General features: G+C 43.2%; 4 protein-coding genes, 2 long non-coding RNA genes, 1 other non-coding gene and 1 pseudogene across 9 annotated transcripts; 5 read left to right on the forward strand and 3 right to left on the reverse strand.

Moving 5' to 3' along the window:
- Positions 1 to 3480: 3480 nt before the first annotated feature.
- On the reverse strand, positions 3481 to 6837 carry LOC117866431 (disease resistance protein RGA5-like; annotated as a pseudogene).
- A 2145-nt stretch (positions 6838 to 8982) lies between these two features.
- On the reverse strand, positions 8983 to 10700 carry LOC140223645 (uncharacterized). The gene is made up of 2 exons (XR_011899008.1): positions 9659 to 10700; positions 8983 to 9229 (listed from the first exon to the last, which is right to left on the reverse strand). It is a non-coding gene; the product is annotated as an uncharacterized lncRNA (long non-coding RNA).
- Positions 10701 to 13789: 3089 nt separating this feature from the next.
- On the forward strand, positions 13790 to 13928 carry LOC117834900 (small nucleolar RNA Z247). Its single transcript, XR_004635854.1, has one exon. It is a non-coding gene; the product is annotated as a small nucleolar RNA Z247 (small nucleolar RNA).
- Positions 13929 to 19206: 5278 nt separating this feature from the next.
- Positions 19207 to 23562, forward strand: LOC117866738 (WAT1-related protein At5g64700). Of its 2 annotated transcripts, XM_034751022.2 has the most exons (7): positions 19210 to 19684; positions 19983 to 20045; positions 21747 to 21863; positions 22038 to 22272; positions 22366 to 22524; positions 23116 to 23267; positions 23369 to 23562. In XM_034751022.2, exons 1-7 carry the CDS (start codon positions 19356 to 19358, stop codon positions 23445 to 23447), a joined length of 1134 nt encoding a protein of 377 aa, XP_034606913.1. In that variant the 5' UTR covers positions 19210 to 19355; the 3' UTR covers positions 23448 to 23562. The 2 variants fall into 2 exon arrangements, with proteins under 2 accessions (XP_034606914.1, XP_034606913.1); XM_034751023.2 differs by lacking the exon at positions 21747 to 21863 and having other exon boundaries at positions 19207 to 19684.
- A 2613-nt stretch (positions 23563 to 26175) lies between these two features.
- LOC140223675 (uncharacterized) lies at positions 26176 to 30142 on the forward strand. Its single transcript, XM_072295766.1, has 5 exons — positions 26176 to 26817; positions 26936 to 27097; positions 27194 to 27397; positions 28873 to 29742; positions 29850 to 30142. Exons 4-5 carry the CDS (start codon positions 28878 to 28880, stop codon positions 29864 to 29866), a joined length of 882 nt encoding a protein of 293 aa, XP_072151867.1. The 5' UTR covers positions 26176 to 26817; positions 26936 to 27097; positions 27194 to 27397; positions 28873 to 28877; the 3' UTR covers positions 29867 to 30142.
- A 5874-nt stretch (positions 30143 to 36016) lies between these two features.
- Positions 36017 to 36942, forward strand: LOC117866737 (uncharacterized). The gene is made up of 3 exons (XR_011899034.1): positions 36017 to 36200; positions 36288 to 36585; positions 36852 to 36942. It is a non-coding gene; the product is annotated as an uncharacterized lncRNA (long non-coding RNA).
- Positions 36943 to 38045: 1103 nt separating this feature from the next.
- Positions 38046 to 40929, reverse strand: LOC117834323 (protein FAR1-RELATED SEQUENCE 9-like). Its single transcript, XM_034713928.1, has 5 exons — positions 40905 to 40929; positions 40754 to 40812; positions 40343 to 40450; positions 39711 to 40288; positions 38046 to 39525 (listed from the first exon to the last, which is right to left on the reverse strand). Exons 1-5 carry the CDS (start codon positions 40927 to 40929, stop codon positions 38046 to 38048), a joined length of 2250 nt encoding a protein of 749 aa, XP_034569819.1.
- An 8959-nt stretch (positions 40930 to 49888) lies between these two features.
- Positions 49889 to 53995, forward strand: LOC117833657 (putative receptor protein kinase CRINKLY4). 2 transcript variants are annotated; one of them, XM_034713239.2, is made up of 4 exons: positions 49889 to 50115; positions 50310 to 50461; positions 50560 to 50715; positions 50840 to 53995. In XM_034713239.2, the coding sequence occupies exon 4, from the start codon at positions 50853 to 50855 to the stop codon at positions 53580 to 53582; it is 2730 nt and encodes a 909-aa protein (XP_034569130.1). In that variant the 5' UTR covers positions 49889 to 50115; positions 50310 to 50461; positions 50560 to 50715; positions 50840 to 50852; the 3' UTR covers positions 53583 to 53995. The 2 variants fall into 2 exon arrangements, with proteins under 2 accessions (XP_034569130.1, XP_034569131.1); XM_034713240.2 differs by having other exon boundaries at positions 50315 to 50461.
- Positions 53996 to 68478: the final 14483 nt, after the last annotated feature.

Below are 68478 nucleotides of genomic sequence, written 5' to 3' on the forward strand. Positions count from 1 at the left end.
CTAGTAGTGATACGTTAGCATGGTTATACTTTCAAACCGTTGTGTGTATCTAAATATCCGTGTCAGCTATAGTTTAACACCAGGCAGTGGTAGAGATTATTCGTGCTGGCTAATTAACCGGGAGTGAAATGCACCAACGGTACACGGTGGGTGTCATCTAGATCCCCGAACTCTCAAAATGCATATTGGAGTCCTTAAACTTGCTAATTGGTTCACACGAGGTCCAAATCTCCATGACACGCGTTAAACTGCATATCTGGCAGGCTGACTAGACGACGAAGGGGACCTGACATGTGGGGTATGCATGTCAACCCAACCTCCCTTCTCCATCCACCCATGCCGACCTGCAGCTCCGGCCGTCGGCTGCTCATGCCAGCCTCGTCCTCCACCTGCTACCACAGGGCCGTGGCTGCCGCCACCATCCGCCCGTGCTGGTCCGCGGTCCCGGCCATCGTCCGCTCCTGCCGGACCGCCACCGTTTGCCTGTGCAGGGCCACTTGTGCACGATGTCGCCCAAAGGACAAGGCTAGCCCCAGCGTCGGAGTTGCCATGAGGCACGTCGCCTCTTCCCAAAGCTTGAGGCACACTGCTCGGGTCTGCCCCCACTACTGCATCCCGAAGCTTCGCTAAGACGCACCACATGGGACTCGTCCCCGCTGCGTCGTTCGGAGCTGCCATCAAGCCCGCTCCTCCCAAGTCCCGAGACATCCCGGAGCTCCGCCAAGACACACCGCTCGGGGCTTGCCCCCGCCGCGCCGCTCGGTCCTCACCGTCATCTCATGCTACATTGCGGACGCTGCCAATATCGCCGGAACCGGAAGTTCGCGGAGCAATCATTCTCCTACCTCTTCTCCTTTCCTGTTGCTCTCTCTCTTCTCTGCTCCAGTCCTCAGCCCAACACCTTACCTTTCAACCTCCCGTGATGGATGCGCGGCCGGCGGTGGGGCTCAAAGGCATGCCCGCGACGCCGCTTGCCCATGGTCCTACCCCACCAGAGCGCCCGCGAGATTGCCTACCGCTGCATAACGTCAATCAATCGATTTGTTAAAATGAGTTGCGCAACTACTTACTTGCCGCTGCCGTTTGTGTCCAAGATTCGATTTATGCGCTGCCGTTTGTGTCCAAGATTCGATTTATGCAAGCAACGCTGATTGGTCAAAGGATTAGAAATAATTGTGTCCATTTCAATCTTTGGATGAAACAGGAGGGGTGTTAACCTCTGCTGGCTATATATTAAAATAAAAAGAAAGGGTGTTAACCTCTGCTGGCTATATATTAAAATAAAAAGAAAGGGTGTTAACCTCTGCTGGCTATATATTAAAATAAAAAGAAAGTTCATATATACGTATCAAGAGACATGGAAGGAAAAGAAGAAAATCAGAAAAATTACAAGGCTCGCTCTAGCCAATCCTGCATTTGGATTTTCCATGGATGTTTTACTCGTAGTATAACCTAGGTAAACACCACCTTAAAGCGTGAAAGTGCTCCTTGCACTGAGGGAGTAATACCTTTAAAAATAAAATCATTTCTAGCCATCCAAATACACTAACACATGAGGATGATGATTTCCATTGAGAACTTGACTAGTAACTGTGTCTTGAAGCTGCTGAGGATATCAAACGGCTCATCTAACAAATTTGGAAAGAGACATAAGTGGATCCAACATTCTTGAGCAAATGAGCATTCCAACATAAGATGAAACAAGGTCTCTTCGCCGTTACAAGTACATAAAACACATGAATATGAGGGTAGGATCATCCGTTTATGTCGAAGGACATTCCTTGTACTTAACCGGTCATTGAGTATTAACCAAAAGAAGACTTTGTGTTTGTTCTGACATCTTGATTTCCAAAGCCACTTAAAAACTGGATGTATCTGTTGATGTCCTGTCAGTGTCATGTATGCTTTCGCTGATGAGAAATGTGAGTTACCCCTTTGATTTTGCGGATCATTGCTTGGATTTTTCCCCTTCGTTTCCGCTGGCCCGGGACTTCTCCCCAGCGAGGCAATGAATATAAACATTGGTGGAGCATCGGCTGCGGGCATGGATGATGCAAAGGCGACCTTTTTCGCGTGGTGCGATCGCCGGCTCTACAACACACGGACGAGGGTGCAAGTGAGTGCATCAGGGAGGGGTGGTGCTCGCCGGTGGCCATGAAGGAGGGGGATGAGAGGGTGGTCGGGGTCAGGGCGAGCGCCGGCGGATAAGGCCAGCTTTTGCAGCATGAGGTCGGGGCAAGCGCAGTCGTGCCCAGTGATGGCGGGGTGGATGGGCCGAGCAGCGAGCAATGGCAGCGTAGGCCAGCACCAAAGATGGCGATAAGGGAGAAAGAGAGGATGAGGGGTCCTACCCAGCGCCACGTCAGCAGACACGTGGGCGTTTAACCTAAGTAACTGTGCTTTGGATCTCACGTGAACCAATTAGCAAGTTTAGGGGTTTCAATGTGCATTTTGAGAGTTCGGGGATTTAGATGACACTTGCTGCCAAGTTCATGTACTGCTAGTGCATTTTACTTATTAACCGGCATGGAAAGACGATCTCATCCGTGTCGGCTTCGTTGTTCTAGGCCTATAAACCACACCGATGAGGTTCCAGTAGTGCCATCAGGAATGTAGTTCCTGCTGGCAAACCATAAAGAATTGTTTGACAGGATGCGCTGGTCAGGAAAGATCAACTTTTCCTCACAGTCAGCTGACAGAAAACAATATCTGACGGTAGTAGGGTACCTCCTTGTAGGGGAGATAATGGAAAGCTCCTACGGGAAGGAGTATGTGTGGATGACCAAGGGTGGTGGGTTTATGAGTCCGGATCCACCCATGAGGTGATGCATCACGTGGGTCAGGAAGCGCCGAGCGCCGTTGGTCGCCGGGTCATTGATACCGATTTGCAGGGCTAGGAGGCACTCAGCCTTGGAGCAAGCGGGGTTGAAAGGTGCTCGATTTTCTCTCTTTGTTCCTTCCGTTCGTACCTCTGTTTGTATGATACAGTTGGAGCTACACATAATTTAGGGTTTCGCATACATCAATCTTTTGTTCAGCTTATGTGTATTTGGACCAACTTGCAACTACAGATGCAATTTTCGGATTATTCACCCAATTTCACATAGTGGTGAATAGCTAAATGTAATTCTCCATATCATACTCTACATTTTTTATTCTAATTTGTCGTGATCTGGTGAGTTGACGATTTATTCATGCTTCTTAGCACTTCTTCATAAAATCTGACACACAAACTTTTCTGTATTTTGAAAATTTGTAGCTGTAAATGCTACTTTAATTTTCTTCTAGCATGCTGTTTATAGTTTTGTTACATGCACTGCAATATCATCCATAAAGGGCTTTGATGTATTCTGCAATAATAGTAGATAATAAGGAGAAATACCACTCCGTTATGGAAAATGTAGTTTCTAAACCTAACAAATAAATGTTTTATATTTGTACTGCATTATTGTTATATTCTATTCCACCACACAAGACTCAGAGAAAAAAAATCGTGACATTGACTAGTTTTAAAATGGTCTCAGGCATACAAACTGAACTAATTTACCAAAGCACTGTACGTACAACTAGAAGAAAGGCATTACAAGTGTAAAGTCTATAGCTTTGGGAAATTTCTTTCGACTAACAATTCTGTTGTAAAAAAAGTTGATACCCAACCACAGGTGTTGCTACTGTACCACAAAGCTGTCTTAGAACGGATAACAACTGGGCATAGAAGACCTACAGATCCAAATTAAAGAGTTTGCCAGGTCTTTGTCTTCTTTGTTCACCACGCCAAGCACATTTGATGGTAATAATTCTACATTCTTTATTTCAAAATTCTGCATTCTTCTGTTAATGTGACCCTGCTCCGGCACCTTTCAGTGACAAGGCCATGTTTTCAATCCATAGCTTTGTAGTCCTACTGCCATGTATGAATTTCAACTATTGGTTGATTAGGATGTATATTGGTTGCATTCCTGATGGTGGTCTCTGCAACCGATATGTCCACATTTGTAGCACAAGTAGGGACAATAACCACTGTGACATTTTGGAGGCTTGCAAGGTGCTTGAGACCAAACCTGAAATCATCGCTATTGGACTCTGGTTTGAAAGTAAGGTGATACCTTTGTAGTTTGGGCATAGCTCCAGGAGCAAACACCAGCCACATTCCCGGAATGAAACATATAAGATAGAACTCATTTAAACATTGGAAACCTTGATCGTCAATGACGATCCTCCCACTGGGGGCATGTCCTGTGAAGACCAGGCGGAGGAAGAGTAGATTTGATATGCATTTTAGTATTTCAATATCACCTTCTTCCATTCTAGAGATGTCCAGTTCTAGGCGTGTGAGATTGACAGTCGTGCTCATCCACTTTGGAACTCTAGAAAGAGGTTTCATAACAATAAACTTTCGAAGACGCTGCAGAGCTAAGCCCATTGATGAATCTAGAATGAAATCTTCTTGACCCCTGTAATCAAATGACAGTGATTCAAGGTTGTCTCTTCCCAACTGATAGATAGAAGAGAGCAGAACTTCCTTGTATCTCGTCCCACGATCTTCCATCTCACTAGGGTCTTCCACAGTTATTGTAAGATGCCTTAGATTCCTTAGCGAACCAAGCTCTTCAGCCAACCGTATAGAGCTGCTTGACAAAAGAATATGTGACAATTCCTCTAGAAGTTGCATATTTCCAATCCTGTCTGGTAGTTTCACTGAGCTCACATACAAACAAATTAGTTTCCTCAATTGAACAACTGTCTCTGGAAGTATCTCAATGGAACAAAATTTTACATTCAGCATCTGTAGATGTTTCAAGTGGAGCATACTCCCGATACATTCGATGTGGTGGTCTTGCAGCCATTCACAGCAACCTAAGTCTAACAAACGCAGAGTTCGGGAATTTGAAAAATTTGGTACCTGCTTCGTAAAGCCAATAACTATAACTGAACGTATGCAATGTTGGTTCGTTGTGATTGTTTTCATTACTTCATCCTGAGAATCATTGAAGTGGAGGGACAGTCGGCGAATCTTTGTTGGCAGAGGACTGCTCTGTTGTCCATCTATTATGGTTACAAAATTCTCTTCAGCTGACAAAGATTTGATAATGCTGAGTACCATGTCATGCACTTGATAGACATGGCCATCGTAACCAATATCCATGGGTGTGATCATACTTCTATTAGTAAGATCATTAATGTAGCTCTGTGCTATCTGCTCCAATCTTTTACCCCTCTCTTCAGCAATAAAACCTTCAGCTATCCATCTCCTTATCAAGCTTCTTGGCGTTATCTTATAATCCTCTGGATATATACTTAGATACAGTAAGCAAGTCTTCAAATAAGGTGGAAGATCATAGAAGCTAAGCAATAGTATCTGTTTCATCCCTTGCAAAGTATGGTTATTTTCAAGTGCAGAGCCAATAGAGTTTAGCACCAACTCCCACTCATCCTTTGTATCAGATTTGGTAGCCAATAAACTGGCTATGTGAAGTATAGCCAATGGCAAACCACCACATTTTCTTAAAATTGCTACGGAAAGCTCTTCCAAATGTGAGGGGCAACTGTCCGGAGTGTGAAAGATTCTTCTGAAAAACAGCATTCTGGAGTTGTCATCACTTAACGGCTCAATGGGGTAAATATGCCCATTGAAGCTAGAACAACATGATTTGGCTATGTCCAAAATGCGTGTAGTTGTAATTATTCGGCTACCAATACTGTTCTCGGGCAATATACACTTCAATATCTCCCATTCTGATATGCTCCATATATCATCTATAACAATTAGATACCTATTCACAAAAATCAATTCAACAAATAAGAACATAAAAGAATCTTAGAGAATTTCTGATGGTATGAATTTCAGCACATTTTTTGCACACGCACCTCTTGTCGTGGAGAAACTCTCTGATTTGATTGATAAGCTTCTGCTCATTATCCCACATGTTGCCAGCACCACCCAGTCCAGAAAGTAGATCCACTAGAACCTTCTTAATGTGTGGTCTTTGAGACACAAAGACAAAACAACTGCAATCAAACTGGCCCTTGATTTTCTGATACACTTGGTTAGCAAGGGTGGTTTTGCCAAGACCTCCAAACCCCACAATAGACACCAATGTAAGTGGTGGCCCAAATCTACACCAGTATAGAGCGCTGGCAGACGAGGATCTATTTCTGCCTTAGTATCCTTGGAGGTAGACTCATCAAGCTTATATCTTTTTCTGCGGTCACTGATCTCACGAACTTGATTCTTGAGTTTTTCAATTTCTTCAGCAATTGCACTACTTGAAACCAGTTCCCTCAGCTTCCTGATGCTGTTGATGACAAACCCTTTGATGCCTGTAGGCTGATCTAGTTTTTCTTCAACCTGAGCCATGAAGGCATCGATGGCATCCTCGATGTCATAGGCAAGCTCTCGGACCTCCTTCATCCAAGCCTTCACTTGCAAGTCACGCTCCTTCGACATGGCGTGTTTCTGCATCACTGCGTTCATGCTGCTCAGCTCATTTCGCAGGAACAACACATCATTTTCCACCCTTTTGTTCCTGCTATACTGGTTTCCCAACATAAAAGAGAGCTTGCAGAGAACTGACTCCATAACTCCTGTAGATGCACTTACCAGTGCGCCCTCCATCATTGAATCTCAATTTCTCAATAGCAAAGGTCAAATTTATATGTGGGTGCGTGATTCAGCATGGGCAAAAACAGCTAAAGGCTAGTAAGGAAAGAGTTGCATGGAGAATTATCAGGAGCGAGAGTTGAGATTTGAACAGGGGTGTCGGAAGTATATGTGTTGTAATCGAACCGAGAGATCACAGACGGGCTCCCTGGGGACCTGGACTTGTAGCAAAGTCAAGTGGCCCCCCTTTGATTTTGTGGCTGCTAAGATGTGTGTTTTGAAATATCTCTTATCTTTGATGTGACGTTTGCTTTGGCCAGTAAGTGGCAGCAATACCTTTCTAAAGATTAACAATAGAAATTATTTTTTTTCTTAAACTGGCGCTGAGTATTATTTCAATCTTAAATATGTTTTGCTCCTGTGATTTGAGATATTTGAGATTTGGAAATTATATGATTTTTGCTCAGAAGGCTAATTTTTGAGATATTTGAATAGATTTGGAGACCAGATTTTAGGGAAGACCAGATAGTGCATTTGGTGGGATGAAGAGAATTTGCATTATGCAACAGATAGTGCCAGAGAGTCAAAAGCACCATATTTAATTTTGCTGATACCCTTAATCATAGATGTTAACAATAAAGATATTACAAATTGCTCTTTCATGACGTTTGTCTGGATTGGACTCTCTTTCACGTGGTGACTATAGGTTGGATTGCTCTACAACTGCTATCTTTTTCTGTGGTGAGTATTTTACAATGGTTGAAAAAGTCAGAGCCATCCATTGAGAGAAATCATACGATGGAAGGATAGGAGGTTCCTAGAGAAAAATATAAAGAGGTACAAAATAGATGGAACCAGGTAACAAAAATAGTAGGACCTGTATCCAGTTTAATTTAATTTTAAACTACCTTCCTACCCAGCTTAATTTAATTTTTAACTACCTTCCTACCACAACCCAGTGGTAACGTAATACCGTTAACAAAATTATATGTTAATCTACTCAGGCCCTGTTATGGTACTCCAGTTATCCTTAGGAGGTATAGGTTTAGAAGAATCACAATCCTTGATTTTGGAATGGATGAAACAGTTAAATAATTAAAATAATCAAGAAAGTGCTAGAAACAGGCATGACCACTCCTGGAGCGCACGGATTGGCATCAGGACTTTCCCAACAGCGCATGGATCGGCAGCTATCTGTAGTTTAGTTGAGGTTGATTAGGCGTAGAGGTTTTCCATGCTTGACAAACCTTGTACACTATAACCTGCTGCTGATCCTGCTAGCTTAAGGAATTCATCTTGCATTCCACCCAAATAACACATGCTTTTGGAAAATTCATGATAAACCCTATTAGATCACAGCAAAGGACCCTATTAGAAACTCATCAGAAAGCTGGCCTCTGCCTTAAGCATGCGCTAGATAAAAGAAATATTCCAAAAACTATATTATTAATACAAAATTTCACATCACCCTTCTCAGTAGTATGGTATCCCTAGAGAGAAAACATCACTACTACCGTACACCAACTTATATCCTAGAAACAAGATGCCAAAAGAGGCCTGAAATCACTACAGGAATTGTAACATATGCTGAGAGTTCTTCAGCAAGTGGCTGACGGGAATGAGTATTTTTGTCAATTCGGTCTCATATTCTAGGTCGGCAAATTAATGGTTGGTGGGGAATTCGTTTTTACTCTTGGGAAATCCTATTTTGCTACTAAACTACCGTCAGCCATTGGAGAGGAGAAAGTATTGATGCTGGAGTTCCCGTCGGCCACTTTGTACGAAACCCTAGGCAATAGTTCTAAATCTTGTAGTGAATAGGTTATGAATAGATTAATGAGAACAGAGGAGATAAACATAAGTACTACAATACGAAAGTCTTATGTTTTGAAACAATATGCAGAGAACGAGGCCTACTTTGAACAGTTGAATGTCAAACTTGATACAGAACATGGCTGTTGTAACACCAACTTGTGTTTTTATAGGCTAATAAAAGTGTTACTATGGCACCTAGTAACACATCTTGTTAGTGTTACTTTTTCCAATGTTACGATAGCCTGATCTATAGGAACACAAATTATGTGTTGATTTGCATCTTAAAAAAGTGTTACTACTCTATAACACAATTTCTTACCTAGTGGAACATTTATCAAATGTTACAATAAGTTTCTTAATAACATATTTTTGAAGCTCTAGTAACACTTTCACTTTGTGGTAGAGTACAAGAACATAGCTTAGAACACATGGTTTGAAGCACATGTTTTACCTATTGTAACACATTCAAATTTACAATAAATATTATTTTACATTTGCATTTGTCATATGATGTTGATATGAAATTTTCATACACAACACATTACAGAATCACACAAAACTATAAATTGCAATAATGATAGCAAGCTGCATTGATTGTAGGAAGGTTACAACCGTAGTACTTGTTCTGTTGTTCACATCATGCACATACATAAGGATATGATTCAAATAAGAAAATGTAGTGAATAGTACAAAGTCCATATTACTAGAAAAAGGAAAATATAAACATAAACATCTGGTATTGTTAAACTTTATTGCTGCTTTATCCATTCTTGTATATGCAGATATAATAATTTAGCCACCGATCAATTCAACCTGCCATAGAAAGAAAATTGTACATTACATATTATGCTATGTATATATGGTACACTAAAAATTCAGAAAGCTAGGTGTAACATATTGAATACAAACTCTCTATAATAATCTGAAATACTGAGAAATTGATTCATGTAGGTATTGACAATATATTAAAAAGTAAATGAGTAAAATTTGTCAGGGAGGGTTCAGTATTTCATGTAAATGATTACTATCCTAACTGGCAAGCTAGTATTTCAACAACAGTTAGTGTTGTTTCACCGAAAAGTTGCTATTAAATGAATCCTGAGATTTACCGACGAGTAGGTAGTATGTAATGCTTGCAATCACAGTACCGATAACTTGTTTAATATCAGGCAATTCCAAGATCTATATATTGCTATGGAAGATATAAGAATGTGTCGCGGTTCATACAAAAGGAAAACATACTTTACCAAAGGTGGTCCCACACTTCTTGGCTAGTTGATCTCCTTGGGAACACTGGTTTGTTCAATTAGCTGGAATCAGCACTGGACAATAAGCAATCATTGTGGACTTATTACTAATTTGGAGAGCAAAACATAAAAGCACATAAATAAACAAGGAAAACAGTAATCTCTGGGAAAGAAAAGTCTAATATCTCTGTGGCATTTCAACAAACAAGTCATGGGCAAGTCGATTAAAGAAACCGGCAATGTATTCAAGATAGATGCAATTTTGTCATAAAAAATGTACCGCGGAGCATCACTACCCAGTCTTCCTGGTCTGCAGTGATCTGTCTGGAATAAATTAATTACACTTAGTCAGGAGCCTTAGTCTGAACTTACACGGAGCCTTAGTCTGAACTTATACGGAGACGATTTGTTGCATGCAGAGGCAAAGTTTGGTTCCTAGAGGCACATGCCGGGGCCCAATTTTGCTGCAGAGCAACCAATCGATCTAGTCTAATAAAAAAAACCTATGAGCAAATAAGCATCCAGGAAAAAGACAACTGAAGTATGCAATAAGACACACCTAGGGCAGATGCCCCAATCCCTTTGTCGAGAAGGCAAACTGGTACATGGAGAATGGTGATGCAGGGTCTCCGATAGGCAAACAAGTGTTACTGTGTAACAAAATTACTGGTTGTATCAAGATAATCAAATCAGAACAATGGTTGTTATGTTTATTTGTCAGCCTTGGTTGGCTTGTAGACTTATTATGAGCCCCAACTTGTCTAATGGTTGTAGTCTCTTGGAGCATTAGCACGAGCTGTCCAGTTTTTTATTTTTCTGTGGCCTTCTATATGGTCTAATTCTACTATGATTACTTTAGTAATTTAAAGCTTTATGGGACTCACTCAAATCTCTAGAAAGATGAGAGAACCTATAAACATTTGAATTTTTAGATACATCAAGAAAGAAGTTAACCTCACCACCAAATCCAAGACTGTATCCACAACGCACCCCCATTAGTGGAAACAAGATTAAAGAACACAGAACTCTCTTGGTCGAGGTTGCCTATTGTACTCCCTCCGTTCCAAATTGTAAGTCATTTCAAGAATCTTGGAGAGTCAAAGTATCCCAAGTTTGATCAAAATTATAGAGAAAAATATAAAGATTTATGACATCAAATAGATATGCTATAAAAATATAATTGATAAAGAATCTAATGATACTTAGTTGACATCATAAATGTTATTATATTATCATATAAATTTGGTCAAAGTTGAGATACTTTGACTCTCCAAGATTCTTGAAATGACTTATAATTTGGAACGGAGGGAGTATTAAATTATTAATTAAGAAGGAGAACCCACATGGACAAAATTGCATGATGAAAAATGCAATCACACAAAAAGGTAGAATTCGATATTGACGGACGACCTGAAATTCTCCTGTTTTCATTACCACAAACCAAACATAGCAAGGGGCTTAGGGAGAATAGAAACCTACGGACCTGCATGGATGTCGTCGGACTCGTCGTGGTTGCAGAGAAGGGACGGGGAGGGTCCGACAGCAGCGATTTGCGATGGCCGTCGGTGAGGACGTACTGGAAGGGCGGCGAGATGAGCAGAAAGACATGGGACGGCGAGGAGTCGAGGACGAGCGGCGGCAGCGAGAGGCGCAGCAATTTCCAGCCGCGAGATGCAGACGAAGGGCGCCGAGATAAGCAGAGAGAAAAGGATCGGGGAGGACGCGATGCCGGCGGCAGCGAGAGGTGCAGCAATTGCTGGCGGTGAGATTCGCAAAAAGGGCGTCGGCCTGTAGGCTGTAACCGTAACCAGCGAGAGGGGCGCGCACGATTGGTTGCTAACTGGTTTGCCGCATATTTTTGTTTTTCAATTACGAGCTCTTGTTTTTCATCCGTGTTGCATTGATGGATGGCGCCCCTCATTTTTTTTGGCACGATTTTTTTATTGGCGCCAACAATATATGTGAAAGATTGATAAGGTTTCCAAACTCATTAGATGTTAATATATTGGCTCCTTTGCTAATTTTTAGTGCCTTTTCTACAATTTACTATGTACTAGGAAATAACATATCTACAAATGATCATGTATAGTAGTTACGTCCTTGGATAAACATAATGCCTATTTAGTTTCTTTATTTTTCTCATTGGTATATGGCGGTTAATTAAACATGTACATTAATGAGTCAACGTAGGGCTCCAGAAAATGTTTATGGAGCAGATCCGATCAGTGTGCACTGTTCAGGCCAAGTTTATCCCTTTTAATTTTCGATTTCTCTTCCTTTTACCCATCATGTCAAATCCGTAACATTCTTCGTTGATGCGCAGGAGAGGTGGACACAGCGACGTGCTGAAAAATTCCCATAATCTGGCATGAGTTGATCTGGTCACTCCAGCAAGCAGAGGCTTCAAGATTCATTCGCTTGGGGTCTCAACATTCTCAGCCAGAAGTGCCCTTCAACTAATCAAGTGATAGTCCAGATCAACTCGTTCCATTGTTCCTTTAGAAAGCCATACAAGATAGGAACGTTTAATATATGTTTTTGGTGACACATTGAGTGACAACAGTGTATATATGTTTCTTTGCAACATATTAGTTGTAACATTATTTTGTATGTGTTATAATATAATACTATATTTGTAACATTTTAGCCGTAACACTAATTTTGTGTTACAGTAATCATGGTCCGTAACATAATTTTATAAAACAAGCCCTATGTGTTACAATGTTTTTCTGTAACACATAGTTTTGTGTTCCTACAAAACTTATTTGTAAACACGTTGACAAATGTGTTACAAGTGTGTGTTATGCTATCTATGTTTTGTAGTCGTGATATGTTGTCATAAAGCTTGGCATCCTGTATAATTAAAACACGTTAGTCTAACTGTATTGCCATTTTATCTGTAACACACGTCAGACGCACACATGCATCAGTAAATTAAAACCGTAACTAAATTAACTTGGCTAGCTGTTGGTTAATTAGTATCTACTTTGTCGGCTGCCGAAAAGCCGATATTGTATTAAATATCATGAGCACTGCCAATTGTATAATACTCTCTCTATCCCAGATTATTATTTATTTTAGCTTTTCTAGATTTATAGTTTTTATTATGCACCTAAATATATACTATGTGTAGATACGTAGCAAAAGACATGTACCTAGTCAAAATGAATAGTAATTTGGAATGGAGGGAGTAAAAAATGTTAAGATATGTATTGTAACCGATATGGATAATGATTGGTCAGGAGTTTGAATTAAGTTATTGTATAGAGATAATACTCCTTGTAAATCTAGTTTGTTGTAGATAGAGCCTGGCTGGCCACATCTATATATATGTAATTGTTTGCATCACATTAGATGCATCTATTAACATGCAACCGTCATCGATCCAAGATAGGATGTTGACGTTACACGCATCCACACCTCTGATTTTCACGTGATAATCAGAGCCTACACAAAATTCTCCACCAACTACAGAAGGATTGGTGACAAATCCTGCGCTAGCTGTCTCCCTGCGCGGCGACAGAGCCCCTGTGCCAGATTATTTCTGCGCTAGCAACAGCATCCGGCGACAGAAGCAACAGAAAATTTCCACGAACAGCATCAGAAGCAACAGGAAATTTTTTTTCCTGCGCCGAAACCAATCTCCATGGCGTCAAGTTCGTCTACTGCTAATCCGCTCCTCGGCACCCAAGTCACCAAGAAGCTGACGCGCCATAACCATGCCGTATGGACGGCACAAGTTCTTGCGACCTTACCAGGCGCAAGATTGGAGTGCTTCATCAACGGCAAGGCCGTCGCTCCAGCTACTGAGATCGATGTGACGCAAGCTGATGACAAGGTCGTCAGGGTGGATAATCCCACCTATGAGGAGTGGTTCGCCTCTGACCAGCAGGTCTTAGGGTTCCTCTTCTCCTCCTTGTATAAGGATATCCTGGGGCAGGTGACCTCCACGAAGATGGCAGCCGAACTTTGGAAGATGATTGGTGACATGCTCGCCTCTCATACTCGTGCGCGAAATGTCAAAGTTCGCCTCTCCCTCGCCACCACCAAGAAGGAGAACATGATGATATCTCAATACTACGCGAAGATGAAGGCACTTGCAGATGAGATGACAGCTGCCGGGAAGCCTCTCGACGATGAAGAACTAGTAGCATTTATCCTCAATGGGCTAGATTTTGAATATAATCCATTGACTTCTGCTCTCATTACTAGGGTAGAACCAATTACGTTGCCTGAATTGTACTCTAAGTTCTTGAGTTTTGAGACTAGATTAGAGCTGCAGCAAGGAGGCAGCTCTCCATCCTCTGTCAATTTGGCAGGGAAAGGTGGCCGTGGTGGTGGTCAGTGTATGCGAAGTCCTAGCAACTTCTCTAATCAGCAAACATGAGGGCGTGGTTGATGCTCTGGTCCTGATCATGGCTTTGGAAGCCGTGGCCGTGGGCAGCAGGGGCGTGGAAATTTCTCAAGTCAACAGCAACGCAAGCAATACCCCAATGTTCCAAGCTACGACACCAATGGACGTCCCGTCTGTCAAGTGTGCTACAAGTTTGGGCATGTGGCGCTACAAGGTTGGGCATGTGGCGTCTGATTGTTGGCACAGGTTTGATGAAAATTATGTGCCTGACGAGCGTCATGTTGCTGCTGCTATGAGTTACTCCGTGAACACAAATTGGTACACGGACACTAGAGCCACCGATCACATTACTAGTACTCTTGAGAAGCTAGCCATTAGGGAGAAGTATAATGGCAACGATCAGATTCACACGGCCAGTGGCGCAGGTATGGAAGTCAAACATATTGGTCATTCAATTGTTCAATCCCTAGTTCGCAATTTGCATCTAAATGAAATTCTTCATGTTCCAAAAGCTGCTAAGAATCTTGTTTTGTTCATTGTCTTGGTAAAGATAATTCAGCTTTCCTTGAATTTCACCCTAATTATTTTTTCGTTAAGGATCAAGCAATGAAGAACATCATTCTTAAAGGGTGTTGTCATAAAGGGCTTTATCCTCTTGCTTCTACATCTGAAATAAAGCAAGCTTTTGGAGTCGTCAAACCGTCTTTTGAAAGGTGGCATAGTCGCCTCGGTCATCCTTCTGCTCCTATAGTGTCGAAAGTCATTAGCAGTAATAATTTGCCTTGTATTAGCAACAAAGGAAGTGAGTCGATTTGTAATGCTTGTCAACAAGCAAAGAGTCGTTAGCTCTCCTATCAAAGATTAGATAGTGTTTCCAGGCACCCTTTGCAATTGATTTTTTCTGATGTTTGGGTCCTGCTTCAACTTTTCTTGGAGGAAAGAAATATTATTCTAGCTTCATCGACAATTTTAGTAAATTCATCTAGATTTATCTGCTTAAATTCAAGTCTAAAGTCTTCCAAAAATTTCATGAATTCTAGAATCATGAATTTTAGAATCTTGTTGAGCGTATGTTCGGCCGAAAAATTATAGCTATGCAAAACGACTGGGGAGGTGAATATCACAAGCTTAATTTATTTTTTAGCAATGTCGAGATCTCACATCTTGTGTCCTACCCGCATACACACCAGCAAAATGGTGCTGCAGAAAGAAAGCATCGCCACACCATTGAAGTAGGTCTCTTCCTTCTTGCTCATGCATCAATGCCTCTCAAATTTTGGGATGAGGCTTTTCTTACTGCCACATACCTCATTAATCGTCTCCCTAGCCGAGTTATTCATGGTGACACACCTTTAGAGCGTCTTTTCTAGCAAAAACCGGATTAAACCTTTATGCATGTGTTTGGGTGTGCTTGCTGGCCAAATCTAAGACACTACAATGCGCACTCGTAGAGCATCTTGCGCCGCTGCCTCTCCGCATTGGATGATGAATCTGTTCACGTGCTCTACAGTTGAGGTGTCATCCAGCCCTGAAAACTTGGTGAAATCGGGAACTTTGTACCGATAGGGAAACGACAGTAAGTCATAAGTAGGCGGGTATGGTGTCTTGTATGTATAGGTCTGCATCTTCGGTTTTAAACCGAATTGCTCTTGAATCACCTCCGCTATGCGTGTCGTCCAGTCTGGTTGTTGCTGATGGACTATCGGCTGGGGAACCGGCACATGTTGGTAGACTGGCGGCGGGATGACCGGGTGATAGGCGAAAGCGTGCGGCGCCTGATGTGTCGTAGCTGGCTACGTAGTCGGGGTCGGCTGTTTGAATGAATCGGCCGCTTCGTCATATAGTATGATCGGCGCAGCGCCCCGAAGTATTTCTGTTGCTTCTGCCCCCCTGCTCATCTCCGGCGCGACTGGCTGATACTGTGGCATCGTCGGCCTAACGGCCGATTGGAAAGGTGCCTGGATTTGAGAACCTCCATGGCTGGCCGATTGATCCTGGACGGCCGTTACTGATGGTGTCCCCCAAGGCACTGGATTCAAAGGAGGAAACTGCGCGGAGGATAACTGAATGGGATGCGGCCGGAGATATGGCGCGCCGTTAGGCCCCAGAGGGATTGATGATGAGGAGGCGCTGGGACCTCCAATTGGAATCTGGATCGGCTGAGGAGCCGAGTAGGGTATATTTGAATAACTCCTGGTCGGGGCCGTAATAGGTGGGGCATACGCCGGCCCCTGGTACCCTTGGGATACGCCGTTGGCCAAGGAGCTGATGACGGCATTGTATACCGTATTAGAAATCACCAGGGATTGATCAATGAAAGCTTGATAGACAGATTGTTGAACCATCTCGGACATCTTGCCCGAGTCCTCGGCGATTGTGATCTGGCGAGGAGTTGGAAACGGAGTCTTTTTTACAGTTTCCCCGCTCCTGGTACGACTGAAGGATTGCAGACACGTCTTCCGGTAGTATGCCATCTGCTTTTCCAATTCTTCCTCCTGGTCGTCCCTGAGGTCTGCTTCCGTCACTTCGATGACGTTGTCTTCCGAGACTTCGGCAGCTTTTGACATAGTGGCTAATGTATTGGTCCCACCTGGCGTGCCAAAAGTGTGTTGGTGCTAGAAATCGGCTGATCGGATCCCCAGCGTCGGACACACGACCCGGGAGAATCTGCTTAACTACTGTTCAGGTGATCGCCCTGGTGCGGTTTGCGCGGCGTGCCAGCCAATCTGACCTGTTGATTGGCAAGGAAAGAAACGTGTCAGATCCCAGAGATTGCGATCGGCTAAGGTTCCGATCTCGAGATAGCTTATCAGGGAATCGGCCGATTTGCTGTAATAAAGAAATTGGCTATAATGCAACCGATTACCGAGCAGCGTTAATAAAGAAGACTGTTGTAGTAATCTAAACAATGCTACAGTAACAACACTAGGAATAGATCTAAATCGGCTATGCGTAAAATAATAGATTGAATAACGAAGCACAAGAAAGCCGAAAGTTCCAATTCCTAGCTGGATAACTGGTGATAAAACTAGAACAATAGGCAAAACCTAAGATTCTAGTGAATATCGATAACTAGTGAATAAATCTAAATGAAACGACAGCGATGCGCCCGAAATTAAAGCTTAGATATTACTCGATAAACGAAACTTACAGAATCGCCCGGAGATCAAGTTGATGCAGCCCCACCAACCCGTATGAACTCGTGAAAGGAAGAAAAGTATTGGTGAAGTCGCCTGCTTGAAAGTAAGTACGAGGAAATAGTAGTTTGTTGTATTGATTTGATGATGATTACAGATCTATGAAGGTGGCTATTTATAGCCTATTACAAACGATTCCTTAACCGACTAGAACTCTATCTCTAATTTTAAACGAAAACGAATATTTACAACTACGATTCGTACTGGGGTTGATCATCATGCTCTCATGGGCTGACTCCCTTTTTATCTTCACAATCCACTTTAAGCCCATACCGGCCCAATTGCTCCAGTCTCCTAATCGGCCGATTTCTACCCACTCCATCGACAAGGGACAGCCGATTACGGCCCACATGTCGGGGGCTCCGACTACTTCGACCCTGGGACCTAAGGTTGGGCGAGGCGGAATTCCTCCCTCGGAGGGTCGGGCGCATCCGACCCCAGGACTCAGGGGTCGGGCGAGGCGGAGTTCCACCCACAACGGGCAATCGACCGATCCTCGACTGTAGCTCCAATCGGCTGATTTCCAACCGTGACCTCTGTGTCTTGCCGCATCTCCTGATTTCTTCCTTTCCTGACGCCGATTTCATACGTGTCAAAATCTGGCGTCAACAGACTCTTCGTCAACTAGATGTACAAAATGCTTTTTTTCATGGTGTGTTGGAAGAAGATGTATTCATGAGACAGCCATCAGGATACGAGGATCGATCTTTTCCTAATTACATTTGCAAACTAGACAAGGCATTGTATGGATTGAAACAAGCATCTAGAGCCTGGTATTCCAAGTTAAGTGCTAAATTGTGTCAAAGGGCTTCAAGTCATCTAAAGCAGATACGTCGTTGTTCTTTTATAACAAAGGGAATACTACAATATTTATGCTTGTCTATGTTGATGATACAATTGTCACCAACTCCAATTCGGATGTCACTTCAGCGCTGTTGCAATAGCTTAATAGAGAATTTGCTCTAAAAGATTTGGGTGATCTACATTATTTCTTGGGAATTGAAGTAAGTAAGGTACGTGATGGTATATTACTGACACAAGGCAAATATGCTTCTGATGTATTGAGGCGAGTTGGTATGAGTGATTGCAAGGGGGTTGCTACTCCTCTTTCTACTTCAGAGAAACTCTCGATTCATGAAGGAGAGATTCTTGGGCCTAATGATTCAACACAATACAGGAGTGTGGTAGGAGCTTTGTAGTATCTAACCTTAACAAGGCTGGACATTTCTTTTTTTTTAACAAGGTGTGCTAGTTCTTACATGCTCCTACTATGACTCATTGGGCTGCTGTCAAACGAATATTGAGATATTTGAAGTACACTCTGAAGCTTGGTTCAAAAATTAGTAGAACTTTATCATTACTTGTGAGTGCCTATTCTGATGCTGATTGGGCAGGATGTCTGGATAATCGACGTTCTATAGGAGGCTTTGCTGTGTTTCTGGGTCCTAATCTTGTCTCGTGGAGCGCACGTAAGCAAGCAATGGTATCTGGTTCAAGCACAGAGGCTGAATACAAGGCTGTTGCTAATGCGACAACTGAAGTGATGTGGATACAGACTTTGCTATGTGAACTGGGAGTTCAGGCACCTATAGCAGCAAAGTTATGGTGTGATAATTTGGGAGCTAAGTACTTATCTGCTAATCTAGTGTTTCATACTCGCACTAAACATATTGAAGTTGACTATCATTTTGTTCGAGAACGAGTAGCTAAACGGTTATTTCAACCAAGAAGCAGGTTGCTGATGGCTTTACAAAGTCGCTTGGGGTGCAGTTGCAAATGTTCAAGCACAATGTCAACTTGCGAAGTTTAGATTGAGAGGGCGTGTTAAGATATGTATTGTAACCGATATGGATAATGACCTGCCAGGAGTTTGAATTAAGCTGTTGTATAGACATAAGACTCCTTGTAAATCTAGTTTGTTATAGACAGAGCCTGGCCGACCACATCTATATATATGTAATTGTTTGCATCATATTAGATGCATCTATTAACACGCAACCGTCATCGACCGAAGATAGGATGTTGACGTTCCACGCATCCGCACCTCTGATTTTCACAAAAGATAGTGTGGGATATATAACAGGAAACGCTAATAACAATTCCCAGTCCCAGGAGATCCACTACTTCTAGTCCCAGCTTTCATGCTTATTCCAGCAAGACCAGAAGCAAGCTGTCCACCCGCCATGGGCAGCATCGCCCCTGATGGAGTTGGAGCCAGCGTCGAGAGATCAATCGGGATGGAAGAGGCTGCCGCTTTCGACCGCGTGGCGGAGAGAAAGAAGGCTGCTGTGTCAGCAGGGTTGATGTGGAAGCCGCCGGCGGCCATGGTGCTGGTGCAGCTGATCATCACGGGGCTGATCATGCTGTCCAAGGTGGTCATCAGCCGCGGCATGTTCATCTTCGCGCTCCACGCCTACCGCAGCGCCTTCGGCACCATGTGCATCCTACCTTTCGCAATGTTCTACGAGAGGTGCGTGCTCGCATAACTCCTCCCTTCTTTCGTACATCCATATCTTGGTTGCCTTTTGATTTCTTGAGTTATCTATTTTCTAAAAATGTTAGTTTTTTTGAACAAAGAAACCCCATGGTATTTCTGTTTCTTAAGCAAATTTTGAAGAATATTTGTGAGTCTTATATACACCGTTAGATGCATATGGAGACAAGTAGAACTTCATTTAGAGCATAAGGTCAAACGGCTCAAATTTGAAAATTAGGTGCCTAGTCAAATTGTTATTTTCTTAAACTACTTCTGTTTTAATTTTGTGCAGGGGGAAGTGGAAGGAGTTGAACTGGCGAACCTTGGGATGGATCTGCCTCAACTCGTGCATAGGGTACGTATCACTCCTCAAATTCAGTTATAATCTTTTATTAGTTTCTTCAGTCAGCCGCATATGGTCATGGAAATACAAATGATGGCCATGCGACGGGACTTGGGAGTTGCTCTCAATCGAAGTGCCAATGTGATTAAATAGAGCACAGCGAAGCTTTGGTGCTGCCTGCATGGCTGCATATCTTATTGTCCTGTCAACGCTTACACGAAGAACTTGGAAAATACTTTAGTCTGTGTATGTGTCAGTGCATACGTCAGTGCTCGAATAAGGATACTTAAAAACCTGAGCCTCTTTTGCTTCAAGATAAACCTACACTATCTAGATGTGCTCTAAGGGTTATCTAGTGCGTTTGCTCCCCCACCAATATAGAGTTTTGTAACATAGAACCAACCCTATCAATCTACTCTAGGAAGGTAAAGCTGCACAAGATTGCATCATAGTAAATGTCAAAACGCAGATGGTAAGCAAGAGGATTGCAAACTTGGTACTAGGATTTGTCCTATGGTATTGGTAGGCAAGCTGCCACCTCTATTCAATGATGGAGCTCTTGCAAGGATATGCTCTTAGTTAACCAAGACAGATGAGGAACTTTCCACCACGGCAAGTCTTGCTATAAGCCTTACTTCTGTTGCGATTGCTGTTTTCACTTTGGAGCTTGAGCCACAATAGCAAGGGCCTCTGCATCCATGTACAACCTTCCTGTCGCTGCTCCATACAAGCCGTGGAGTCAATAAGCTTGAGCCATCAAGAATCAAGGTGTGGTGCACACCAAGATCGACTACAAGTATGGATCACGCCTTAATCCACGCACATGGCAGTAATACCTGGCAAGACTCTCTCTTGGCATAACTTAGTACTAATCACTCACTAATCTCGTGCTAAATGCCTTAGATGATCAGTTTATGTACTTTGGTGGCTTTGTAGTCTTCTCAAGTGTGTAGCTTTCTCTAGACTCCAGCTTCCTCAAATAACCGAGTAAGGTGATAATTATAGGCTCAACCATTCAAACTAGACGTTGCGAATGGCTTAATTTCACTATGAAAACTGGATGATCTGAAGATATCTTGCTCGCACTCAAACAAACCCTCTGGTGTGCATAAGAAAGCAACTAATTATAACTGTTGGACACCTATATTAGCACACTATGCCAGGAACTATTTGTGGCCACACCTGACATTTTTTACCAGGGTCGGACATAATTTGCAATCTGCTCAAATAGCCAGGCGGGCTCTATCAGCAGACCTGTCCTTGAAATGCATTTTCAGGGCTGGGCCATATAAAGCAACCGATTATAGAAATGCAACCATTTCCAGGTTTGGGCCACATATTACCGATCCCGGAAACGGGGATTTCTTGGACCAGTCACTTATGTATATACCAGCCATAGAAATTGTTGCATTTCCAGGCCTGGCTAGTTTTGCCAGCCGGTCCTTGTAAATATTTTCCATGACCGGTCTACATATATATATGGAAGTACCCCTTTTGTCCACTTCTATAATACACATTTTATTTGAATATAAGTCTGTCTTTGTAAGTTTTAACCAATAACTAGTCAATTTATATGCACATTAACAGTATAAATATATCCAATTTTATATTTGTTTTACTATGATGTTGATTTTATAGCAGTTGACCAACAACATGTTGATAAATGGTAATTATCAGTAAGTACAGGCGATTAATAATTTGTGTGATATGCAGGTATGCGATGCCAACGTGCCTAAACTATTATGGTCTCCGGGATACTACACCATCCTATGCCGCCATCTTTCTCAATATAATTCCTCTCATAACCTTTATTTTATCCACCGTTTTGAGGTCAGAACTTGTTCTATTTTAATTTGTATATATGAGTCTGGACAATGTGCTTCAGATTTTTATAGGGTGTAGATAACGGGAACAACTAGTAAAAGTATTTATGTTCTGATCTATTTCAATCATAGTATTGTAATTCAACTCATCAAAACACACATTTCTGTAAAAATTTGTTAGAATGGAGAAATTGCAATTCGGTACTGCGACGGGATCACTGAAGGTAGTAGGAGTCCTGCTTGCCGTAGGAGGCACGATGCTGGTAAGCCTTTACAAGGGCAAGGTACTGCATCTTTGGGGTTCCATTTTACGGCACCAAAGATATGAGCAGCCACATACTGCAAAGCACCATGTAAGAGGAACAATCCTCTTGCTAGGCAGCAGCTTCACCTTTGCATCATGGTATCCGATTCAGGTAATCACACACTTTCTTGACCATTGTCCATCCAACTAAGTGTGCACAATGTATGTCACTGAAGTTCAAATATAATGATGTTTTGTTCCGCAGTCAATGGTCAACAAAGTTTATCCGCATAAGTATTGGTCATCCACGGCGACATGCTTTCTTGGAGGACTTCAGACAACATTAATTGGAATAATACTGAGACGAGATAGGAATACATGGAAGCTTGGATGGGATCTACAACTTCTAACCATTGTGTACACGGTAAAAGCCACCAGGTTCTTTAAATTTTCGAACTCAGTTTACAACATAAACTGTACTAATTCAGTTCATAAAAGAAAGAAACAATTTGAGCTGGGCATGGACCCCGCAAAACTCAGGTTAAAAACAAGGACAACAACACTGGTAGAGAAACGAGCAGTAGTCCCAGTTGGAAAACCTTTAGTCTCGGATTTTTCTTGAGGATGGAAGATCGTTTTTCCACCAGTGCAATATGATTTATTTGTATGCTTTTTAGGAGCAGCACCTAATAATGAAATGACGTTACAGACCCACAAGGTTGGGTGGTTTTCTGGTCCTCTTGCTTTCCTACATGTTCCCTTCTCCTAGTTATCTTATCTCATAATCTATCTCTGCGTCCGGCTCGCCTTCACTCAGTCAAGGGGTTCCCCTTTACCTCCTTCCGGGTTGAGCAAAAAAAATCAATGGATTGACCATTGCCGAAACAAGGTTTAAGCGCTAATGTATTTTAGAAAATAATTGTATGTGTTCATTTGTTGGTCTTTTAGCGAATTTATTCATTTGTGCTTGATGAAGTTAATATGAAAACAAACATAAACACCAACTACTATGCAGGCGGTACTTGCAACAGCAGTAAGATACAACCTGGAGTCATGGGCCGTTGCCAAGCGAGGCCCAGCGTTTCCAACAATGTTTATCCCTTTAATAACTGTGTTCACTACCATGTTGGACTCCATATTTTTAGGGGCTGCCATTACCGTTGGAAGGTTAGCTGTTTCTAACTCTTGCTGTAATTGCGCTATCCTGCTTAAATTTTTCATGGCTGTATGTAACTATTGATTGAACTGTCCCGTTTCTGAATGTGCAGCCTCCTTGGTGCAGTAACCGTAATTGCAGGGCTCTATGTTTTCCTATGGGGAAAATCGAAAGAGCTGCCCACAAAGTAGATATTACCAAAAGGATGGAATTGTATTTTTATACTGTTAGGTATACGATTCATTGTTAAGTTAATTTATATATGCAACAGGCGTATCAAATAATCAATTACTTATATTGATTTTATTCGATGAGGCATCCGCAGCTTACTAGCAAGGGTCCATGTCTTTCAGACATCACAATTTGTCAGCCAGATTTGGTTTACTGCGGTTACTGGCACTACCAGAACCTCAAATTTGCCGAGTGGTTTTTTTCGAGTATTTTTTTCAAATACTCGGCAAACAATCTTATGCCAAGTGCCGATCCAAAAACACTCGGCAAAAAAAAAACACTCGGCAAAGGGGGGTTTGGCGAGTGTAAACGAAAAAACACTCAGCAAAGGGGAGTTTGCCGAGTGTTTTTTTGTTACACTCGGCAAACCCTTTTTTTTACTCATGCACCGCCCCACCCAGGCATAAACGCATGCTGCCCAAACCCCCACCCACCCACGCGCCCCTCCCCCCTCCCGGCCCCTCCCCTCCTCAGCTCCCTCTCGCGCCCCCTCCCCTCCTCACGCGGGACCCCACCCTCTTCCCTCCTCAGCAACTTGGCAGCCAGATCCGGCTGGAGCTCGGCCGCCTCCTTCTCCCTCCTCCCTTCCCTCCTTCTCCCGCCGCCCCCTCCCTCTCCCCACCGGCGGGCGAGATCCGGCAGCCGGGCGAGGCGCCTCGAGGGAGGGGGCTCCGGCGGTGGCGGCTAGAGGGGAGGGTGCTCCGGCGGCAGCCAGATCCGGGCTCGACGGCGGCCAGATCCAGAGCTTGGTAGCGGCCAGATCCGGGCTTGGTGGCGGCGGGTCGAGGGGAGGAGGCTCTGTGGCGGCGGGCATGTGCATGGTGGCGGCGGCGGCGTGGTGGCAGTGGCTGCATTGTTTTTTTTATTTTTTTCAAAAAGTTTTGCCGAGTGTTCGACATAAAACACTCGGCAAAGAAACTTTGTTGTAGCTTTCTTTGCCATGTGCCCTTTGCCGAGTGTAACACTCGGCGAAGGGTTTGCCGAGAGTGTTTCTGGCTTTGCCGTGTGCCCATAGTGTGGAAATCATCACAGATGTTAAAAATCAATATACGAGGTCGCAATTGACCGAGTTGCTTCACTTTTGTAAAAGGTCACAGCAAGTTTTCAAGCAAACCAGTAAAGTGATAATTCTTCACTGACATCGAAGAACTACGGTAGCAATACTGTTCATGTAGTAGCTCCTTTCCTCTTTCTTCCCAAAGTGAACTAGTAAACAGGTGGAGCCGATGAAGCCAGAATTTTGGGCTTCACCGGCTCCAGCTCCTAGGGTGCTACAGTGCTGAAGCCAGAGCACCTCAGAACCTTCCAAAGACACCCTTAACTGCCGCTGCTGTAGACACAGTCTCAAACAGGTTTATCGGAAATGCTATCATCAGGGCGTCCGGACGCCCATCCACCTTTTCGGACGCGTCATCCGCCGTTCGCTACATCTGACGGCTCCGCTTCCTTCTTACTGGCAACCGTCCCCTTTCTTTTCTTGCGCGGTTATTTCCCCTTTTCCAACCGGCAACCACCGCATTTCCTCCTTCACTATTCCATTCCTTTTTACCGTTGTTGCTCCGGCAATGCGGTCGCCGCGTCCGGTAGGAGGGACACCCAAGTCCTCTTCCGTCTCGCCGGCGCTCCCTTCTTCGCCTCCGGTGGGAAGGATCACCAGGTCTTCATCCGCCTCACCGGGAACGCGATCGCCTCGCCATGTTCGAAGTCCGTCCAGCCCCTCCACGCCGGCAATGCGATCGCCGCGCTCGCTTCGAAGTTCGCCTCCGGAGGTAAATTGCAGCGAGCCAAGCATCGATGTTGGCGTTTCCTCCCACACGCGCTCTCGCCGGCAGCTCTCGTCTTCCCTTGGTTTGGACCCCGCTGCTGCTCCGCCAGATCTGCGTGAAGCAAATCCTCCCGCCAATGCTCTTTAGGACAACGATAACAACCGCGCGAGTGTTTTAATTCCGTTCCGTTGTTTTTGTGTGGATTTTGGTTCGGATTTGATTTCGTTTAGTGTTTTAGGGTTCGTCCGTTTAGTGTTTCTAGGATTTTTGAACTAGCATATCCTGTGTTAGGGTTACATGTCAACGCTATTTTTTCAGTTGCGATATTGCAAAAGTTTTAGATGATAACATTCATGTTACCATTTTATTTCGAGATGTTTCATCAATTACTTATCAATGTTGCTACAGATTTTTTGATATGTTGCAATAGTTTGGATGATGTTTAGACGTTAACATTCAGTTCATCTTTTTAATTTTCAGTTGTTTCATTAACTATTTATCAATGTTGCACCTGCTTTACTTTGATGTTGCAATAGTTTACAGCATGTTTAGGATATAACATTCAGTTCACCTTTTTAATTATGATGTGTTTCATTAATTAGTTATCAATGTTGCACCTGCTTTTTTGAGATGTTGCAAAAGTTTAGAGTATTACATTGAGTTCACCTTTTTTAATTCTGAGATGTTTCATTAATTATTTATCAATGTTACACTTGCTTTTTTGAAATGTTGCATATCTGTACAGGTTATATGTTGTATCAATCAGTTAACATATTCATTTTTGAATTGTTTCATTAATTTAATATCAATGTGGTACTTGCTGAATAGGGATGTTTCAAAGAATTTTTAGATTCTGAAACATTAAATTTTCATGTACCATTCAATTATATGACTGATACTTTGTTTTATTTATTGTTAGCAGTTAAGGTGCAGTTAAGAAAAGAGGAGGAACACTTCAAGACTAGATTCTCAGTTCATAGAATTCGCGACCTACTTCCTAATCTTGAGGATCATCAGAAGCAGTGGATCAATAAAGCTGGCTTTGGTGCTCTGTTGACGTTAGCTGAGTTTTCATTGCCAGTGAAGCTTGTTAAATGGATGCTTAAACATGTGGACCCTTTGCTCCGGGAGTTTAGATACAGGAACAAGGTCATTGTATTCAACCGTGACCTTGTTTGCATTCTTGGGCTTCAAAATAGCATCATTCCTTTGAGATTATCTGGTGACTCGGAAGATGTCAAGAAACTTCGGGAAGTCTACAAGGATGGTGATAGAGCTAAAATTGCAAAGTGTAAAGAGATTGTGCAATCTAGCAAGGACAAGGATTCCTTTGTGAGGCCTTTTTTCTCTGTTGGCTCTAGGGACTATCTACACTCTAGGAACAGGCAACTATGTCAGCCTCAAATATCTTCATAGTCTAGTTGATATTTCTGAAATCAGCACCTTTGATTGGGCGGGGCATATGTTGGATGAGCTGATGAATGAAGTGAAGAAGTACCATAAATTTACTCCTGATAGGCTTGACAAAGACCACCAGATGGGATCTTGTCTAATTATTCTAGCGGTATGGTTATTTAATGCCTTTCTTTCAGCATTTTAAGTTCTTTTTTCCTGCCCATTCAATAATTCTATGATCATATTCTTATATTCTCTCTTACAAGGATCATCTTATCAAATTTCAGATTGCTTACATGGACCATCTTGATTTACCAACTGATCGAGGAGGCCATCAATTGAATTACAATCTGCCTCGTATCTGCAATGTTTCAAACATAGACTTTGATTTTATCTTGGCAGTTGATAAAAACATGCTGGCATTGGGCAATACATTTGGAAAACTCCCTGTATGTTCTTTTCACAATCTTTTCTTCATTCTTTTTGCCTTCTTTTTCATTGCTTTTTGCCTTCTTAAAAATTTTCATGCTTCTTTTCATGATCAGTTTCGCGACTTCTCCCGTACTCCTTATGGTGGTGCCCCAATTGTACAAGAACACCCTCTTGCTGTGCACGTGGACGAGCTGCTGAGGAGCCGCTGGACGTGATCGACTACGTACGACTACGTTGTTCGACTACGTACGACTACGTGATCGTCTTCACTGCACCGACGCATATCTACATCTTCCGCACCAGTAGTGCGTCGAGTGGTAATCCCGTGATCCTTATACGGCAGTTCTTCCTGGTTATACGCGGTAGAAATTTTGATTTGCGCTAGCGTAGCCTACCTCGTATCCCAACAGTGGTATCAAGAGCCTTAGCTGCTTAGTTTTGGATTCGGGATGTGTGCATATGGAGATATGCGAGTTTTCTGTTTGATCTATGTCCTGGTTTCGTGCCCTTGCTGCAATGGTAGTGTAACGACATACTCCTACCGGTCGGTTTCCGCCATCGGAGTTAAGTGATACACGTAAATCCAGTTGCAGTGAGGGAAGATCAATATGATTGGTCGAATCGAGATCCAGGGTCATACGCCAGGCGCATTAGATGTGCAATGGTAGATGGGATCTACTGCCGGGGTCGGGATTTTGCCGTATGCGCATGCTTCGGTAAATCAGCCGTAACTTTTCGGTATGATCTCGGATCGGGGCGATTTCTATACGAAAATTGATCTACAGAAAAAGTTACACGTGAATTTCAACCGCTTCGCCGTTTTCGGCGAAATTAGATTTGCCAAATTCGGCTTGGAAGATGGAGTTTCAGGCCTCCGAAGTTTGGAACGTTAGGACGCCTAACTCTCTTTTGCAGGATGTATCTTGTGATCAGTATGGCCCCCTTGTGTATGTGATGCATATGTGTAACTAATTCGTGACCTGCGTGTCGCGCGTACGGCAACACGGCAGGAGCCATATGTGTTGTCACTTTATTGTATTTAATGGTCTGCGTACCAATCTGTGATGATCCAAGCAACTATGTAATCTTCATTACTAGATTCTTTACTAGCTATTAGGCGTAATAGCATGCTCTAGTTCTTGGAGGACTCATCACCAGGAGGATGGCGCACATGGAACATGGAGATGGAGATCACCATGGTGAACAGGTTCTATGGAGATGGAGATCACCATATGAAAACGGGCCATACTGTGTCACAAGCTGTGTGAATGCTATTCTGTTTATGTTTTACTTTCTGCATGCTGTGATGTTAGAAGTAGAACGATCCCTCGCAAATTTTAAGTTAGTATGCCCTCCCAACTAAAACTTGCACCGTCCCATGTCTTGTACAATTAGTGGTGGGTCTATGAAATTAGGGTGCCACTAGTTTTCCTTGACTAGATGGGTTTGTGTCGGACACTTACACGCATAAGGGTTGGTTTGCTTAACGAGGTCATCTTAACGGTTAAAGACCTTGGGGCATAAAGGTTGGGCGCCGAGACATAGAGATGTCACCCAACAACAGGAGTCATATGTGATATGATTAGCAAAAGTTGCTTACCGATCTACCTCGTTTGCTAGCGGTGATGCTAAAGCTCACTAGTAGACTTGTTAGTTGTGGATCCTGAATCACTAAGTTTCAATAGAGGGATATTGATTTTAGTGGGAGTAGATTCTGTTAAAATAGTTTAATGTAATTTGCTCTATCATGGATACGTTTGTCTTAGTGTATTTTGCATTACTTTTGTTGTAGATTAAATGGCACCTAGCAACACCACCACATCGTTTGCTTTGCGTTCGGTACTTGAGAAGGACAAGTTGAATGGAACAAACTACTCGGATTGGATCCGCAACCTGAGAATTGTTCTCAGGGCTGAGAAAAAGGAAGATGTTCTAGACAACCCACTACCAGAAGAACCTGCTGAGGATGCACCCGCTGCTGCTAAGAATGCTTACAAGAAAGCATGTGATGCTAACCTTGAAGTAAGCTGCCTTATGCTTGCTTGCATGGAACCCGAGCTGCAAATGCAGTTCGAAACAAACCATGAGGCGCACGATATGATCGTGGCGCTTAGAGACATGTTCCAAACACAGGCCAGGACTGAAAGGTTCAATGTGTCTAAGGCCTTTGTTGAGAACAAGCTAGCAGAAGGCGCAGCAGTAGGACCACACGTGATCAAGATGGTTGGTTACACTCAACGGTTGGAGAAGCTAGGCTTCCCACTGGGCCAAGAGTTGGCCACTGATTTCATTCTTTCCTCTCTTCCGCCTAGCTATGGGAACTTCATCTCGAACTACCATATGCATGGGACGGAGAAGGGATTGAATGAGCTGTGTGGTATGCTCAAGACAGCAGAGGCTGACATCAAGAAAAGCGCTAGTACCAGCCATGTGATGGCGATACAGAACAAGCCCAGCTTTAAAAAGAAGGGCAATTCTTGGAAGAAGAAGGGCAAGGCTGGAACGTCCAAGCCAAACCCACCGCCCAAGGTTAAAGCTGGACCTGGACCTGCTCCAGATAAAGAGTGCTTTTACTGTCATGAACTTGGTCACTGGAAGAGAAACTGCAAGCAGTACCTAGCTTCGTTGAAGAACGACGGAAGTAAGAGTACTTCTACCTCAGGTACGCTTGTTGTTAATGTTATAGACAACATATTTCTCGCTGATACAGTTATTAATTCTTGGGTATTTGATACCGGATCGGTTGCTCATATTTGCAATTCGATGCAGGGAATGATAAGAAGTAGAAGCGTGGAAAGAGGAGAAGTTGATTTCCGCGTGGGCAATAATGCAAGAGTTGCTGCTTTGACCGTCGGGACGATGCAACTCCACCTCCCGTCAGGATTTATTATGGATTTGAATAATTGTTATTTTGTTCCTAGTTTAAGTCGAAACATTTTGTCTCCTTCATGCTTGATGAAGGATGGTTATTCATTTGCGAGTGAAAACAATGGTTGTGTGATCTCTAAGAATAATATGTTTATGGCTTTTGCACCCATTGTGAATGGATTGTTTGTTTTAAATCTTGATGGTTCACCTGTCTGTAATGTAAGTGCTAAAAGGCCTCGGCCTAATGATTTGAGTCCTACCTACTTGTGGCATTGTCGTTTGGGTCATATAAGTGAAAAGCGCATGAAGAAGCTCCATTCTGATGGACTTCTAACTTCGTTTGATTTTGAATCATACGAGACATGTGAGGCTTGCTTGCTAGGCAAGATGACCAAGACGCCTTTCACAGGATTTCCTGAGAGAGCAGTAGACTTGTTGGAACTCGTACATAGTGATGTATGCGGACCAATGAGCATGACGGCTAGAGGAGGATTCCAATACTTCATAACTTTCACTGATGATTTTAGTAGATATGGCTATGTCTACTTGATGAGGCACAAGTCTGAAACCTTTGAAAAGTTCAAGGAATTTCAGAATGAAGTTGAAAATCAGCGTGGCAAGAAAATTAAGGCCTTACGATCTGATCGTGGAGGCGAGTATTTGAGCCACGAGTTTAGCAATCATCTAAAGAGTTGCGGAATTGTTCCACAACTTACGCCGCCTGGAACACCTCAGAGAAACGGTGTGTCCGAGCGACGTAATCGAACTTTGTTAGACATGGTTCGATCAATGATGAGCCAGTCGGACCTACCGTTGTCATTTTGGGGATACGCTCTAGAAACAGCAGCTTTCACACTAAATAGGGTACCATCTAAATCCGTAGTTAAGACACCATATGAGATATGGACTGGAAAGGTTCCCAGTTTGTCTTTTCTAAAGATTTGGGGATGTGAAGTGTTTGTCAAGCGACTTCAGTCGGACAAGATCACACCCAAGTCGGATAAGTGCATTTTCGTGGGATATCCAAAGGAAACTTTGGGATATTATTTCTACAACCGATCAGAAGGCAAAGTGTTTGTCGCTCGGAACGGGGTTTTCCTAGAGAAAGAGTTTCTCAAAGGAGAAAAGAGTGGAAAGACAGTGCATCTTGAAGAAGTTCAAGATGAGCCAATCGGGCAAGAATCAATGAGTGATGCTAACGTAGCAGAACAAGTTGAGATACCCATGGCAAGAGAAGCACCGCCACAACCACGAAGGTCGGCAAGGCTCCGCGAAATGCGAGAAATATTATTGTTGGACAATGATGAGCCTGCGACATATGCAGAAGCAATGATGGACCCAGACTCCGAAAAATGGCAGAGTGCCATGCAATCCGAAATAGAGTCCATGGGAGACAATCAAGTTTGGAACTTGGTTGACCCGCCTGATGGTGTTAAAGCCATAGAGTGCAAGTGGATCTATAAGAAGAAAAAGGACATGGATGGAAATGTTCACATCTATAAAGCACGACTTGTCGCAAAAGGTTTTCGACAAGTTCAAGGAGTTGACTACGACGAGACCTTCTCGCCCGTAGTGATGCTTAAGTCCATTCGGATTATTCTAGCTATAGCTGCATATTTCGATTATGAGATATGGCAGATGGATGTCAAGACAGCTTTCCTGAATGGAAACCTAGCTGAGGACGTGTATATGATACAGCCCGAGGGTTTTGTCGATCCGAAAAATGCTGGAAAGGTATGCAAGCTTCAGAGATCCATTTATGGATTGAAGCAAGCATCTAGGAGTTGGAACATTCGTTTTGATGAAGTGGTCAAAGGGTTTGACTTCACCAAGAACGAAGAAGAGTCTTGTGTTTACAAGAAGGTTAGTGGGAGCTCTGTAGTATTTCTAATCTTATATGTGGATGACATATTATTGATTGGAAATAACATTCCTATGCTTGAGTCCGTAAAGACTTCACTGAAAAATAGTTTTTCGATGAAGGACTTAGGGGAAGCGGCATATATTCTGGGCATTAAGATCTATAGAGATAGATCGAGAAGGCTTATAGGTTTGAGCCAAGATACTTATATTGACAAAGTGTTGAAGCGGTTCAGCATGGAAGAGGCAAAGAAAGGGTTCTTGCCTATGTCACATGGCATACATCTCAGCAAGACTCAGTGTCCTTCGACTGCTGATGAGCGGGATCGCATGAGTAGAGTACCATATGCCTCGGCTATTGGATCTATCATGTATGCAATGATAAGTACTCGCCCAGATGTTTCATATGCGCTAAGTATGACAAGCAGACACCAATCTGATCCAGGTGAGAGTCACTGGACAGCGGTGAAAAACATTCTTAAGTACTTGAGAAGGACTAAAGATATGTTCCTCGTCTATGGAGGTCAGGAGGAGCTCGTTGTAACAGGTTACACCGATGCTAGTTTCCAAACCGACAGAGATGATTCAAAGTCACAATCAGGATTTGTGTTCACACTGAATGGTGGTGCTGTTAGTTGGAAGAGTTCCAAGCAGGAGACGGTGGCCGATTCTACGACGGAAGCCGAGTACATCGCGGCTTCGGAAGCCGCGAAGGAAGGTGTTTGGATTAGGAATTTCCTCATTGAGCTTGGTGTGTTCCCGAATGCGTCCAGCCCATTGAATCTCTACTGTGATAACAATGGGGCAATTGCGCAAGCAAAGGAGCCAAGGAACCACCAGAAGAACAAACACGTAATGCGGCGATTTCATCTCATTCGAGACTTCATTAACCGGGGTGAGATCAAGATATGCAAAATACACACGGATCTGAACATTTCTGATCCGTTGACAAAACCACTCCCGCAGGCTAAGCATGATGCGCATGTAAGAGCTATGGGTATTAGGTACCTTCTAGATTGACTCTAGTGCAAGTGGGAGACTGTTGGAGGTATGCCCTAGAGGCAATCATAGAGATGATGATATTCCATTTGTATCCATGATTTGCATATTGTGTTCATTGAATATCCATTAAAGGCTACTTGAATTGATTTGCAATTATGTGAATTGTATGTGAAACTCTTTACTTGTATGGTTATTCTAAAGTTGTCCCTAGTCGGAGTTCATGTGAGGACACACATGAATATTAGACTAGCACATGTATTAGTTGATGACTATGTTTCACAAGTCATGGACATGGAGATGTTGAACTAATAATGTGGACACATGTGGAGACATGTGTTAGGACTGACCCAACACGAGAAGTAGTTCTCTCTTTAAACAACATATACGCTTTGTCCTTAGACCTGAGATTGTCGCATGTATTCTAGATGTGGATCGACCTACTTAGGGGCTATCAAACGCTACGTCGTAACAGGGTAGTTATAAAGGTAGCTTTCGGGTTTGTCAAGAAGCATGCTATGAGACATGGTCAATCAAGATGGGATTTGCCCCTCTCTGATTGAGAGTGATATCTCTGGGCCCCTCGAGTGATCGGATCCGAAAATGCATGGCCATGCTACGTACGGTTAAGAGTTAACCTACAAAGGGATTCCGAATCACAGGATCGAGAAAGAGCGGTCAGCTTGAAGCTAGACCAAATATCGTGAGGCAAAGGGAATAGCATGTATATTATGTTGTGATGGTTCGTCTGATATGATCTTCGTATGCGTATAGGAGTTGGCACGTCTTGCTAGAGGCCGCTACCGACTATTGGGCCGAGTAGGAGTACTCGGGCCATGTCTATACGTATCCGAACCCATAGGGTCACACACTTAAGGGGCTGGAAGCCCAATTCGGATCTGATCCGAGTTGGATTAGGTTTAGGAGTGCTAATGGGCCTCGGATCCAGAGGCCCATCAGGAACCTCTATAAATAGAGGGGTGGGGGCGCCCTAGGGTTTACACCTTTTGGCTGAACACACTTGCCGCGCCTCCCACGCCCTCGCCTGTTGCAACTCGCGGATCTAGCAATCCGGCTTGCGACGCTTCCTCCCTGCACGTGTGGATACCTTGGAGGTGTTGCGCCTGCAACACTTGGACGAGCCATCGACGAGCCGCCGACGATCCACGACGAGCCGACGACGAGCCGCGGCACCGGAGGCGATCTTGCTGTGCACGTGGACGAGCTGCTGAGGAGCCGCTGGACGTGATCGACTACGTACGACTACGTTGTTCGACTACGTACGACTACGTGATCGTCTTCACTGCACCGACGCATATCTACATCTTCCGCACCAGTAGTGCGTCGAGTGGTAATCCCGTGATCCTTATACGGCAGTTCTTCCTGGTTATACGCGGTAGAAATTTTGATTTGCGCTAGCGTAGCCTACCTCGTATCCCAACACACCCTGCCCCTGCTGTTGGAATTCCTGCTCCTGCTGCCACTGAGGAAGCCCCTGACCCAGCTGCCACTGAGGAAATCCCTGCTGTCAGCTCTTTAGATGAATGGCTGCATCAACTACCATCCAGTAACAATCTTCTTCATCAGGTGAAAAAACATGTTACATTTTCAGTTTCTGATTGTGTCATCTTATTATACTCTATGTTGCAATTCATTCTATGCTCAAACACTTTTAATGTTGTTGTAGTATATCTTTAATGTTGCAACAATACAATATAAGTGTTGCAATAAACTTATGTCTCCTTCAATATGATTAACATGAATTCTGGACCCATAGTTTGGTTTCATTTAAATTTGTGTTGTTGTAGTAGTTTTTTTAATGTTTCAGAATCAACAAATAGGTGTTGCAGAAAAATATATCTGTTTCACAAAATATAATATGTTTCAGCTTGTTTTCACCAATGTTTCAGTTCACATTCTTATGGTGTTGCATGTTAACTTTCTGTGTTTTTCATATTTTTACTTTCATCCCATCATGTTGCAATGTCCCAATACACTTCTTGCTAATACTATTTTATTTATTTTATAATTCTATATAATAGACCCCTCTCGAGTATCAGAATGTTGCTTCTCATTACTCTAAACTTGTGAAGCAAGATGTTCTCCAACTTGCCGATGCTATCTCTACAACCATCAGTGCACAAATTAAAGATAAGGTCATGGCTATTTGGAGGAGGCGTCACATTGAAATGTTGGGCAAGATGGCAGATCTAGCTAACATGGTGAGGAATGATGGTGTTGAAGCAGGGGTTTCCACCTCTAATGTTGATGCAGCAGCTCCTTCCATGTGTGGTGGTTCAGATGGGCAAACTTCCAATGCTGCTGCCACAACAGATGCATCAACTAGCACTTTAGGAGCCCCCACCAGTGCTACTGGTTCACCTGTTGACAAGAGAAGCAACGATTCAAGTTATCTTGATGACATCCCTTCATTTGATCTCTTGTCCAGCCAAGGAATTGAAACAGATTGTTTGACCCCAGCGGCAGCAGGATCTAATTTGGGTGACGTTTTTTTTACCTTTTTTGTCTCCATTTTCAATCCTTTTTTCTTACACATATTTGAGTATTTTGTTATTCTTGTGTTTGCAGCTGATCTCACCATTGATGAGACTATTGTTAACAAGCCTGGGTCAAGTACATTTGATAAGAAAAACAGGAGGAAGAGGGCTGCCATCCATCTGAACCAAGGAAAGAAATTGAAGAGGATTAAGTTAGATGATGAAATTGTTACTGCATATAACAAATATCTCAGCAAGAGGATAATGAGGAAAGTGCCGATCAATCCAAATGCGAATAATGATGAACAAGAACAACCGTGAGCAACTCTTTATGTCTTTCTCAATGTTCCTTATGTATGTTTCACATGTTTCAGTAGGTCTAGTTAGATGTTTCAAGTATGTAGTACTCATGTTACAGTAGTTCAATTTTTTATCCAATGTTCCTTATGTATGTTTCACATGTTTCAGTAGGTCCAGTTAGATGTTTCAAATGTGTAGTACTCATGTTACACCAGTTCATTTTTTCCCCAATGTTTCTTCTGTATGTTTCACATGTTTCAGTAGGTCTAGTTAGATGTTTCAAATATGTAGTACTCATGTTACAACAGTTCAATTTTTCCCCCAATGTTCCTTCTGTATGTTTCACATGTTTCAGTAGGTCTAGTTAGATGTTTCAAATCCTAATTTAGTTTTTTTTTATCCCAGCCCACCATTTGTTCGAATTGATGGCTTCCATTTTACTTATGATGAATTCTATGGATCCTTCAAGCAAAGGGGGGAAATTAATAACCATGTGATGGCTTTATGGTCCTATGAATTCAACATTGAAGAAGATGAATTGCGTGAGAAGGATAATAACATCGTTAAGAAATTTGCTTTATCTACTGTTCTCACTGTAAGATTTGAATTCTGTTTTGCAATTTTTTATTACCATCATTTGTGCCCTACATTCATTTTGATAGTTTCTAACTTTTTTTTCAAGGACAAGCTAAAAATTGAACATGATAATTTCATACAAAACAGCTGCCACACGGCTTTGACAAAGTTGAACAAGTCTTGGGATCTCTCAAAAATGGATCCGGTACTGTGTTGCACAATTAAGTTGTCTTTCATTTCCCATTCTTTTTTTTCTTATCTACTTCTTTTAGTTGTTTTTCCCTATTGTTGAAGAAGGGCATTGGGTACTTGTCAGTGTCAACATGTTTCTAAAGGAAATTTGCTGGTTCAATTCTCTTGGGGGATCTCGTGATACGAAATATTTTGTTTCTGCCAAGAATGTGGTCAGTACTCTCAAACTTGCATCTCTTTTTTTTGTTATTAATAGCCTCTGTTACTTGATGCTTTTTCATCTTATGGTGTGTCAATAATTGAAAATCAATGTTGCACCTGATGATTTGCGATGTTGCAGAACTATAGAGGTTGTAGATTGTAACAGACAATTAACCTTTTAGAATTTGCGATGTTACAATAGTTAATTATCATTGTGGCAGATGTTGATTTGAAATGTTTCAATAGTATATAACGTACCATTTGGTTCTATTTTTAGGTCACCAATTTTTCAAAAGCATGTTTACAAGCTGGGGTGCTAAACAAAGACATCTCTCTGTTTGATTGGAAATATCCCACGGACTACCCGCATCAAAAATCTTTGTAAGTTTTTCATCATTCATGTGCTTACATAAAGAATTATTCATGCAGTTTTTTCATCTTTTCTCACCATGTTTATTTTGATAACCCAATTCTTTTTGTTTTCAGGCATGATTGTGGGTTATACACAATGCTATATATGGAGTCTTGGAATGGGAAGAAGATGGACACCACATTTGAGCCAGTATGTCTTATTGCAATGTGGCTACCTAATTCTTTTACCCAAATACATGATGTTACTTCTGCAATTTTTTGGTACCTAATTCTGTTTTCTTTTTCCCTTTTTTAGCACATGATTGCAAACTATAGGAAATTGGCTGTAGGCATTCTCCTACTTTCTCCAAGAAATGATATCCTAACAAGCGAGTTTGTTGAAAAGTATTGCAACTAGAAGTAGTGACATCATGTTTCGTTGTGCAATATAGGAGTTTAGGTCTCTGTATATAGCTAACAATCATCTTAGAAATATGGATGTATGGAGTATTCAGGATTGTGGGATACCAATTATTTTCCTCAGCTTAGTTTTTTTATATGTTGCCGTAGTGCACTTTATATGTTGCGAATTCTGCTTTACTATGTTGCAGAAATGTTGGCTTTTATTTTCTTGTTTGCAACATTCATGGATAACTGATGAAACATCATTAACTTACTGTTGCAACATATATAATAAATCTTTTGTTTTCTTACCTTCTTCCTTGTTTTATATCTTCAATTGGTGTAGTATGTTGCTGTACTATAATTTTAATGTTGCAAACTCTACTGAACCATGTTGCAATAATGTTGTCATGCCATTTTTATTTTGCAACAAGTGTTCACAACATTTGAAACACCAAACCACTGAATTTGCAACATCAACTGTCGCAATAATACATCACATCTTTTTTTTATGCCACACCACATGCAGTTTAATTCATCTCCAGCTCATGGTCTAATACCAATACCACAAGGCTCAATCTCATACATGGGCATAACAGCGGCATCACAAAAAAAATTTAGTATAAATGAGACATAATGTTGCAATTCATAAAATGAAATGTTGCACTACTTTCTAATGCATGTTTCAGCTCATTCTAATAAAGGAATAATTAAAAATTCAGAGCTTCAGCTCTGTTTCTTTGAGATCCCTTGCAAGTGCCTCCGCCTTGGCCATGTACGCGCAAGTTTGTACACTATGACCATCTTCAAAGCAATATGAGCATGGTGGGATTTTTTGGGCCGTCTTCTTTTCTTTTGCCTTCTTTTTCATTGCTTTTTCCTTAGCTTGTGCCACTACTGACTTGAACCTTTCCACCTTCTCCTTTGGTCTCCCTTTACTTTTTGTTCTTGTTGGATTCTTTACCATGACAACAGGAGGAGTTTTAGACTGTTGACCTGTTGCAACATTGGACGCTTCATCTTGTTGCATTTCTTGTGACCCCCTTACTATCCTGACTGCTTGTACCAATGTATCTATCCTAGCTGAAGCTACAATGTACTTTTCAGGACCCAAACAAGCTTCAGCTGCTAGTGACGTCATTTTTTTGCACAATGCATTGTACCTTAGCTTGCTTGTGGTTGGGACACCAAATGCTAGTTCTGTAGAGAGGCGTTCCGGTATCATTATAGTCACTTCCTTTGACCATCTTCTAAGTAGATACTTCTCTGGAATTTTTTCGACATCCCTGTTTGTGAATACTTTTAGTATGTGAGGACATAAGAGGCCATCATGGTCAAACATGTTGCAAGAGCATGTATATGACGCTGCATCTTTATCAATGGTGACCATACGGACTCTAGTTGAATTTGGGTGCACAATTTGAATGGACCAACCCTGGTCATCACTTTCAACAGGCCCTACCTTGTATCTTGTAGAATCATGCAACAACCCTTGAAATTTACCAAAGACTTCATCGGTGTAGAATGCAGCAGCTTGCTTCTCAAAAGCATACCTTCCCCATAGTGGTGGATCTGAAATCTCTCCCTTGCAACGCTCCTTATTTTCACTTTCTGCCCTGGTGTCCATGATGTAATCATATTGTGTTATAAATTGCAACATTGAGTCCTGAGGGTGAACAACTTTCTCAAACAATGAATTCATGCTTTTCGATCTTCCTGTTGTGCCTATGAAGGGGGAGAAGTACTTTCTGAAGTGTGCAGGTGCCCACATCCTCCTTGTACCAGACATACTTTGAAAGAATTCATTTTCCTGCAAGTGGTATTTGTCCTCTATGCTTGCCCACAACATCTCGAATTCTTCTGGTGTATCAGTTCTGTTCACACAGTAGTCAAACTCCTTTGCAAAGTCTTCTTCCTCACTAATAAGCCAAGCAAGCTTATCATTAGCCTTGCTCAGGACATGCCACTTGCAACATCTGTGTGTTGCGTTAGGGAACACTATTGCTATTGCTGCTTTTATTGCTTTATCCTGGTCTGTCATTATGTTGGTTGGTTCACGCCCACCCATTGCTCCCTTCAACCTTTCTAGCACCCAAACAAATGTTTCCGTTGTTTCATCTGGCAACATTGCACATCCAAGCAGTATGCTATGCAAATGGTTATTTATCCCAACAATTGGTGCAAAAGGCATGTCGTATCTGTTGGCGCAATATGTTATGTCAAAAAAATGCAATTTCCAAAACTCTTGTACAGCTCTCTAGTCCTCCCATCTACCCAAAACAATCCTCTAACAACATTATTATCATCTATCATTGTTGCATAATAGAAGGAAGGACTTTCAGCTTGTTGCTTTTGAAAATACTCTAATGTTGCATCCATATACCTGTAGGTGAGACCTCCTCTCAAGTGTGTCCTCATGTTTGAAACATCCTTGCTGCTGAAAGTAAGGTTGCCAAGTCCCCCACGAAAATCAGCAAGCTCCCCCATGATCTGTGTTGTGCTAATATTTCTATGGTGTAGTGTTTTCAGCAGCTCATAATCAGCCCACGAGATGCTTCGGTGGGACCTCAAGTGTTTCCTAACCCCAATCGCCTTGATCATGGGATGAGTATGGTCAGGTTGCATTACAATCACTCTCCACCTCGAATTTCTCAAGCCAACCGCCATATGAGCTTTGCAATCCAACTTTTTGATAGTGTTGTGCTTCCTTGTTGCCGTGGTAAGCACAGCTGTTGCTACTCTTTTTTTCGATCCCACTAGTGTTGCAGTGTCATTTGTTGATGTGCTCGCTGATGTGTTTTCCTCTCCATCATCTTCTCCATCAATAGCTGGCTTCCTAGCATGAGAACACTTCCACTCCTTTCTGATCAGCTCCTTTGTGACGTTGCTATTTCTTGAAGAAGCCACTCTTATGCTGAAATCCAACTTCATGGCATACTCATTGTAAACCCGCTTTGCTTCCTATATCGTGTCAAATTCCATCCCGACTTTCGGCACAATAAGCTGTGAGCATACGATGTCTTCATCCTCATGGTAGACCTCTTCATTTGCACCAACTTGTACTGAAACATATTCACTTGAGTGTGTTGTTATGCTCGCAACAGGAACCAATGCTCCATCCCCCTGCAAATAAATGTTGCAGTTAGTGTTACTAGCGAAATCAATGTTCAGATGTTGCAAATACTGTACATGAAAGTAAGATGCAACATTCAGTTAGCACATACAATTTTTGATGTTTCAATAACTGATTTTCAATGTGGCACATGCTATCATTAGATGTTGCAACACTTATATGTAACATTCAGTTAACCCATGAGCATTTTGAGATGTTTCAATAACTGATTTTCAATGTGGCACATGCTATCATTAGATGTTGCAAAATTGTATAAGATTCTGTCACATCTAGTGTTTCAAACGAAATCATACCTGCCGTTTCTGGAGACTCGATTGGGATGCCAATCCCCCATGGACGCTGCTCGAAAGACCTGGAGACGGGTGTTGAAGTGAATTATCACACTTGCTCGAAGAATTCAATGCAACATTTAGGGATTTCGAGCAACAATGGGGGGCGGCATACCTGGTAGCGTGTTGAGGTCAATCATCTGTAGATCTGAGGGGTTCCAAGCAACAATGGGGGGCGGGTGGCCACCATGTGGTTGATCTGGACGGGGGAGTTCGATTTTTTTGAAGGATATGTGCCATCTTCACTCGTCGCGGCGGATCTGGGCGGCGCCGCCGGCGCATCTGGGTGGCGGCGCGAAGCTGGGAGCTTCGCTCCTGTCCCGACCCGCGTTTAGGAGTTGACGCCAGGGTGCTATTTTTCTATGGTTGGTGCGGACTTGTCCCGATCTCCTTGTGTTTCATCTGACGGCTGACACGTATTGAATCCGACGGTGGAGAGTGCGTCCGATTTTTGCGCCCGGAACGGATGTCCGGGCGCTAGTAGTTCCGCAGGTTTATTAGCTCTCGGTTTGATTTAGCTTGGCACCCCTCCCCCCGAAGGAAACAAAGTAACCATTGCTGTGAAATGCCAAACACCGTATGATGTCCCTGGAGAGACCAAAGTGTAGCAGTGCATCTCAAAGGCCAAGACTTGTTCCTTGACCAAAGAATATAATATTGCCCAGAGACGTGAATCATGTACATGTGTAACACGTATTGAAATGTCACTTAATTGGACACTATGCCCTTATAAAGGTGCTATGGGGAATTTGGGCTTTGGATTAGTCATTGTTCATAAACTCAATTGATGGGTCTCTTTCCCCAAAAATTAATTCCTTTCTCTGCTCCCCTCTGTAACAGTTTTTCAAGATGCTTTACCCAAACCCTATATGTGTAATCGTCATGAAGAGATTAATTGTCACGAAGAAATTAATAACAATAGAAAAGGATAAGACATCATCACTAGTGTGGCAAATCATTTTTATTTTAAAACAGGATGCCCAAAACGAGGCATCTGTATATTTTTAAAACTGTGGGATCTTCAGACTGGGTTTTAATATGCTATAATGAAGCTTGGCACCTTGTATGCGTAGATATCAGTCTAATATATATTCCCGTATTATCTGTTATACACGTCAGTGCCTCTTCATTCTTATTAATTACAAAACAAAACGTCCTATCATTGCCAATCTTGTAAATGCTATATAAACTGGAGAACAAGCGGAACTTCTAGTGTTATATGATAAGTTCGCCCGTTCTGGTCCTAGTCCCAGCTTTGAAGCTCATTCCAGCAAGATTACAACCTTGTCCACCCACCATGGGCAGTTTCGCTCCTGCTGGAGCCATCGCCGAGAGATCAATTGAGATGGAAGAGGCCACCATCGTCGAATGTGGGGTGGAGAGGAAGAAGGATAATGCTGCAGCGGCAGGGCTGATGTGGAAGGCACCGGCAGCCATGGTGCTGGTGCAGCTGATCATCACAGGGCTGACCATGCTGTCCAAGGTAGTGATCAGCCGCGGCATGTTTATCTTCGCGCTCCATGCCTACCGCAGCGCCTTCGGTACCATGTGCATCCTTCCCTTCGCGATGTTCCACGAGAGGTGCATGCCCGAATAACTCCACACTAGCTAGTTTCGTACATCCACATCTTGGTTGCTTTTATTTCTTCACCACAGTAAAATAGTATTATGGATCGGTGCCTGGAAATGTATTTAATCCATTTTCTCAAAATTGTAGCTTTTTGTGCAATAAAGCAATCTATTTGATATTTTTTTTTGAAACTTTGTAAAGACGAAACACTTACACGTGCTCTCTCCTGTGTGAATACACACACGTAACTCTATCACTACGAGCAAGTCTGAGAGAGTGGGTTGGCATATCTTAATACTGACGAAATCACCATAGACATTTCACTATCATCGTACACTATCTCGCATACTACTGAACAATAGCATTGCTAATTTCTGTAATAAATCTAGGACTTAGCTACGTCAAAGGACTCGAACTCGGATGGTCAGTCTTCACCACCATAAGGAATCTAACCGACTTATCTATGCTTTGATCCCAACCGTTGAAGAAATTTGTAAATGCTAAATACACTGTTACATGCATATGGAGAAGTACAAGTTCATTTACAACCATAAGGTCAAACGGCTCAAATTTAAAAATTAGGTGCTTAGTCCAAACGGTTTTTAAATTTATATATATTTTAATTTCTTGCAGGGCGAAGTGGAAGGAGATGAACTGGCGATCCTTGGGATGGATCTGCCTCAACTCATGCATAGGGTACCTACAACAACGCTCATATTCAGTTATAATCTTTTACTAATTTCTTCCTCTGTGGTCATGGAAAAATATAGAATGCCCTGTGATGTGACTTGGGAGCTGTACTCAACCGAAGTGCCATGTGATTAATTTAGCACACGCAAGCTTGCTTTGTGTCCGCAAATCTAACAACGCTTTCACGGAGAACTTAGAAAACACTTTAGTCTACTTATGGGGTCGGTGCATCCGTCGTAAAAGGGTGGTTGAGTTACGATACTTGAAAACTTAAAGCCTATATGGCTCCTACTAGAGCAATGCTCAAGATAAACCTACACAAGTCTATCTAGATATGCTCTAAGGTTTATCCAGTATGTATGCTCATACTACGTACGTTGGCCCTATGCAGGTATACCAATGTAGACTTTTGCAACTTAGAGCCAACTCTATCGAGTACTCTTAGAAATGTAAAAGTGCACAAAATTGAAACGATCGACGTTAGAAGATAAAAAAAAGAGGGGTGCAAACTCGGTGCAAGAATTTTCCCATGATTTTAATTGGTTGACAAACAGCCACCTCTAATCATATTGTAGCTTCCCGATTTTTAGAGCATTTTAAACATACCAAAGATTTTTGACCGAAGTCAGCATAGTCAGCAGGGGAGGCTGCTCCCACAGGGAGTCGAACCCGGTTCTACTAGATGCTACTCAGGTACTCTAACTATTAGGCTAGAGGTCCTTTCGCTAAGCATACCAAAGTTTTGAGGTTTTTTATTTTTCTCTACAAACTAACTGATCATCTTTCTTTTATTAACTAGGAAATATTAAAACCATATAATTTTAAAACCTGCAAGAAAATCTTACATTTGTGTTGCATTTGTTTGCCTCCATTCTAAACCCTAGATTCCATGTAATCTCTTTTCCTCGGCTTAAATCTGGATTTTATTCGAATTTAAATCTTCCAACCAAACAACAAAAACTATCTCTAAGTCCCATTTCTGGCACTGGGCCAAAAACCCATCCACCTTCATTTGGTCCACAATATTTTCTTCTTTTCTTTTTTTCCCGGCCTAGCTCCAACTTCCACCAACTTGCTCATCTCCAACCTTCCACCAGCCTGCTCATCGATCTGTCCAACTGTGTCTTCACCAGTCCTTTGCATCTCCTTTGGTTCCACCCCCCCCCCCCCCCCCCCCGCCCCCACCCCAACACACATGTAAAAATAGCGTTGTCAACAAGTTATAGCGACGCACTGCATCCTCCCTCTCATCTTCCTCGATGTCACCAGGTTGTCATGAACTTGCCTTGCACTGCTCCCCTTCCACACTGCTAGAGAATGCTAGAGAAGAGGCCTTCCATCCAGCATTTTTAATCTCGGTTGTTTTCGGACCTGGGAGTAAAGGACCTTTAGTCCTGGGTCAAAAGGCCACCACCGGCGCGGGGAGTTTTAATCCCGATTGGTAATATCAATCGGGACTAAAGATCCTCCTTTAGTCTCAGTTGTAATGGCTAGTGGGTTGAGGAAATCTGGCGAGACGTTTTGTTCTAGTTGGAAACACCAACTGTGACTAAAGCCCCCTAGTCCCGGTTCGTAATTTTACCAACCGGGACTTGGGGGGCGGCCTTTAGTCCCGGTTAGTATTTTCAACTGGGACAAAAACTTCTCACATATAAATTCAGCTTCTTCCTCTCCGAGCCCGAGCCACTCAGATCGAGAGCTTCGGGCTTCTTCTTCATGGCAAGCAAGCAGCCTTAGGGAGGTGCTGCCCAATTTTTTTCCTCATTTTTGTGGGGATTTCACTCATCTAAAGTATTGTAAAGGTTAGCTACTTCATCCTCCCTTCATTTATTGTTATTATGCTTTGTTTTATGCTTTAAATATAGAGAAAAATGAGTTTTTAGAATGAGGGAGAATGGAGAGGATTTTTATTTATACATATTTTTGAGCTATAAATTGATGGATAGCTTGCTTGTTATATATGATTCGTATTAGATAAATATCTGATCAATATTAGATATGGGGAAAAAATAGAGTACATATGTTGTTAATATTTAGTCATTGCAATAAAATTAAGGTAAATAAATTGTAGACATATGAAATAGAATTTGGTTATTGCTATATTTTTTCATGTCACTGTAATTTAACAATAATTGTATTTCTTTGATCAATAATTTATTTATCTCATGTTTATTGCAAGAGCAAAATATTACAACACACTTACTCTTTTTTTCCTCTACCTAATATTGATCAAGTTCCTAATGTAATACGAAGCCCTATGTTCATTTTTCACATAATATGATGCAAATGGATCGGCAATGGATGTACCACCTCCGCTCCTCTAATCCTAGAGAACAGTGTCTGCACATGGCATGAATGTGCTTACACTATTCTTTGCACATAACTCAACTTTCTACAAATTCTATGGAGAGTCACCTCCGAATCCACAAACTCAGGTTGAATATCATAAAAGAATCTTGAAATAGTATTCCAAATGCCTTTTGAACCCTAATTCTCATAATAGAAGTATACTGGCCTAATATCCTCTTCAGGCAGAGATCTGTTCACTGACCTAGACCTAGCGGCTTTTCGTTGGTTTGGGCTCGCCACCATGGGCCATGCTCAATGAACAAATATTTTGCCTGGACGGGCTATTGTGTGTGTGTCACCATACTTCTATTATGAGAATGTGGCACTTGCTCCAAAATATGTTCGGACAATTATTTTAAGATTCCCTTATGATATTCAGCCCGAGTATGTGGATTCGAAGATATTCTGTTGTACCATTATTTTCTGGTATTGGATATGTGGAGGTGACTCTCGATAGACTTCGTAGAAGATTGAGTTATGTGTACAGATGGCTTGGAGGGTGAACATTCTGCTATGCTGTACCATTATTTTAGGATAATTGACTACGTGAAGTCCACTAGGGAGCGGTCTTAGGGATGTCACTCGGCCGGATCTTAATTTGATGATAGTTTGAGCGGAGATAAATCTTGGAGAAAACTCTAGCTCCAGCGAGCTGATAAAAAATAACATCAATGCGGGGCAGTGGGTACTTATTCTTGATAGTTACCGCATTGAGAGCTTGGTAGTCTACGCACATCCTCAGACTATCATCCTTTTTATTTACAAAGAGACCTAGGCAGCCCCAAGGTGATGTGCTTGGGCGAATGAAACCTTAATTATCACACCCAGTTTTAAAATAAAACCAAGTGTTGTCTATATGTATGCTAGGATTTAGTTTCATACATACAGTGACATCATTAGTGAATAACAACAATAGTATCACGTAAGAAGATACAAAAATACTTACAAGACTATCAGAGACACACAACTTAAATTTTGGAAATGGAGGCTCCAAACTTCACAGGCAAATGACTGGGGGTTGCGTACGCCTAGAACTCAGCATCATCTTCATAGCAGCTTCTTCTGAGCAGCAGTAAGCAAGGGTGAGTACACTTATGGTTGGTACTCAGCAAAGCCACAGGAAATAACCAGAATAACAATTTAAATCCATTTTCAAGTTTAATTAATCATGTGAGGGTTCAAGCCGCTCTTAACCATGAGCACAGCTAATATATCAGTTTACACTCTGCAGACGTTGTACATCTTTACCCACAAGTCGCGTAAAAGTTCAGAGAACTTTGGACCCAACCATGCTGTCCTGATCAGGAACAATACCACACTTCCAAGGTGTGATTGCATAGGGACGCTACGAGGCCTTTACAAAGATTCCCTAGTAAGTGGTAACACACTAAGGTTTCCGAATCGGTAGCAGGATATAATAGCCCCCTAGTGGGTACAGTGTCTTAGCTAAGCCCACTCCCTAAGAGAGCGGGTGCTATATCCCATCTGTCGTCGCCCCTCTTGCCCTTTTAGTAAGATTACCCCAGACTAGAGTCTCTAATTAATTAGCCAAGACCAGAGCCATGATAGTTCTTGTGGTTGTACTATTTTCCTAGGTGGTTCTCCATGTTCCAATTAACATTATCATGATATTGTGAATAAAGCACAGGTAGAAGGATGGTTAGGGACACTTGCCTTTCTCCAACGTAAAGTTACTCTTACTGCTCTTCATATCTTGCTTTCTTGAAACTCTTAATCTTCAAAGCTTCCGAGCAGCAATCCTTCTAATCGAAGCAAAACATCAGCAACAAACAAACAAGTACAACTAAGAACAATACACCAAAACAAAAGAAAGACTTTAAAAGAGCGTACTAAAGGACAAGGCTTGATCTAAGGTCACGCAAATGCAGGAAACGCTGAGATCTAAACTATCGAGAAGTTTGATGTAACAAAGAAATAAAAAGACTATATTCTTGATCCATTTTAATTAAATAAAACATGGACCTAGGTTATTTCAGAGAAATACCCTATTTGGAATTAAGCAAGTTACATTTAATTATTGAAAACGCGATAAACTTAATTATATTTTATTTGTAAATATTAAAGTACGGATTATGCAAATTTAACAATTAACTTTAACTCAGAGCATGTATGAATAATTTTGTATTTCGTGTTCAACTAAACATATTATTATTGAAAATACATTTATGATATCATTAAGCATCTTAACTTTATTTATAAAAACCGATGTATAACCTAGATATCTTTTATTTAGAAAAGCTAGTTATAATTAGGAATTAACCAATTAAACCTTAGTTTATGAAAATCGGGATAGAACCTACTCACTTTTATTTACAAAACTAATTCAATAATAATTATTCAAATTAATATTGATTATGAAAAACCCTTGTAAACCCTACTTAAATTGTCAGTAGGAAAAGGCATTTCAATACGCATTAATCAAATTAACAATAAATTTATTTTCAAAGATAGAAAATTATGTTCAACATCACTGCTAACATGTACTTTATGTTGTGAAGAATCTAACGTAACTTGAAGGGATTAAAATGGAGCTAAAACGCGAAATCTACGGACTAAACAAGGTTCGAAGGACCTAAACAAGATTAACTATAGGCTTCAGGGGTTAGCAGAGAAGATTAAGACACAGAGAACAGAGCTCGTGAAAAGCTGAAAGCTTAGGGTTAGATCTACAAAAGGTTAAGGCTTGGATCAGATTGCAAGGAAACTGATAGTTTGAGGGCTTTTCGTGTAAGATTGAAAGACACAAGGAAAAGGGAAAGGATATACAAGGTTTTCAGGGGCCGAAACGCAAAAGTACGCTTCTTATCCTCTTCTTCAGTCTTCGATCCTTCCTGATTTCTCCCGATGACCGGCGCAGGGGTGGCTCTGGCTGGCGGCGGCGGCCGAGCCAACGGTGGGGCACGCCGGCGCAGCAGGCGACGAGGACAACGGTGCAGGCAGCCTGGCGGCTCAGCGCAGGGGCAACACAGGCGGCGGCGGGCGCGGGTAAGCAGCGGCGCAGCTCGGCACGCGGCGGCGCAACTTGGGTGAGCAGGGGCGGCAGGGCTCGGTGGTGCGGCAGCAGGTGGCCCTGGGAGGCGCGGGCGTAATTTATAGGGTGAGGGAGGGAATTGAGGCGGCTTAGTGGAGGGAGCTGAGGCACCTGGACTTGAATCGCGGTGGCGGCGGCCATTATTGGCGACGGTGGTGGAGCTACCGTTACTGGTAGAAGGGGAAACGAGGGGGCGTTGCGGGTGGTGCGCACGCAAGGGAGGTGAAGGGGCGCTGGGGAGCCGCAGGAGGTGGGGAGAAGGCCTGGCGGCATGGCTTGGGAGGCGTGCGGTGACGTCCGTGCGGGAGAAATTCCGGAGGTAGGAGATGGCCTGATAGGCAGGGCCCACTTGGCGGTGAGTGAGAGAGAGGGAGAAGTGATATGGCGGGCCGGCGCAGGATGGTGGGCCGGAAGGAAAGCTGGGCTGGCGATAGGATGTTGAGCTGGTGGAAAGGAGCCAGGTTGCACCGGTGGAAACGGCCTGCTGAGCTGAGGTGGGTCGGGCCTAAGGTTCGGCTCAAGGACAAGAAAGATTGTTTTCAGAAATTATTTCACATGGGAATATAAATATTTTAAATCACGAAAAATACTCTGAAAATTCTAAGAGAAATCCAAAAGATAGTTTGGGACACGAGAAACCCAAATAAAATATTTGGAGCTCATGAAAAAGATTTTAGAACCATTCAAAAAATTAGATTTAGCTTTAGGAAAAGGAGAATAAATTCCAGAAAAACTGAAAAATTCTTAGAAGGGTCTAAACACATTTTTGAAATTTTTTTCACTCATGAAACACCAAGATGTATCGGCATGAATGCACACACAGAGAACAACAACCTTATTAAATTCCCAATAACAAACAATAATTTTTCCTATGCTAAATTTCCTATAAAGAAAATAAATGTTAGCAAAAATTTTAAATTATAGAAAATCATGTTTGGGTGGAAGAAATTAAAATCTGACTAAGGGGGTGTTTGGAAGACAGGGGCTAAATTTTAGCCCCTGTCACATCGTATGTTTGGACACTAATTAGGAGTATTAAACGTAGTTTAATTACAAAACTAATTGCACAACCCCTAGGCTAAATCGTGAGACGAATCTATTAAGCCTAATTAGTCCATAATTTGATAATGTGGTGCTACAGTAACCATTCGCTAATGATGGATTAATTAGGCTTAATAGATTCGTCTCGTGATTTAGCCTAGGAGTTCTGCTATTAGTTTTGTAATTAGCTCATGTTTAATCCTCCTAATTAGCATCCGAACATCCGACGTGACAAGGCTAAAGTTTAGCCCTCGCTATCCAAACACCCCCTAAAATTGGACGGCTAAACTGTAGCCCCTCGCAAACACCCATACGAAGAGGGTGAACGGGAGAGCACTGCAGGCTGAGCGCGTGCAGGGCAGTATGTACAGACATACGCGGCCGCTGGCATCGAATTGAATTCCCACTGACAATCCCAACCTACACGTCCTCCAACCAGGAGCCCCTCTTCAATGCCCGCATTCAATGCCGCCCTCTCCCTCTCCCTCTCCTCCGTCCCTTCCTCCTCTCTCACCGAGCAGAGCACAGTTAGCACAGCACACACGGCGTCGCCCCTCGCCCTGCCGCCGCCGCTCTTAGTGCTCGGGTGGCGCACCGGCCGTGGATTGGCTCCTTCTGCTTCTGGTGAGTGAACAACTTCGGCAGCTTGCTTGGTATGGGCAGATTGCCAGATTCGCGTGTTCTAGGAGGGCTTAGTTCTATTGTGAAATGAAATCCAAATCTCTTCCCCCTTCCTCTGTCTACACACCCGGTTTGGTGTGGGTTCGTGTGCTGCTACTAATCCAATGCATCCATCCATGCTTCTTCTTCCGCTCCAGCGAAGGTTGATTCTCGAAGATTTTGGGGTTTCAGTGAGCAACCAATGTCGCACGACGTGTTCCCTCCTTTGGAGTAAGGGAGTCGAGGAAAGATGCTGCGCTGGAGGCTTGAAGCAATCTTGGTCTTGGTCCGAGAAAGCTTCGGTTTTTTGGTACGGGTCGACGATTCCTCAATTGCTTTCTGCTTGTGTTCTTGATTCGCAGGAGAAATGCGTAAAGGCTGAACATATTACAACTTTATTTGATTCAGGTCGCTATGCCGTCGTAGGCGTTATTTTCTTCATGCTGAGTAGGTAGCAAAGAAAGGATGGGAAATCAACAAATCGTTGTCCTGTACTCCTGTTCAAATGCTGTGCAGTGAGGGTGACTGACTAGCCACTCCACCACCCCTGTTTCGTGCGTCCTGGTATGCTCTTGAGAAGAAAGGTTCTCTTTTTGTTTCATCCATAAGACTACCATGGCTCCTGTTGGTTCCGAAACATTTTTTTTTAAGTATAATATGACTCATCTGATGCCTGTAACTATTGCAGGAATCTTCTCAGCATGAGCCTCCAAGACCGCCCCAAGTTTCAAGAAATGGACCATGTGCTGGTTCTAGCAGTGTGCCTCCTAGTTTTGCTGCCTGGTTGGGCCTGTGGCCTTGGCTCCATGTCGTCCATTTCTGTGGCTTATGGTGAGGATGGCCCAGTGTTCTGCGGCATCAGCTCTGATGGATCCCACATTGTCACCTGCTTTGGTGACGATGCCTCTGTTCTGTATGGTGCTCCGCCCAATATCCCTTTCCTTGGCCTTACAGCGGGGGATGGGTTTGTGTGTGGCCTCCTGCTTGACACCAGGCAGCCTTATTGCTGGGGGAGCAACTCCTATGTCAAGAGCGGGGTGCCCCAGCCAATGATCGAGGGTGCAAAGTACTCTGAGCTCAGCGCTGGGGATAACCATCTTTGCGCGCTGCGAGCAGCTGCAGCTGAAATCCATGGTCCTAATGCTGCTACATCGTTGATTGATTGCTGGGGTTACAATATGACTGCCACATATGTTATTCATGAAGCCGTGTCGACCATCTCAGCTGGTTCGGTGTTCAATTGTGGCTTGTTTGCACGGAACAGGACGGTGTTCTGCTGGGGTGATGAAACAGTGAGCGGTGTTGTCGGGCTGGCACCAAGGGATGTGCGCTTCCAGTCCATAGGAGCAGGTGGTTACCATGTCTGTGGGGTTTTGGAGAATGCACAGGTGTTCTGCTGGGGCAGGAGCTTGGAAATGCAGCAGGTGGCACCGGCCAGTGCGATCGGTGATGGAGATGTGAACATAGTGCCAATAGATGCAATGGTCTCTGTGGTCGGTGGACGATTTCATGCCTGTGGCATCAGGAGCATTGATCACCAAGTAGCTTGCTGGGGTTTCGCACTTCGTAACAGTACGTCACCACCAAAAGGGCTGAAGATGTATGCACTTGTGGCTGGGGACTACTTTACTTGTGGAGTGCCTGCTGAGACATCACTGATGCCAAGGTGCTGGGGAAACAGTGGGCCAATGGCACTACCAATGGCGGTACCACCTGGGATTTGTGTGCCTACTGCATGTAGCCATGGTTACTATGAGTATGATAACCATGGTGAAGTTGGCAGCAGCAAGATTTGTAAGCCTGAAAATTCTAGACTCTGTTTGCCCTGTAGTGCAGGTTGCCCAGAGGACTCGTACGAGTCATCACCCTGCAATGCCACGGCTGACCGCGTTTGCCAGTATGATTGCTCCAAGTGTGTTACAGATGAGTGCATGTCATTTTGCATATCCCAGAAACGGACCAAGACCCGAAAGTTGATAGCTTTTCAAATGCGTATCTTTGTAGCTGAGATTGTGTTTGCCATCGTCTTGGTACTCAGTGTGTCAGTAATTGCGTGCCTGTACGTACAACACAAGCTTCGACATTGCCAATGTTCAAATAACGAGCTGAGAATGGCAAAGAGCACAGCATATTCCTTCCGGAAGGATAACATGAGGATTCAGCCTGATGTGGAGGATCTGAAAATCAGGAGGGCTCAGGAATTCTCCTACGAAGAGTTAGAGCAAGCAACTGGCGGCTTCTCAGAGGATTCACAAGTTGGCAAAGGCAGCTTTTCATGTGTGTTCAAGGGCATACTGAGAGATGGGGCAGTAGTTGCTGTGAAGCGTGCGATAAAGGCATCAGATATGAAGAAGAGCTCAAAGGAGTTCCACAATGAACTTGACCTCCTCTCCAGGCTCAACCATGCGCATTTGCTCAACCTTCTTGGTTACTGTGAGGATGGCAGCGAGAGGCTCTTGGTTTATGAGTTCATGGCCCATGGATCCCTGTACCAGCATCTGCATGGCAAGGATCCAAATTCGAAAAAGCGATTGAATTGGGCCAGACGGGTCACTATTGCTGTCCAGGCTGCCAGAGGAATTGAGTATCTTCATGGCTATGCTTGCCCTCCTGTAATTCACCGAGACATCAAGTCATCAAACATATTGATTGATGAGGATCATAATGCACGTGTAGCCGACTTTGGCCTATCTATCCTAGGTCCTCCTGATAGCGGTACCCCACTGTCTGAGCTGCCAGCAGGGACACTTGGCTACCTTGATCCAGAGTACTACCGTCTCCATTACTTGACTACAAAGTCTGATGTATACAGCTTTGGAGTTGTTCTCCTAGAGATCTTAAGTGGCAGGAAAGCGATTGACATGCAGTTTGAGGAAGGGAACATTGTTGAATGGGCAGTACCACTGATCAAAGCAGGGGACATCTTTTCAATCCTTGATCCAGTCTTATCTCCTCCCTCAGACCTTGAAGCCCTCAAGAAGATTGCTTCCGTGGCATGTAAGTGTGTCAGAATGCGAGGGAAAGATCGGCCTTCCATGGACAAGGTGACAACCGCTCTAGAGCATGCCCTTGCACTGCTGATGGGCAGTCCGTGTGTCGAGCAGCCCATCCTGCCGACTGAGGTTGTTCTCGGAAGCAGTCGGATGCACAAGGTATCACAGATGTCCTCAAACCACTCTTGCTCAGAGAACGAACTTGCCGATGGGGAGGACCAGAGGATCGAGTACAGAGCGCCATCTTGGATAACTTTTCCCAGCGTGACCTCATCTCAGAGGAGGAAATCATCTGCCTCGGAAGCTGATATCGCTGGCCGAACAACCACTGAAGGTAGGAATGTTGGGAGCAGCATAGGTGATGGATTGCGGTCACTTGAAGAAGAGATTGGCCCAGCCTCACCGCAGGAGAAACTGTACTTGCAGCACAACTTCTGAAGAAATGTTGTGGCTTCCTGCTATTTATGAGCACCAGTCCAAGTTCACACCTGGTAACCTGTCGCTACATGGAAAGCATCCCAGTGTTTATGCATCCTACAGTGGCAAGTCATTTAAAAATGATAGCTAGTTTGTAGCTCGAACAAAATTAGCATGCAGGGGGATTCCTTTGTAGATTTACAGTCTCTTCATCTTTTTTTTTCATGGATGTTAGTTATCTGTGCATGGCTTCAGTTGATGGGTTATCTTCCACGATTAGCTTACAGAATTGTATAGTTTCCTCAATCCTTTGAACCGTTTATTTTGGTTTGTGATGTTTCTTTGGCAACAAATTTGCCAAATTGCAGTGCTAGCCTGTTAGATCATTAGATGCATATCTGGGTTATCCAGGAGCAAATTTCATATGTTCTTGTGGAAGGTTTCTTCAGTTGCTTGATTTGTTATTCTCAGTAACCGGTTGGTTAGCCCATTCTTCAGTAAAACAGGTGAGATGTGGTTCTCAGGATTCAGGAATGGCTGCAGCCATGTTTCATGACCAGTTTAGGATGCTGCTTTCAGCATAATGAAGGCTGGTTGTTAACTAATTAATGCTACTTAACCTAACAAACTCACCATTATGTCTGTTGAGAATGCTTCTTTCAGAAATCATATTTGCAAGACCGTACGTACTGAATGAGTTCTGTTGCTTTTGCGACAGATGATACCCATCAATAATGTCTTGCATCTTAAACTTGTTTTTGTCTTTTTGCAAATTTGTCTCCAAACAAATGTGCCTTTCCTTGTCGGACACCATAAATTCGATATTGATTCATGCCATTGCGAAATTGTTGTTTTGTCCCCATCAGACTGGAGGAAGGACCATTATGCCTCTAGCTACATTTTGCAAGTATTTCTGTGGAAATTTTGAAGGAAAAAATTGAAACCTGGGAAATAAAGTATCATGTGATTTTGCAAAAATTCTGGATTTAATTATAATTTATGCATTGAGACAAAGGAAAAATAAAGTGGGGTGAAAATTAAAATCTCTTCCCTTCATTTTTTTTTTGAGCTCGTTGGCCTCCGTAATGTTGACAGACTCACAGAGGCCCGATGGCCCTCATTTTCACTGGGTGAATGTCAACAAAAATTGATACCCTGCAGAAGGAAAACCACGTTGGCATTAGTCAACAACTTTCAAAAAGAAAAAAAAAATTGGTACAACGTACATTACCATTGTTGTTAAGAGCAGTAAATGTGATCTAGATGCCAAAATGAGTGCAAAGGGATGGAAGTCAAAGTAAAATGTAAAAATGTGAATATGCATGCACGATGCACGAGAAGCAAGTGTGATAGGAGCGACTCGGGGCGACACTTCCAGCGCCCGCCGCCCCCACCGAACCCATGCCCGGGGCTCCTTGGCGCTAAGGCGGTGGGTCTGTTGCAGTCACACGCAGGGCGCGCCCGGATCCGTGCTTCACCAGGCCCTCCAACTATGATGAGGCAGCGGCCCCTCTCCTGCTGCCAATGCACGGCCGGTTTGGGCTTCCTCCCCGCCGTCAAGGCCGCCAGTGGGTCAGGATGTTGTCGGCACATTCAAGGTCGCGCTTTTACAAGCCGTGTCACCACGCTCCCCCCAACTAGGTCGGGATGTTGCCGGCACATCCAAGGTCGCGCCTTTCCGGGTCGGGTCACCTAGCTGCCCTCGACGGGTCGCTGCTTTGTTGCCGCCGGCTCCAGTCGATGGCTTCATGGCGTACGCTCGGCGCGGCGTCCACATTCGCGGCACCATGGTCATGGAGGAGGACGGTGGGGAGGTTGTCGTGCCACGCAAGAGGAGGGCGACGCGCTCACTGGCCTGTCCCCCCGCCACCCGATGCCGGCTGACCTCGTCGGCCTGTGCTTCAACTGCTTCTGGGATGACCACGTAGCTGCCCTCTTAGGTGATGGCGGTCGCTGCAGTAAGTCGCTCGCTCTTGGGTCGCTCCTGCCAATGGTTGTCGCTCGTGAGACCATGCCTCCTCAAGCCGTCTTCTTCACTGGTAGGGATGGGAGGATGGGTCTTCGTCCTCCCCATGGTGCTTCGGGTCGCCGCCATCCCACGACGACTGCCGCTACCATGGATCATCCCCAATCATCATCGTTGAGTGTTCCTGGGGGCCCTCCCCCGTGGTTGTTTTTTGGTCGTCGCTATCACCCCTGGTCATCTTTGGGTCATTGTGATGCCGGTCGCTAGCCTACGGATGTTCCTCATCATCATCGTCGTGGATTGCTCGCTGCCATCCCATCGATTTGTCTCTTATCCAGACCTTGGTGGTCGACTGCGTGGAGTTGGTTTTGGGGTCCTTCGAAAGCTTTACCTGGCATTCACCGGTACAGACATCAGTTACGTTTCTTAACGTAGCTCACCTCACTAGGGGCGTTGTTACGGCAACCAATCCATTTGGTTTTGCCATGTGAAGACTTGGTCTGCTCCTCCGTGGACACACGAGCGATGGCGTTGTTAGCATCGCTCCCCCCTTGGAGGCATCATCCTGCATAACATTCTCTCTCTACCTCCGTTGGCTTCGGGTTGTCAAGCAATCGGTGATGTGTGCGTGTTCGTGGTGTCCTTATCTCCTGCAGGTTTCAGTTGTCTTAGGTCTTTTATAGTGTGGTGGTGGTGTTGTGGTTTCCTTTCACTGGTGGAAAAACGGGCATTAGTCCCAGTTGGATAGGCTCATATATCTCAAAAATCCAACAGGGACTAATCTTTCGAGACTAAAAGCCCCTCCCTTTAGTCCCGGGTCATTCACCCGGGACTAAAGAGGCCGCCATGCATGCGCATGCAAGTGCATGCACGTGGCTCCTTTAGTCCCGTTGGTATTACCAACCGGGACTAAAGATTTTTTTTTCTTTTTACCCTAAATTCTTTTCCATATTAATACTATAGTTGCTTCACTTATATATATACACCTATACGTATACATCCTTAGCGTACACTACTTACTATGTATATGCCCGTATTGTATGCATGTTGTATATATATTTCATGATAGTATAAGCATAATATTAATTTTAACTACTATATATATAATTCTTAGTATATTATACACATCAAACTAGTATTTATACAATTACTATATATACAATAATTTGTCCTTGTAATTCTTATGATCCTCCCGTCGTGGTGTTGCTCAGTTCGGCTATTGAATGTCCATCGTAATAAAATTCTCCATTGGGATTTATCACCTTATCCACCAGAAATCCTATGAGAGCTTCTTGGATTGCTAAAAGTTTCTCCTTCTCTAATAGTTCTTCTCTAATATGCATCATCTGTAATTTGGAAATATGTGAATGTTACACCAATAATTAAATATAAGGAGCTAGAAAATGATTAATTATTAATATGTCTATTTTACGTACTGTTATATTGTCCGATATCACCTTGTCCCTCACAACGTAGTATCCACATAAATTATTTCCTTGTTCCTGTCTCAAGCACTTTAGTGGAGAAAAAATAAGTTATGAAATATTTGTGTTATAGAATGTACAAAATGTGCAAACTTCATACATAGTGGGAATGTTGTACTGAATGTATGTTTTTCTTTGAAATCACCATGGTGATGCTTACGAAATCATTTCCATGTGCTGTGAATTAAAATAATGAATGATATAGTGTTAGGTGAAAATTTAGTAATCAAACTTTTGTATAGAGATAAATGTCCAGAATTATTACAAGTTAAGCATGTCTTGAATGTCTTGGTACTCGTCCTTTGGTTTCCTCAATGAATCAAACACAATAACGTTGCTTTGAGCAATCATAATTATAAGGAGAATCTAGTGGAAATTGCGTACATAAATATTCATATTAGAGCTAACTAATATTAATTAGGTAATGAAAAGAAAAATAAAAATAGACAATACCCACACTTACTTAAAGTTGTAAGTTAGTAGTATGTATTGCTTGTAATTCTGTTGCTCCAAGAATTTGTATATTCGGTCCAAGGTATCCTTTAGCTAATACCGAATCTGATCTTGGTTAACAAGCGCTGGGTCCATGAAGCTGTTGACGCCGAATTTTGACATGTGTTTGGATCGGTGTCAAAGGAGAAGAAGGCGGCTGACGCGGCAAGCAAGAAGCTATAGTTGGGAATCGGCCGATTAGAGCTACAGTGTTTTGGCTGATTGGCTGAAGGAGTCAATAAAGGCTGGCCGATTGGGAGCTAGAATGGCTTGGCCGATGTGGGATGAAAGTGGGCCAGGGTGATGATTAGCCAGAGAAGAAGATTGGCCCGTGAGAAAATAATAACCAACTCTGATGCGGGTTGCGTTCATTTGTAAATATTTGTTATCTTTAAATTAGAGATAGATCCTAGTCGGTTAGGAAATCAGTTGTAACATGTTATAAATAGCTGCCTCGTAAGGCTTGTAAAAACAACACATCAATCAACACAAGAAATCTACTTTTTCCTTGAACTTTACTTTCAAGTCGGCGACTTCGCCAAAAACCTTTTCTTTTCACGAGTTCGTACAAGTTGGCAGGGCTGCATCAATACAACCTCTGGCTGATTTGTAAGTTTCGCTTATTGAGTAATATCTAAGCTTTAACTTCGGGTGCATCGCTGTTGTTTCGTTTAGATTTATTCAACAGTTATCGATATTAACTAGAATTATAGGTTTTACCTGTTTTTTTAGTTTTATCACCAATTATCTAGCTTGAGACACGAACTGTCAGCTTTGTATCATTATTTTTATTTATCATCATGTAGTCGATTAGATCTGTTCCAAGTGTTGCTTTTATAGCATTGTTTAAGTTGCTCTAGTGATTTCTTTCGCAATTGCTACGTGATCATCGGCTGTTTATAGCTGGTCATCTCTACAGTAAATCGGCCGATTCACTGATACACTTTTCAAGACAAATCGGAAACTTGGCCGATCGAAGCCCCTGGAATTTAACACTTTTCGTTCATTGTCAATCAACAGGTCAGATTGACTGGCACGCTGCGCGAACTGCACCAGGGCGATAACCTGAACAGGAGCTAAGCAAATTCTCCCAGGTCGTGTGTCCGACGCTGAAGGTCATCGACTGATTTTTAGCGTCAACAGAAGCCAACGTTGAAGTACGATTCTCGGCGGCACCTCTGAATTTGCATCCTACATAAAATAAAAGATAAAGTTAATGGGGTGACACACACAAATGATCTGAGCCAAAATTAACATTTAATAAATATACACTTATAGAACCCCAAGCGCTGATGAGAGAGATATCAAGGGCATCTTGATGGTACACTTCATAAATATCCTTGAATTCCAACCACAACAATTTCTCACCTTCACCAAAAAAATCAATCGGTTTAACAAGAAGAGCAAACATGACCCTTTCCTTGGCCGATTGCTCCATGTACCACTGATGAAATTTATACATCTTAGTTGAGAGCTTTTGTACCAATTCAGCCTGACTAGAGGCTTGGCTAACTCAAAGGACCATTTAGTTACAGTCTTTTCTAGAAGTGGCAGTTCGGCTCGCCCTAGAACTTCAGGAAGTAAGAGACCTGTGTCTTCCATAAACTTAATGACAGTGATTTATTGTTCTGAAGGCATAGCTGCTATAGCTAGAGCGTCTTTATCTCCTTGCTGATCTTGTTGCCCAAGCTGAGGGGATAGTACGACTGGATGATGACTCTCCTTATTTTTTTCTTCCGATAAGACTTAACTAACGAATGATCGTAGTTCGATAGTAACATCTTCTTGACTTCTTTTTTCATTTCAATAAAAAACTTTAATTTGCCTGGATATACTAGCATAGGCTCCATCTCCTTCACTTTTCTTTCTGCAGTGATTTTTTCAAACCACTCCCTTACATATGCTTGCGATGCCTCCTCCAATTTCTCAAGAGTCATATCGCCTACTAGCTTCTTAATAGGTTCAGACTTCTTTGTTTGCTTCCTCGGTTCTTTCACCTTTGGTTGCTTTGGCTTGGAAGGTGGTGGTCGCGACTTCTTAAGAGGTGCTGCAAGTTCATTGCACGCACCAGACTTTAGTCCCGGCGCTACAGACGGTGATTGGGGAGGGGTGTTTTGGTCATTGTCGCTCGCACCTCTAGGATTCGATGGTGCTGGAGACAATGATCAAGCAGGATGCGACGGTCCCGGTGGTGACGATGGCCCTGGAGGTGGATGTGCTGCAGATGATGGTCTTGAGTTCTGAGGAGATGGTGGCTACGGGGGATCTATGGGAAGAAATGATGCCTCCTGGCTAGGGATGATGATGTAACGTTTGCACCATAGAATGAGACCGTGAAGTGCATCTCGTAGTGTCCTTTCCCCGTCACCTCCCGGGAGGTCGAGCTCTAAGCCTTCATATTGACTATCACAAATCTGCTCTACCCCAACGCAAGAGTAGCCAGCTGGAATCGCCATGCCATGGCTTGTCTGCCATCGCGACTTTCTAGCAACTTTTTCGGGAGCAATTGGCTGGCCCTCTTTTGTCACTTTGGTGATGTAAAGCCTTCCCTCCATTATCTTTGTATGACCACATGGCTTCTTTCGCTTTATCGATCCAGAGGGCTAAAAGTTCAAGATTCATTAATTAGTGCATAGTAATAATGAATATGAAGAAGTTATAGATGGGGTAAAACAATGAAAATGATATATACCTTGTCGGAACCTTCCATAATGGTAATGTCTTGTTCCGCATTGTCATCAACGTTGTACTCTGGCTCATCATTGCCATCACCGGATATGTTGAGGAACATGTCCGCCTGGCTACCCTCATCCTCGGTGTAGGTTCTTGGAACATTTGAGCCACTACCGCCATCCTCTTCGTCTCCCATCTCAACTAATAAGGATATTAGTTATTACACACATGTAATCATAGATACATTAAATTAAAGGTTGTCTCAAGTAGTACAGTAAATGCATATACATGAAATCATATGACAATCACGAAATCATACAAAAGTTATCATATATAGAATCATATATATTCATAGACACATGATTGAAAATATACACTTAAAACCATATAATAAAACATGTACAATTTATTACATGAAACTTACATGAAATTAAACATTAAAAATATTTACATGAAATAAATACACATGAAACCATACATTGTACTAATTTTCTATAATTTCCTAAGCATTTATACTAATTTCCTAAGAATTTATACTAAATTATACTAATTTCAAAACATTTCCACTAATCTACTAAATTATGCTAATTTGCTATTTCCACTAATCTACTAAATTCTACTAATTTCTACTAATCTACTAAATTACAAAAAACTCTACTACTTAATACTAATTTGTACTATTTTCTATTGATTTCTACTAATTTTCTGTTGAATTTCCTGGTTTTAAAAAACACTTCGGCTTGCATCAGCAAGCCCCTTGGCTTGCGCCAGCGCTACCGTGCGCGCGTACCTCATCATGAGGCGGCGGCAGCCGGGAGGCATGTGGTGACGACGAGGAGGCTAGGGATGGGGATGGTGCGCATGCGGTGAGCCGCGGGACGACGACCAGGAGGACAACAAGGAGCCGCGAGCACGACGATCAGGGAAGAGGCCGGCGACGATGGCACCGCGCCGTGTGCGGCAGTGTAACATCCCTGACAATTAGCGAAGCAAATCAAAGGGTGATCAAAGTCATTAAGCAAATAAATCACCATTTAACTCACTTTGGTGACTTGTCAAATTTCAAATGCACCTGCATTTTCTAAGTGTTGAAAACACCACTAAAAGGTACTTTCATTGGGTAGAAGTTAAAAACCAAATTTTATTTAAGAACTTAACTTTTGGCCAGTATGAAAGTTGTAGAACTTTTGAAAACAACCAACTTTTGTTATTTGAGCTTTCACTGATTTTGAGTGGAAGGCTTTCAATTTTTGAATCAAAGTTCAACCAAATTTGGGGCAAATTCAAATTCAGCCAAGCCGGCGTTCTACCAATGTTCCAACCTTTTTATCTCAAATTCTGTTGAGAATTTCACACATAGGCTTTTGTAGAAGTTGAAGTGTATGGTTTGTACTACAACTTTTATATTTGGAAAATTTGAAGTTTGAATTCTAAAAATTGAGAAATCAGCCCCTAAACATGCTGCCCGCGCACGCCACCGCGAACACACATCCACGCAATCAAGGGGTGATCGCGCATGGCGTGTCACGGTGCGCCACGTCGTGCTGGCTCCTTGGTGCAGTGATGCCAGCCATTCACCGTCAGCAATGGGATGGCACGTCCCCGGGTGCTCACCCAACCCACGCGTGTGCTATCTCCACCCCTCCACGCCGCATCTTCGCTGACCAATGCCCAGCCGCGCGCCCACGCCCTTCTGCTGAGGCTCACCACCGTGGCCGCCACGTCACCACCTACTGCAAGCCATCATCGCCGGCCAATGTCCACTGATGATGCAACCAGACGAGTGCATCGTCTCGCCCACTCACTGCGCAGGGCAAACTAGATGCTCCACACAAAGGATCCCAGCCGGCCAGTCCTTACCGCTCGCCCACACGTGTGTGCCGCCTCGCCCAACCACCGCTCATGCATCTGCTCCGCTAGTGCCCGATCGGCTCCATGCTCCCCAATCACTGTCGGAGCTTCCCATGGTATCCTTATCTCCTCCACACCCCTCTGCCGCTATAAAAGGTGCTCCCCGTCCCTCGCCGGCGCTGCCCCACCAACACTCCTCCTCTGCCAAAGCTCTGCAACTCTGCCACCACACCCCTCCATCGAGCTCGCCTTTCCGGCCCTCACTAGAGCCCCAACCTTCTCCCTAGCACCACACGCGCCTCACTCGAACTTCCCGAGCCATTCCCCAGCTTCCTCTGCCGCCGTCATCGCCGGAGCAGAAGCTCCTCCGCTGCGGCCACTGCTTCACCGTCACCAGCCACCACCGGTCACCCTCTACCCACATGCTCCACAGCGCACCGACCCACAGTGAGTCTCTGACCACGCCCGTGCCCTTCACTCGCCCCCTCACCGCCGTCGCTCGCCGAAATCGTGCCGGCAGAGCCCCGGGGACCACATTGCAATCCTCTTTCTCTTTTTAGGGTCCTTGGCGCAAAGTGTAGGGGTATCATTGTAAGATTTCAAAAGGTCCAGGGGCTTACTCGCGAAACGCATATAACCTTTTCCTTTTTTAAATGAATAAAATGGCTAAAACTCTAAAAATATGTAGAGAAATGTACAAAAATGCTAAAAATGCAAAATCAATTTTGTTAGACTCCTGTTGCACGTGTCTGACTAGGAAAAATATTTGCTTCTGTGAGATACGTGTTTTACCCTGCTTAAATACCTACATGTGGTTTAATGTACATTTTATGTGATAAATAGTTTTCATGCTCAATAAATCCTGGAAACTTTACAGTAGCCTCTGTTAGGACTTGTGAACCTTCTGTTAAAAATTTTAGAGTTAGATTGTCCCTGGAACTTGAGTTAAAAATAGATCTTTATATTCTACCATAGGGTGTTGTTTTATTTTTAATAAATTTTGTAAAAGTCAAATGCATCCTAAATTTTTACAATGGATCACTGGTATGATGATGAAGATTCTATAAACATTTCAGAACCATATATTATCAGATTCTTCCAGAACCAAGTTTAATAGCTAGATAAATGGTTAATAACAAATGTTAATTAGGAAGGGTAAAATGGTAAAAGCTCATTTGAGTTAGTTTAAAATTCAGAAACAGGATAACTTTCCAAATGAATGTTTGGCAACCCTAAAATGACCCCACCTTTCTTTTGTGAAGTTTAAGCGGTTAGAACTTTATATGTGTACACAATTACCATCAAATCAAGCCCAGGTTTTAAATCGCAGCGCACTTTACTTTACTTTACGAGAAATCAAGGTTTAGTTCTTGTCTAGGTGAATGTGGTCGAAATGAAATTTACACTTCTGCAATAATTCATGGAATGCATCCTGTACGTGAAAGCATGGAAACTTGAACTTTTGCATATACATCTCGTGTAGAAGCGAATCTCGCCGACGGAACCTAGAACTACTCCCAGCAACTGAGGAGAAGCCATTTGCGGAGGTGCACCAGATCAAGGTTGAGCAGGACCCTAGTCAAGCTTCAAACGACCTTTAGACTAACCTAGTACAGGAAGGCAAGCCCCGGAGCATAACCTTGATTTTAAACTTTATGCAATACCTATAATGCTTATGTTTGTGCATTAAGTTATTAGGCATTGCTTGAAACCTTAGTTGCATGAATCTAAGTGTTGGGATACGAGGTAGGCTACGCTAGCGCAAATCAAAATTTCTACCGCGTAAAACCAGGAATAACTGCCGTATAAGGATCACGGGATTACCTCTCGACGCACTACTGGTGCGGAAGATGTAGATATGCGTCGATGCAGTGAAGACGATCACGTAGTCGTACGTAGTCGATCAACGTAGTCGTACGTAGTCGATCACGTCAACGTCCAGCAGCTCCTCAGCAGCTCGTCCACGTGCAGCAAGATCGCCCCCGGTGCCCCGGCTCGTCGTTGGCTCGTCATTGGCTCGTCGTGGCTCGTCGGCGGCTCGTCCAAGTGCTGCAGGCGCAACACCTCCAAGGTATCCACACGTGCAGGGAGGAAGCGTCGCAAGCCGGACTGCTAGATTCGCGAATTGAAACAGGCGAGGGCGTGGGAGGCGCGGCAGGTGTGTTTCGCCAAAAAGGTGTAAACCCTAGGGCGCCCCCACCCCTCTATTTATAGAGGTTCCTGATGGGCCTCTGGGTCCGAGGCCCATTAGTACTTCTAAACCTAATCCAACTCGGATCAGATCCGAATTGGGCTTCCAGCCCCTTAAGTGTGTGACCCTATGGGTTCGGATACGTATAGACATGGCCCGAGTACTCCTCCTCGGCCCAATAGTCGGTAGCGGCCTCTAGCAAGACGTGCCAACTCCTATACGCACACGAAGATCATATCAGACGAACCATCACAACATAATATACATGCTATTCCCTTTGCCTCACGATATTTGGTCTAGCTTCAAGCCGACCGCTCTTTCTTGATCCTGTGATTCGGAATCCCTTTGTAGGTTAACTCTTAACCGTACGTAGCATGGCCATGCATTTTCGGATCCGATCACTCGAGGGGCCCAGAGATATCACTCTCAATCAGAGAGGGGCAAATCCCATCTTGATTGACCATGTCTCATAGCATGCTTCTTGACAAACCCGAAAGCTACCTTTATAACTACCCTGTTACGGCGTAGCGTTTGATAGCCCCTAAGTAGGTCGATCCACATCTAGAATACATGCGACAATCTCAGGTCTAAGGACAAAGCGTATATGTTGTTTAAAGAGAGAACTACTTCTCGTGTTGGGTCAGTCCTAACACATGTCTCCACATGTGTCCACATTATTAGTTCAACATCTCCATATCCATGACTTGTGAAACATAGTCATCAACTAATACATGTGCTAGTCTAATATTCATGTGTGTCCTTACATGAACTCCGACTAGGGACAACTTTAGAATAACCATACAAGTAAAGAGTTTCACATACAATTCACATAATTGCAAATCAATTCAAGTAGCCTTCAATGGATATTCAACGAACACAACATACAAATCATGGATACAAATGGAATATCATCATCTCTATGATTGCCTCTAGGGCATACCTCCAACACTAAGTACCTACGCTTGAATACTAGTATGATAGGTCGAGTAGTTGTAATGCTAAATAGGAACACGGTAAAAGTCGAGTGATTTCCTATCACTCGCGAGTTATAGGAGTTGCCTGTTTACTTATGCTGAAATCATAAGATTGACGGGCGGGGCTGGCAATTGGTTCTGAATTGGTGGATTGCCCCACCTGTATAGAAGATGAATGTGCTAAGGTCGAACCGTGTCGGTGATTGTGGTCAAGTGTTTGAAAGTACTAAACTCATACCTAGTATGGGATGGGGAAGCCTAGTACCTGATTGAACCGAGGTGTGACTTTATCCCCCCACTCTCTCCGGAACGAAGTTCTCCTGATGCATCATGTGGGTACAAGTGTAGTCACGGTACGGTGACATTCCGAGACCGTGGGGCCTTGTATCCAAGGGAAGTGGGCCCTATCCATGTGCCTAGGGATTGATGGGAACAGCTGACATGTGTGGACCCGGTGTGGTACGCATGTGTCGTGGGTTTAGGTTCACCTTGCAAGGTTAAGAAACTTGATTCGAATCATCTGCCTCTCACAGTTTGAGACTGTTGATCACTATGCTGCACTGAGTAAGAAGTGGAACAAAGGATGATGATTAATACTAATGCTTGATTAATTTTGCTTGTTCACTATGCTTGCTTAGAATAAGTGCTTACTTAGAATGGATAATCAACTAGAATTTGCTTCTAAAACTTGAAAATAAGGATCTACCTTAGATGCTTTTGGCAAAACAAACCCATCCACCAAAAAGCCTTGCATGCCTAGGAGTCGGTGGAGTAGTCACCACCTGACGGGTAATTCTTATTGAGTATTAGTATACTCAGCCTTGCTTGTAGCTATGTTTTCAGGTAACGTTGATTTTGAGGAAATGGTAGCCAGTTTGACTTGGCCGACCCAACTCCCTCCGGGTTGGACGGTCGAGTGGAACTCGTCCTCGGTCGGCGAGGAATGTGGTGATTGATATCATGGCAGGCTTCACCATGGTATTTTGTATTGACATTAGACCTCTCATTGTTTTCCACTGCTTGAACTCTAAAAACTTTAATTTTATACATTTCAACTTCTGAGTTGTAATAACTGAATTTGGGACTTGTAATAATTATCTGGATTGTTGTAATCTCTGGACTCGCCTTCGCGTGAGTATGCTTTGTTTCGATCCGAGACAAGTGGTTTATTAGGTGAAACCCGACAGACTACCATTTTAATTATTAAAGTGACCATTCGCATTTGAGGCGGGGTTGAGTACACTTTAGCCCGATTAACTTGGGTGATTCTGCCACAGGCGGCCGGCCGGCGGTGCTAGAGAAAGGGGTGGCGTCGAGGGTGGCGACGCTGGTGGTGGAGGGGTCACGCTGGGGTGTCAGGCTATGGTCGCGCCGGCGATGGCGACGCAGGAGTGGCGCAGCTGGGCCGGGGCAGAGGACAACGGAGAGGGTGCACACGGGCGCTGGGGCAGAGGATAATGGAGACGTGCGGCCGGGGCAGAGGACGAGGGAGAGGCGCAGGGAGTGGCAGCGGTGGAGGAGAACGGGGCGACACGGCACATCGACGGGGGCTCGCGGCGGCTGGGGCGGAGCAGACGAGAGGTGGCGGGTCGAGGGAGTGAAGTGAGGAGGAGGAAGGGGGCGGAGAAGAGATATTTATACCCCCTAGTCGCGGGTGGAGTTACCAACGGGACTAAAGGGGGACCTTTAGTCCCGGTTAGTATTACCAACCGGGATTAAAGGGGGATTTTAAGCACGGGCCCTTTAGTCTCGGTTGGTAATACCGAGACTAAAGGTCCCACCTTTTCGATTTCTACTGGTGCTGCAATTAGTTTTGTAGTTTTAATTTATATATGTTTTAAGTTGTTTTGTACTGGTGTTGTTAAAGAAAATAAAAAATTACATATTTTGAACATGCAAAAATATATTAAATTAGCAAGAATATTTAAAATAAGTTTGAATAAAAAATTAATTCTATACTAGTTCATTAAGTTTCTAAAATAATTATCCTCGGGAAGCATGTTCTTTACAATTTTCAATATCCCCTGAAATACCTTATCGGACACACCATTTTTTGCCTTCCATTGTAGCATTTCCAGTGTGGTACCTAGTTTTTTATGCCCCTACTTGCAATATGGGTACAACAATTTTTTTGATCATCTATCATACACTGCAACTTTTTTTGATTCCTTCTCAGTTTCGCAGTCTTTATGTGCATCCCATAGCACCTGACCAAGATCATCAATAGGACCATCTTCTGCAAACTCTTCTTCATCAGTCTCGCCCATTATAGTATCTGCAAAAGCTTGGCCTGCAACCCAGTCCGGAATGTTGTTATCATCCTCCTTTTCGTCGTTGTCTTCCATTATAACCCCTCTTTCGTCGTGCTTGGTCCAAACCAAATAGTTAGGCATGAAACCGTATATAAACAAGTGGCTATGAAGAGTCCCCTAGGAAGAGTAGTCCTTGTTACCGCATTGGAAGCATTGACAGCATATGATTCCCTTCTCTGGCTTGTTGGCTTTAACCACTTCAAGAAAATAATGCAAGCCATTAACGAACTCCTTGGTCCGTCCGTTTGCGTTGTACATCCATTACCGGTCCATCTGCATCGTATTACGTGAAAAATGAACATAGTTCTTCGTATTAGATAAAGAACTTGATCAATATTGATAATTTACACCAATCAACCTTCGTAAAGATAAAAACAATTCACACGAAAATTACACCAATCCACCTTCATATCATTCATTAGGTCAACAAAAAGAAAAATGTTAGAATTCTGGAACAAGACAATAAAGATATATATACACTAAAGATTACAGGCGCTCCATAGTAGACTTCACATAGTCAATAATTCTAAAATAATGGTACAACATAGTAGAATATTATCCCTCCAAGCCATCTCTACACATGACTCAATCTTCTGTGAAGTCTATGGAGAGTCACCTCCGCTTCTCCAGTACCAGAAAATAATGGTAGAACAGAAGATCTTCGAGTCCACATACGCTAGCTGAATATCATAAAGGAATCTTGAAATAATTGTCCAAACATCTTTTGGAGTAAGTGCCAGATTTTCATAATAGAAGTATGGTGGCACATAATAGCTTGTCCAGGAAAAAGACTTGTTCTGAGCATGGCCCATTTTGTCAAGCCAAAACCAATCAAAAGCCGATGGGTTAAGGTCAGTGAACAAATCTCTGCCTGAACAGACTATTGGGCCACCATACTTCTATTATAAGAATGTGGCTCCAAAAGGCGTTTCGAAAACTATTTGAAGATTCTTTTATGATATTCAGTCAGAATT

Source organism: Setaria viridis, chromosome 8, assembly GCF_005286985.2.
Source record: "Setaria viridis chromosome 8, Setaria_viridis_v4.0, whole genome shotgun sequence".
In the NCBI taxonomy this organism is placed as follows: Eukaryota; Viridiplantae; Streptophyta; class Magnoliopsida; order Poales; family Poaceae; genus Setaria; species Setaria viridis.

Bases quoted from the DNA above. Each gene is read 5' to 3' on its own strand.
- LOC117866738 (XM_034751022.2), top strand. From the start codon at position 19,356: ATGCTTATTCCAGCAAGACCAGAAGCAAGCTGTCCACCCGCCATGGGC. The intron at 21,864-22,037 runs GTCAGAACTTGT...AAAATTTGTTAG, and splicing joins ATTTTATCCACCGTTTTGAG to AATGGAGAAATTGCAATTCG. The intron at 22,525-23,115 runs GTAAAAGCCACC...ACTACTATGCAG, and splicing joins TTCTAACCATTGTGTACACG to GCGGTACTTGCAACAGCAGT.
- LOC140223675 (XM_072295766.1), top strand. From the start codon at position 28,878: ATGGCACCTAGCAACACCACCACATCGTTTGCTTTGCGTTCGGTACTT.
- LOC117834323 (XM_034713928.1), bottom strand. From the start codon at position 40,929: ATGATTGACCTCAACACGCTACCAG. The intron at 40,813-40,904 runs GTATGCCGCCCC...ACCCGTCTCCAG, and splicing joins TGACCTCAACACGCTACCAG to GTCTTTCGAGCAGCGTCCAT. The intron at 39,526-39,710 runs GTATATGGATGC...TTGCGCCAACAG, and splicing joins AGAGGAGGTCTCACCTACAG to ATACGACATGCCTTTTGCAC.
- LOC117833657 (XM_034713239.2), top strand. From the start codon at position 50,853: ATGAGCCTCCAAGACCGCCCCAAGTTTCAAGAAATGGACCATGTGCTG.